Here is a 72,089-nt window from a genome sequence, read left to right on the forward strand (position 1 = left end):
TTTTCAACGATTGTCAATGGTCTCAAATCATATGGAGAGATCATTTTAAATGAAAAGCTTGTGAGGAAGTTAGTCTACTCCCTCCCAAAATCGTGGCAATCAAAGAAGACGACAATCATCAAGTCTAAGGACTTAACGTCCTTAACTCTTGAAGAGCTAATTGGATCACTCCTCACTCGTGAAATGATGCTCGAAGATGAGGTGGACCTTGACAAGATTGACGAGACACCAAAGGAGAAGGAGAAGAATAAAAATATTGGAGTTGCTCTCAAATCCACAAAAGATGAGAGTGATTCGAATAACGATGACGATGACGAGGAAATGGCATTGTTTGCCAAACGGTTCAGGAAAATAATGAGACCTTATCGAGGAAGAAAATTCAAACGAAATGAAGGCCTCAAAAATGAACCGAAAGAGAATGACCCAATCATTTGCTACGAATGCAAAAAGCCAGGGCATGTTAAATATGATTGCCCATAATTGAAGAAAAAGGGTCAATCAAAGAATAAGCACAAGGCTCATGTGGCTACATGGAGCGATGAAGAAAGTTCCGATGAAGAGGAACAAGAGCTAACTTGTGCTTGATGGCATTTGGGGAAGTTTCTAAGGTAACCTCTAACTCATCCGATTTTGATGATTTATCCTATGATGAGTTATTAGAGGAATATAATGAGTTGGCTTTGGATTATGAGAAATTATTTTTAAAATATAAAAACGATGTTTCAAATTGAAAAATGAAAAAAACTCATATCCAAAACCAACAACATCTTGAAAGTAAAATCAAAGATTTGCAAATCAAACTAGAAGAGTTTGAAAAGAAAATTTAGATTTGCAAAATTTACTTTCAAAGATCAATGATGATCATCAAAAGAAAATTGATGATCTTAAAACTTCTTTTGATAAAGTTGGAACAAAACATTTTGAAAAGTGGAAATTCAAAATCCAACTTTGTTAGAAAAAGTTTTAGAAACTACAATCATAAAGGTCCCCAAAGAACCTCTAATGGAAAAATCGTTAGAAGTATGTGGTTCCTAAAGAACTCATTACTACTAAAGATAAAAATATCCTACACAAATGGATACCTAAGGGGACTAGGATTTTGGAAACTAATGAATATGGACCCAAAAGAATTTGGGTACCAAAAATCAAAAATTAATCTATGTTTGTAGGGAAAGGAGCATTGCTACAAGGCACGGGAAACAATTCAAATTCATGGTACCTTGATAGTGGATGGTCAAGACACTGACCGGAGACAAAAGCCGGTTCATTGAGCTTAACGCCAAAAATGGAGGAGAAGTGACTTTTGGAGACAATTCAAAAGGTCACATTGAAGGTATTGGTACAATAGGTAATACCTCTTCCATACAAATTAAAAATGTTTTATATGTGAATGGATTAAAGTAATCTATTGAGTATTAGTCAATTATGCGATAAAGGATTCAATGTCTTATTTGAAATTAATGGTTGTAAAGTCATTGACATTGCATCTAATCGGATTATGCTTGTTGGTCATAGAATAGGGAACATTTACATGGTGCATTTAGATTCTTTTGATATGACTAATTTATGTCTAGTTGCTAAGGATGAACATGATAGTTGGTTATGGCATAGGAGACTAGGACATGCTAGTATGAGTGTTTTGCAATGGCTAATTCAAGGTGATTTAGTTCGAGGGTTGCCTAAGCTTAAATTTGATAATGATAAAATCTGTGATGCTTGTGCTAAAGGAAAACAAAAGTGTGTTTCTTTTAAAGCCATTAATGATGTATCAACTAGTAGAGTATTACAATTGATCCATGTAGATCTTTTTGGGCCAACTAGGACTACTAGCTTGGGTGGAAAACAATATGCATTTGTCTTGGTAGATGACTATTCTAGATATACTTGGGTTCTATTTTTAAGTACTAAAGATGAAGCATTAGAACAGTTCATCACATTTTCAAAAATAATCCAAAATGAAAAGGGTTACTCTATAACTAGTGTTAGGAGTGATCATGGCATTGAATTTGAAAATCTTGGATTTATTGAATTTTGTAATTCTAATGGTATTAGTCATAATTTTTCAGCACCTAGAACCCCTCAACAAAATGGAGTTGTTGAGAGGAAAAATCAAACTTTAGAAGAAATGGCTAGAACCATGCTTTGTGAAAATAATTTGCCAAAATATTTTTGGGTGGAAGCCACAAATACTGCTTGTTATGTTGTTAATCGAGTAATGATTAGGCAATTTTAAAGAAAACTCCATATGAAATTTTCAAAAATAAAAAGCCGAACATTAGCTATTTTCATCCTTTTGGATGTAAATGTTTTGTTTTAAACAACGGTAAAGAAAACCTTGGCAAATTTGATGCTAAAAGTGATGAAGGAATTTTTCTGGGTTACTCCTTAAATTCTAAAGCTTATCGAGTATTTAATAAAAGAACTTTAGTTGTAGAAGAGTCTATACATGTTGTTTTAGATGATAATCCCCTTCCAAGGAAGGATTCTTGTGTGAATGATGATGTAGGTGTTATAAATACAAATGATGTTAGACATGAAGTTGGAGAACCATCATCAAATGAAGAAATGAAGAATGAGGAAACTCATGATCCTCTTGAGAATCCAACCATTGAAGAAAGAGAAGTATCTTATCCAAGAGAGTACAACTATGTCAAGGGTGGTGAGATTATAGGTGATCCATCCAAAGGGGTAACAACTCGATCTTCTCTTAGAAATATTTGTAATTATATTGCATTTATTTCATGCATAGAGCCTAAGAATATTAAAGAAGCATTAAATGATAAACATTGGATTATGGCTATGCAAGAAGAGTTAAATCAATTTGAGAGAAGTAAAGTATGGACATTAGTTGAAAGGCCTAGTAATAAATCTATTGTAGGTACTAGATGGGTATTTAGGAATAAGCTTGATGAGAGTGGTAATATAGTGAGAAACAAGGCTAGACTTGTTGCTCAAGGGTATACTCAAGAAGAGGGCATAGACTATGATGAAACATACGCTCCCGTAGATAGGATTGAAGCAATTAGAATGTTATTAGCATTTGTTTGTTTTCATGAATTTAAATTATATCAAATGGATGTTAAAAGTGCATTTTTAAATGGTTTTATAAAAGAAGAAGTGTTTGTGGAACAACCTCCAGGTTTTGAAGGTTCAAAATTTCCAGATCATGTTCTTAAATTGACAAAAGCTCTTTATGGTTTAAAACAAGCTCCTAGAGCTTGGTATGAAAGATTGTCAAATTTTTTAATTAAAAAAGGTTTTTCAAAAGGAAAGGTTGACACTACATTATTTTTAAAGCATAAAGGTAAAGATTTATTAGTAGTTCAAATTTATGTTGATGATATAATATTTGGTTCTACTAATGATGTTCTTTGCCAAGAATTTTCTAAGCTAATGCAAAGTGAGTTTGAGATGAGCGTGATGGGGGAGCTCTCATTTTTCTTGGGACTCCAAATCAAGCAAAGAAAAGATGGCATCTTTATTAATCAAGCTAAGTACGTCAAAGATATGCTCAAGAAGTTTGGACTGGAAAATGGGAAACCTCATGACACTCCAATGAGCTCTTCTACAAAGCTTGACTTAGATGAAGGAGGTAAATGTGTAGATATTAAATTATATAGGTCAATGATTGGCTCTTTGCTTTATCTAACTGCAAGTAGACCGGACATTATGTTTAGTGTTTGCTTATGTGCTAGATTTCAATCATGTCCTAAGGAATCACATTTACTAGCTGTTAAGAGAACCTTTAGATACCTTAAGGACACTCCTAGTTTAGGACTTTGGTATCCTATAGACTCTAGTTTTAGCTTGCATGCCTTCTCTGATGCGGATTATGGAGGATGTAAATTAGATAGGAAAAGCACCTCCGGTACTTGCCAATTCCTTGGAAATATGCTGATTTCTTGGTTTTCAAAGAAACAAAATGTGTTGCATTATCTACCACTGAAGCGGAATATATTTCAGCCGGTAGTTGTTGTGCACAAGTTTTATGGATGAAACAACAACTTTTTGATTATGGAATTGAAGTAGGTACTATTCCTATCAAGTGTGACAATACTAGTGCTATTTGTCTCACTAAAAATCCCATCCAACACTCTAGAACTAAACACATTGAAATTAGACATCACTTCATTAGAGACCATGTCACTAAGGAAGATGTAGTTCTAGAATTTGTTGATACTTTGCATCAATTAATGATATTTTTACAAAACCCTTAGATAAGGAAAGGTTTTGGACACTTAGGAGAGAATTAGGCTTAACTGACCTATCTTCACTTAGTGTTTAAAATAATTCAGCACTTTTAATAAATACTGAAAAATGCTCATAATAGTAATTTTTGATTGCATTCATTGCTATTAGTTAGGGGGAGTTTATGATTCTTGATGAAAAATTAATTTTATGTTCAAATATCGATTAAAGATTAATTTAATTGTTTGAACATAATTATTTTTCCAAATATGAGTTGCCTATACCACTAGAGAAGATTAATTTAGCATTTTGTGTGCTTAAAAATCGGATTTTAGCATTTTGGTGCAGAGGGAATCGATCCCCCCTCATGAGGGAACCAATTCCCCCTTTGAAGGGGAACCGATTCCCCCCACAGGGGAATCGATACCCCCTGGGGTTCTGTTAAATCGAGCAGAACACCCAAAATCCCAAAATACTCAAACCTTCTTCCGTCGTTCTCTCTCAACTTTTCTCAAATCTCCATTTTTGCCTCAAATCAACGATATTAATCGAAATTCAAATCAAATGTCATCTTCTAAACCTGTTGGAATCATTAAAATCGTGCAAACACCATCTAAATCCCCTCAATCTTCATCTTTCAAGGTAAATTTTTCTAAACTCTCTATTTCATTGATTTTGAACATAGGATTAGTTTTAATTAGTTCTAGGTTGAAATAATGATCGGGCATTGATTGTTTAGTGATTAGAAACTAGATGTTACAACTAATTTCATCAAAAACACAAGAATTTTCCAAAAATTTTTAAATTTTCGAAATTAAAAAAAATGTTAATTTGAAAATTATTGTGTTTTGATTAAATTATGTTGTTGTTATGAAAACTATACATATATTGTTTCTCAAAACCATATTTTTCAAAAGTTTTTCAAAAACTTTGCCCATTAGAATTGATTTAGAAAACCTTGAAATATTGAGGACTCAATTGAGTTTTGGGATTAATTGAATTGCATACATTTGTTTTTAAAATTACAGGTTATCCAATCTATTCCGATTTCCTTTACCATGTCCAATCCTAAACGTGCTAGGTCTTCATCTAGTCGTCAACCAAATCCACCTCCAAATCCTCCTCATATTCCTCAAAATCCTATTCCAAATCTTGATCCTAACTTGACTATCCAAAATTCTTGTTTCAATCAACCGGGTCCTAAAGATTATCGTTATTGGTTTTACCAATATTTTGACTCGTATAAGATTAGGGAAGAACGTATCCCATCTCTTCAAGCTATGGTTGCTATTAACTTTAAATATCTCCCTATCTTGCATGAATGGAAATTTGATAAACTTTTCGAACTTGAACCCGTTGTCTATCATCAACTTGTTCGTATCTTCTATTGTAATGCCGTTTGTATCAAAAATCGTGACAAAACCAAAACCATAGGAGTACGTTCCTACCTCCTAGGTCAATATTTCCATCTTGATCTGGCTTACATAGCCAATGCCATAGGCTTGGATAATGAATGTTTATCAAATGAAAAACAAGTTTTAGGCTCACGATATAAACGAAATGATAGTGCAAGTGTTCTAGATCTTCATGAGCATTTTCTTCATCTCATGATCACTTGGTGGTTTCGACCATCCGGGGGTCGTTATTCTACACTCAGAGCTTTAGATATTTGGTGGTTGCATTGTTTTGAACACAATATAAAAATAAACCTTTCCGAGATTATCTTTGCTGAGATTGTTGAAACCGTTAACCTAGTGCCAAATAAGAAACTTTATTCTTCACTAGTTTACGGTTGTATCCATAGTAATCTCTTTTCTAAAGCCGAGCTTCGAGTTGGTCTAGATGCCTCCTTTCCTCTTAAGAAACAAATCAATCTTCTTTCTTTAACAAGAGCGGGATGGGTCAAAAATAAAGAAACCGGTGAATGGGTTCGATCTTCTGCAACTACTCCGGGAGCTAGTTCTTCACAAGCTCCACTCGAAGCTGAAGAAGATCCAAAGTTTGAACAATTAATGAGGGATATCGATGAAGCCGAAGATGAGACTGAGCAACCCGAGGAGCACGGACAACAATCGACTCAAATGCCTCCATATTTTCAATCCTTTATGGAGACATTTGATTTCCGATATGCGACCATGGATTTGCACTTTACTTCTATAGAGTCCCATTTATCCACAATGGGAGCTCAACAATTAGAGATTCTCCGAGAGATGCGAACAAACAACGCTTCAATGAATGAACGTATTGATGCACTCTCACACGAGATGGCCGCTATGCGAGCTCGTTTTCCTCCTCCCGATCCTCCTACGGATGTTTGATTCTATATTTTGCTTTGAACTCCAAACTTATTGTTTTAACATTTTGAATATTTTGGAATGTTTGAATTTGTGGATTGTGAATTTGTTTGGATTTATGGATGGTGTGAACTTATATGTTTGGTGTGATTTATTCATTATTGCATCATCATCATTATTAGCAATATGACCAATTTTTCCATATCACATTGTTTATGAATATTGATTATGGAACTAATGGCTAACGTTTCTCTTGATTGTGATCTTAGCAGCTTATGCATACATATACCTAATCAATTGGCTAAATGATTTTCACGTTTCTTTGAATCTTTTTGATTTAACAAAAAGGGGGAGAAGTGTGTGTTTTTAAAAATGATAAATGGGAGAAGTGTTAAAGTAAGAGGGAGTAATTTCAAAAACTTGATTTCAAAATCTTAAAATTATTAAAATGTTTTGTTATATCAAAAAGGGGGAGATTGTTGAAAACATTTTGATATTTCGATATAACAAATTAAGTTAAATGAATTTTAAGATTTTCCAAATGATATTCTAAGTATATTCGATATAATTATTTGAATATCAAAACATTACTCCAAATATTTCAAAAATCATTTTTAATCCTTACTTAAGTGTAAAATTAAGTTTTAATCTTAAAACAATTTCAAAATAATCTTTCAAAGTATTTCGAACCATTTCAAAGCCAAAAATTCCAGATTGCTCAGAGGAAACCGATTCCCTCCTGAATGGTTTGGCTCCGAGATTTCCAGAATGCTCGGAGGGAACCGATTCCCCCCTGATCAACGGTCGAAATATTTGAATTTTACACTTAGGGAACCGATTCCCTATGAGGGGGGAACCGATTCCCCCACGCTCCAAGCTGTTTTATTAATTCTTTTCACACTAAAACGGCTATATGATCTTCACTAATCATCCCCAACGTTCATAAGTGATTCAAGGTGTGTTTAAACAAGTTCTGAAGCCCTTGATCAACAAGAAATCATAGAGAAACAAGAGAGAAAGCATCAAACACCAAGTTTGTGCAAATCAAGCCAAAATTTCCTTTCAATATTCATTTTTCTTTCAAGAACACCATTTGTGTTCATTTGTAATTATCTTTGAGTGTTCTTTTCTTGTTCTAGAATTGTGCAAACATCTTACCTTGTGAGGTTTTCCTTGTAAGTTTGCAAATTTGTAATATTCTCTTTGGGAAAGAGTGTTCTCAAGAATTGGGGTATATTCTTGAGGGTGTTGTAAGGTTATCTCTTTGGCCTCAAAAGAAAGAACAAATTAGTGAATTTGTTAGAAAATCCTTAGTGTGGATAGCTAAGGTAGTGGACGTAGACTTTGATTGAGAAAGTCGAACCACTCTAAATCGCTGTGCAATTACTTTCAATTTTCTGCAAAAGCTTCCATCAAATTTTTAATTACCAATTCACCCCCCTCTTGGCCAAATCCGTCAATCGATTAACTCAACATGTTCTAAGTGTAAGTGAACCATGCGTCTATGTGTATATGTGAATATGTATATGTGATACAAGTTATGCGACATAAGCTACGTGATATGTGACAGTGAACTACGTGTTTATATGAATATGTGAAATGTTATAAATGATAATGCCCATGTTATGTAATATGAGAGCTAGTGGTATAGTTGGCATGTCAAGAGTCGAGGGTTTACCTATGTTCTACGGAACATATGGATAGAATTACCTATGTCTTTTGAGACATATGGACAGTATACCTATGTTTTAAGGAGCATATGGATAGTTTACCTAGGTTCTTCGGGACCTATGGACAGTTGTCGAGGTTCTTTATAACCTCTGGATAGGTCATTCGAGACAATTATACGAGTTGTGGTGACAACATAGTGCACAACCTCAATAGACTCACATATCTATAGTTCTCAAAAGTGTACATGGGCTAACAAAGTGAACAATAAATATATCTTACATGTAGAGTATATGCTTTTGTGATATGAATTGTATTATATGATATATGAGATGATGTGTATATTGCTTGATTAAATGAATCATATATGATTTAAATGAATGAATAAATGAGTATATGATTATAAGACATAAATAATAAGAATATGGATAATGGAATAAGGTTAGCGATGAAAATAGTGTGAGATATGTATATGTGTATATTGCATTATATGTAATGTTATATTGTTTTGGTTTGACATCATGAGATGATGTGCTTATGCATGTTTAAATAGTTAAAGTTATTTTATAAATTTAATGCATCACTAAGTCATAGACTTAGCGTGTGATTGTTTCACACGTAGGTTACAGAAGCGAGAAGAGAAGCTAAGAGAAGCAAGACAGGTCAACATCTCCCTTACAAAGTTTCAGATCAGAAAATAAATGAATTAAATGTATTTGATTATTTTTTAATATAGTTGGCATGTACTAATTGATTGAGTTGAATATGCTCTGATTGGTTGTAAAATAATTTGATTGTATTTATTACTGCAAAGTATTCATTTTCTCAATTGATAATTAAGTTTTTAGTGAATTTGTAAAGAATAGAGTTTTGAAAAGTCAATATAACACCTCGGACTCGGATCCGGGTTGGGGGTGTTACATTAACCATATTGACTATCTCGCTACGAATGTGGTCGTTATACAACTTTTCAATACAGTTCTTATCAATATCGCGAATATAATATGCATGATATGTGTGTGGAGGTGTTCATCGACTTCCTGATTATTCAATTATCGCCAAAAGGCTTGTTCCTCGATCGGATATCAAGGACACTTCATCTTCTCGAACAACATACTTATGTAGATTGGTCAAAAAGAAATCTCAAGCCTCTGTTGTCTCTCCTTTAACAATGGCGAATGTTATTGGAAATATATTTGTTTAACGATGTTGTGCAACTGCTATCAATAGTATATGCTTATATTGCTCGTACAACCACGTACTATCTACTTGGACCATACGCTTGTAAAATGGAAATCCTTCTATACATGGCTTGAATGCCCAAAAGAGTCTATGAAATATTCTACTCCCTTGAAGAGGTTGACCTTCTAGGTTATATGCAGGCATGGTTTGAGATTTCACTATGGTTCCTGGGATGAAACGTTTCATAGCTTGTAACAAATCCGGTAGCTCATTGTATGATGTATCCCAATCTCCATATATCAACCTCCTTGTCATCTCCTTCACATGCCAAATTGGTTTGTATTTTTCATTGTATCTGAATTAGTCTCGATAGATGCAACTAACACTGAACAAGGGATCATTGGATTTTGTTCAACCAACACCTTCACATATTGACATATTACATAAAAATCTGATAGTCGGTGGTCTTGTTCGATGGAGTTTTGTAAACATGTGTAAGGATCATTGTACCTTGTAATGACCCAAGCATCTTGCCTCGACATTTTGGACACTCTGATCAGTTACTTACACTCGGGGCCATATGTAACACACTTCGCATACAGAGTTTTCTGGTTGGACTCTGCAATATTGTAATCTACATGGCCTTTTATGCAATACTCTTTAATCTCCAATGTAGATTCATTTTTCCTCTAAATTACTTCCCAACAGATAATTCACCGGAGTTTTCGGATGATTCAGTTACGTAGCCTAAAGTCAAATATGGCATCTATAGGAATTCAAGTGCCTTCATCACATCATAATTTATCTCGTACATGTGAGGAGTAGGTTGATACGATGTCGGATATTCATCATTAACCAAATCAGCTTCGCCACCATTGAAAATAGTGTCATCGTTAACCAAATCAGGTTCCTCAGTTTCTTCATCTTCGCTAGAATCATCATGTGTTTCACCCCAATAATTTTCAGCGTCAATATCAACAGTCGATTCCGGATAATGTATGCTTCTTGCCCCCTACTCTATTGTTGTCGATGTCCCACCAACTTCATTTGTACTTTCCAACATCGCCATAAAATTGTTTATCGGCCTATATGTCGGGTCCTCAAACTCACTTTCGAAAGTCACTTGAGATGAATTTCCAACCACATTTTTTGACGACCCAGGAACATCAAATATCTTATGCACCTCAACAAATAACTCAATAACTGAAATATTTGTTGAGTCATGCACTTCAATCATGGTTCTAATATCATTATCTTCTTCAAGTTGTACTGCAACATAAGTGACTGGATTGTGACATATCATAAACCTGTACCTCAACTCATCAATTGCAGCTCATATTTTTCTTTCTATCATGTCCTTCATTTCTATAAATGTGATATCTCTTTTAAACATCATATTTATAGGTCTTTTAGACTGAAAAACAACACCAACCTCATTCTTTATAATCTATCCATCATAATGGATAATCATGAAGAATTTGTTGTTCATTTTTCTCTACATATGAAATATATATATATAGAAAAAATATTCTAACATTAATTTTTTATTATTTAAATAATAATTAAATTGTTTAATACTATTTTCAATAATTAATAAGGTAAAATGATCTAACTATTTGATAATTCGTACTTACTTGAGAATTTCTTCCCCCAACTTGATTTACAAAAAATATCTCGAAATAACTTTTTACTCACTCTTTAATCTTCAAATGAACTCAACAATATCATTTAACATAATAATACGAGATAAAATATAAAAAATTACATAAATCATTCGAATACTTACTCAAGAAAATGACCATGTAAATTTGTTAAACTTTTTCTCAAATGCTCCATCGAATGCTCGTTCTTCGAACTGCTTGTTTCCTCTTTCGTTCTTAGTATTTTTTTTCCTCAATCAAATAACACCCCAACCCATACATATATACAACAAAAAAATATTTTTTATGCAAAGCTGATATTACCCGCATAGCAGGGCATGGGAACATCCGAAGATCATTGGGAAGTGAAATTGTTAAGTCTGTAATTATTGCATGGGAACAATGTTTCACTATTCACTCATGGACATGGTTTCAAACTACGGTCCGAAAATATGATAGCGCCCGTGAAATATAGCCGTAATATCGCCGTCCGAATTACCTGCTACACTCGTAATCACGTCCAATAGTATCGCAATGCCCGTTATGGTCGTAATTGCGGTAAACACGAAAAGACCGAAAACGCGACCGTGACTGCGATTTGAAACTCTGCTCAAGAGTAGTATTTGTGCATGGAGTAGGGCAGAAATAAACTTTGAAGACCTGAGGAAATCCTGGAATCTTCACTTGAAGACGTATGGAAATCTTGGGGTCTTCAAATATTTAATATGTGTAGAAAGCATGGAGAGTTTGACTTGAAGACGTATACAAAGTTTGGAGTTTTTTCCAAGTTGTAGGAACACAATGCGTCTTCAATGTTTACTATAGAGTTCACCCTGTTTGGGGAAATAAACGATGGGTGGATTATTTGGGGAAAAAAATTTCAGATGGATTATAATGGCACTTTTGTCGTCCGTAGCGCAATCCTAGGTGTCTGAAAATGAGTAGTAAACATTGTGCTGCGAGGCTCTGCGGAATGTCGTAGTTGGGTTTATCTGTTCATTGCGGTGGTTAAAACGCTCCTAAACCGCTTTTCTAGGGTTCACCATCTATCAACTTTCTGGGTTTACCCTGCTTTTGTTTCTCTTCAATCCAGGTTCGTTCTTTCCTCCTCTCTTCTAATCCATAATTTCTTTTTTTATGTTTAGGCTTTTGATGGCAGTTTGAATATTGAAACTTCGACTTCTTTATTGGGTTGGTTTTGCCTTTTGATTTACTTTCTTACTGTTAAGATCTGTTCCCGTTTGTTTCGATGGTGGATCTTCTTTGTTTAAGCTGAGATATATCCTTGTTTTTCAATTACAACTTCGATGAATAATCCAAGTAACTTGAATCTCCTTAACTCTTTGGGCTGAAATTCGTGGAATCTTATTGTTAGAATGGATGTTTTTTCTCTCTCTTCTTTTTGCTTGTATTAAGTTATGTGCTGTCGATTGAATTGTTTCCATTGGTGAGACGATTTGAATGATGATTGTTATGTGACATCTGCAACTGCAACAATTTCTTTGCTTGATTTTTAACTGATCAATTGTAATAGGTAGAATGCAACGAGCACTTCAAGCTTTTACGGCTTGTAGAAATACTGTGAAAAATGCGGTCTTGCATCGCATTCGGGTTGCCAATCCAGTTATGCGACCCGTTACGGTTTCCAGATTATTTTCATCTGCTACTATGGAAGAACATGGCTTCGAGAGCACGACTATTTCTGACGTTTTGAAAGCCAAAGGTAAAGGTGCAGATGGCTCCTGGCTTTGGTGCACTACAGATGACACTGGGTACGATGCTGTGAAGTCGGTATGTGTCTTTAAGATTTTCGTAGATTGTCAGCTTTTTTCATAGAATACTTGATTTGCATGCTGATTGAGCTCAATCTTTCTCAGATGACCCAACACAATGTCGGTGCCTTGGTGGTTGTAAAACCTGGAGAGCAGAAATCAATTGCGGGTATCATCACAGAGAGGTAGTTAACATGGACACCCTGATAAAATCAATTTGGCACCAAGATCTTAAATTTTGGATGAATGATGGATTTAGTATTTTTCGTGATCTACAGACATTCGCAAGTTTCTGAATCTACTTGTTTATATTGTGCTGATGCCGACTTAATACTTTTTTGAAATACTTGTGTCTAGCAGGCATGTTCAACAGATTTTTAAATCTGGGTATGGGGTTATGATCCTTAATGGATCCTCCAAATCATGATCAAAACTTCTGAAAAGTGGAATGTATGCCTGTGCTTGACACATACTTGTATCTGACACTGACATATGAGCTTGAGTAACATAACTACCTATGCTAGGAGTTTTGTGTTATTTGTTGTGTATTAGATGGTCTGAACCGACGAGCTAATCTTGTTGATAGTTGGCTTGTCCTATCCCAATGTTACCCTTCAGGCTTCACCTTTGCCATTGAACGCATTTATTACCTTTATTTAGGTGTGGATTTTTCCTTCAGCTTTTTCATGTCAAACAATCACATGCTGCCCTTTTCTTGAGCATAACTGATGAAAGAACAAGCTCATCACGGTCACACCTGAGACCAAAGTTCTGCAAGCAATGCAACTGATGACAGGTAAAATGATCTGCGACCATCTACTATATCTGTTCTTGGTGTTCATTGGGATGTTCCTTGTCGAGCTACTACTAACCCTGGGTATTTTGGCAGATAACCGTTTTAGACACAATTCGGTGACCAATGAGAAGGAAATGATCGGCATGGTTTCCATCGGAGATGTTGTTCGTGCTGTGCTGAGTGAGCATCGTGCAGAGCTGGACCGCTTGAACGCTTTCATGTAGGGAGGATATTAGATGATGATGATGATAAAATATTGTATGTTTAACCCGTTGGACTTAAGCAAGCAAGCGGAGAGTTTGCAAATGTGCTGTGTTTTTTAGATTCTTCTCAAGTTCTTCTGTGAATGTGCAAGTGATGTTGGAATAATTCCCGTGTGGACCAAGTGTTCAATAGTAAACATTCTCATGTTGCTTCTTCCTATTTTTCTAGGCAAATGGAAAATGGAAAAGGCAAAATAAATTAAATTATCCCCTTTTATAATAAAATCGTGAAGAATAATTAATTAATTTTACAGAATCCTTTTCTCCTCCCCCAGCATGTTACCGAAAAAAAAAAGAGAATACCAACGAAAGCGTCGTGCACAACTTTCTTCTTCCCTTAACAGATGCTACCATTTTTGTCAAAGTTTGGCAAGGATTTTGAATTTAAGTAATGACTAATTACATTTTAGTCATTGTACTTTAGGGTATTTTCAAAGATTAGTCCCTAAGTTTTAACTATAAATACCCTAGTTCATTTAGCTTCAAAATCATCCCAAAAATCATTTCTTTCTCCCAATACTAGAGAGCTTTCTTGTGAGTAGTGAGTGTTTTGTAAACACCTGTAAAATTTCTCTCTTAGTAAAAGATCTGCAGTAGTCCGGAGACGTAAGCAAAATTGGCTGAACTCCGTTATCAATTTCGGGTATTATTTTTCCTCTTTTATTTCGCATTCTCACTAATCTGGTTATAGGAAAATTACTTCTACTCGGTTTATTTCCTAACAACTGGTAATCAGAGCTTTTGGTTGTGAATTTTGTCAATTTTTTCTGCGAGGTTAATATTCATTACTATTTACGTGAATAGTGAATTTCGTGAATAGTGAAATTTCGGTCAGCGATACGAGTTTGTCGACAGTGGTGTTCTAATACACGGTGGTTCGCAAGAATTGTCAGAAACGATCCAAAAGAAGCCAGATTCGAGTGGAAGCGATGGCTGCAGATGAAGGGAAGGTGAAAATTGAAAAGTTCGATGGTGCGGACTTTGGCTTTTGGAAGATGCAGATTGAAGATTTTCTGTACCAGAAAAATCTTTATCAACCTCTCTCAGGAAAGCAACCAGAGGGCATGAAGAATGAAGACTGGGCTCTTCTCGACCGACAAGCCCTCGGAGTCATCCGACTGACGTTGTCCCGAAATGTTGCTTTCAACATAGCAAAGGAAAAGACCACGGCGGGTCTTATGGCGGCTCTCTCCAGTATGTATGAGAAGCCATCGGCCTCAAACAAAGTTCATTTGATGAGGCGATTATTCAATTTACGGATGACGGAAGGGGCATCGGTGGCACAACACCTAAATGAACTCAACACAATCACAACCCATTTGAGTTCAGTGGAAATTGAGTTCGATGATGAAGTTCGAGCTTTAATTCTCTTATCATCTCTACCAGACAGTTGGAATGCTAATGTTACAGCAGTCAGCAGTTCGTCGGGAAACAGCAAATTAAAATTCGAGGATGTTCGGGATCTGGTATTGAGTGAAGAAATTCGACGGAGAGAATCGGGTGAAGCATCAACCTCCTCAGCCTTGCACACGAAGTCTATAGGAAGAACTTCAGAAAGATATTCAAATTGTGGTAGATCAAAATCCAGACGGAAAAAATCCAGAACGGGAAAGAAAGATTTTACCTGTTATAATTGTGGCAAGAAAGGTCACTTTAAAAGAGATTGTCGAGCACTGAAGAAAGATACAGGTGCACAGGAATCTGCCAACGTGACAGAGGAGACAGGTGATGCCATGATTCTAAGCGTCAACAGTCTGATTGAATCATGGATCTTGGATTCAGGGGCATCTTTCCACTCCACCCCATGCCAAGAAATCATGGAGAACTATGTCAGTGGTGATTTTGGGAAGGTTCATCTTGCTGATAATGAAACCTTAAAGATCGTCGGAAAAGGAGACATCCGACTAAAGTTGCCAAACCAGACCACCTGGAAGCTGACAGGAGTGAGACATATTCCTGGCCTCAAAAGAAATCTGATTTCTGTTGGACAGCTTGATCGAGAAGAATATAGCACAACCTTTTCAGGCTGTGAATGGAAGATTACCAAAGGAGCACTCGTCATTGCTCGTGGTAAGAAGACTGGTACTCTCTATGTAACCTCAAATTTAGAGAATATCATTGCAGTAGCAGATGCTGATGGAAAATCAAACCTATGGCACCAAAGGCTTGGCCATATGAGCGAGAAAGGGATGAAGACACTTTTGTCAAAAGGGAAGCTGTCGGATCTAAAGAATGTAGATGTCGGACTATGCGAGGATTGCATCTTTGGCAAACAAAAGAAAGTCAGTTTTGCAAAGATTGGCAAGACACCCAAGGCAGAAAGGTTAGAATTGATTCATACTGATGTATGGGGACCATCCCCAGTTCCTTCTCTTGCAGGCTCACTATATTATGTCACATTCATCGATGATTCAACAAGGAAGGTGTGGGTTTATTTTCTGAAGAAGAAATCAGAAGTCTTTGATACCTTCAGAAAATGGAAGGCCATGGTGGAAAATGAGACTGGTTTGAAAGTCAAGAGGTTGAGGTCTGACAATGGAGGAGAGTACAGAGACAGTAGATTCAGAGATTTCTGCGCAAATAATGGGATCAAGATGGAGACAACAATTCCCAAGACACCGCAACATAATGGTGTAGCAGAGCGCATGAACAGAACTCTGAATGAACGTGCCAGAAGTATGAGGATACATGCCGGTTTGCCCTAATTTCTATGGGCTGAAGCAATTAACACTGCAGCTTACTTGATCAACCGTGGGCCCTCAGTTCCTTTGGATGGCAGAATACCAGAGGAAGTTTGGAGCAAGAAAGAAATAAACCTTTCACACTTAAGAGTGTTTGGTTGTATTTCTTATGTACACATAGACTCTGCTGAAAGAAGTAAACTTGATGCTAAGTCCAACAAATGTGCCTTTGTTGGTTATGGCGGTGATGAGTTCGGTTACTGGTTTTGGGACTATGAAAATCAGAAGATCATCAGAAGCAGAGATGTCATTTTCAATGAAAATGTGATGTACAAAGACAGGTCAACCGTAGAATCAAGTAATACCAAAGCTGAAACAAAGGAATTTGCTGAGTTCGATGAGATTTCTGGAAATGATGTTCAGATCAGTCCAGAAGCAGTTCAAGAAGAACCAGGCACACCAGAACTGAGACGCTCCTCCAGAATTCCTAAACCAACCCAACGGTATTCGCCTTCTTTGCACTACTTGTTGCTGACTGACAATGGTGAACCAGAGTGCTATGATGAAGCAATGCAAGTTGAGGATTTAGTCAAGTGGGAGTCTTCCATGAAAGATGAGATGGACTCGTTTATGTCAAATCAGACGTGGGAATTAGCTGAATTACCACCAGGCAAGAGAGCGCTCCATAACAAGTGGATTTACAGGATCAAAGAAGAGCACGATGGGAGCAAACGCTACAAAGCAAGATTGGTTGTCAAAGGCTTTCAGCAAAAAGAAGGTATTGACTACAATGAAATTTTCTCTCCAGTCGTGAAGTTGTCTACAATCAGACTGGTATTGAAAATTGTAGCTGCAGAGAATTTACATCTTGAGCAGTTAGATGTAAAGACAGCTTTCCTTCATGGTGATTTGGAGGAAGAAATCTATATGAGGCAGCCAAAAGGCTTCATAGAGGCAGGCAAGAAAAACCTAGTATGCAGGTTGAAGAAGAGCTTGTATGGTTTAAAATAAACTCCTAGACAGTGGTACAAGAAGTTCGATAACTTCATGGGTAGCAGTGGTTTTACCAGATGCCAAGCAGATCATTGTTGCTACATCAAGAGGTTCGACAACAACTTCATTATTTTATTATTGTACGTTGATGACATGCTCGTTGCAGGCTCAGATATGCAAGAGATTATCAACTTGAAGAAAAAATTGTCGAAGCAGTTTGCTATGAAGGATCTGGGCGCTGCAAAGCATATTCTTGGGATGAAGATCAAGAGGGACACAAAGTTGGGGACTTTGATGTTATCACAGGCTGAGTACATCAACAAAGTACTCTCCAGGTTCAACATGCAAGATGCTAAACCAGTAAGTATACCTTTAGGTGTTCATTTCAGACTCTCTAAAGAACAGTCACCAAAGACGGAGGAAGAATGTGCACACATGATGAAGGTGTCGTATGCCTCAGCAATTGGAAGTCTGATGTATGCCATGGTTTGTACCAGACCAGATATTGCTCATGCAGTGGGAGCTGTTAGCAGGTACATGAATAATCCGGGCAAGATACACTGGGAAGCAGTCAAATGGATCCTCATATATCTGCGGGGTACCACAAACAAAGCACTTTGTTTCAAAGGTGGAGATACGATATTGACAGGCTATGTAGATGCTGACTTAGCTGGAAATGTCAACATCAGAAAAAGCACTACAGGGTATGTCTATACTCTAGGAGGAACCGCAATGAGTTGGGTTTCTCAACTACAGAAGATAGTTGCTCTCTCCACAACTGAAGCAGAATATGTCGCTGTTACGGAAGCCAGCAAGGAGATGGTTTGGCTCCAAAGTTTCTTGGAAGAGTTAGGCAAGAAACAAGAAAACAATGACTTGTATTGCGACAGTCAAAGTGCTATCCATCTAGCGAAGAATCCTTCTTTTCATTCCAGGACGAAGCACATACAATTGCGATATCATTTTATCCGGTCTCTTCTGGAAGATGGGATTTTGAAACTTGAAAAGATTAGTGGAGCTCAAAATCCGGCAGACATGTTGACAAAGATGGTGACCACAGACAAACTGAAGTTGTGTTCAACTTCAGTTGGCATGCTAGAGTAACAAGACTAGAAAAGCTGTTGCATTGATCGAGGTGTGAAGACAGATTAAAATCAGTCTTCAAGTGGGAGATTTTTGAAAACTGAGTCAAGAAACGTGGTAGCAGTCGGCTGCTACCATTTTTGTCAAAGTTTGGCAAGGATTTTGAATTTAAGTAATGACTAATTACATTTTAGTCATTGCACTTTAGGGTATTTTCAATGATTAGTCCCTAAGTTTTAACTATAAATACCCTAGTTCATTTAGCTTCAAAATCATCCCAAAAATCATTTCTTTCTCCCAATACTAGAGAGCTTTCTTGTGAGTAGTGAGTGTTTTGTAAACACCTGTAAAATTTCTCTCTTAGTAAAAGATTTGCAGTAGTCCGGAGACGTAAGCAAAATTGGCTGAACTCCGTTATCAATTTCGGGTATTATTTTTCCGCTTTTATTTCGCATTCTCACTAATCTGGTTATAGGGAAATTACTTCTACTCGGTTTATTTCCTAACATGGTTTCCATCGGAGATGTTGTTCGTGTTGTGCTGAGTGAGCATCGTGCAGAGCTGGACCGCTTGAACGCTTTCATGTAGGGAGGATATTAGATGATGATGATGATAAAATATTGTATGTTTAACCCATTGGACTTAAGCAAGCAAGCGGAGAGTTTGCAAATGTGCTGTGTTTTTTTAGATTCTTCTCAAGTTCTTCTGTGAATGTGCAAGTGATGTTGGAATAATTCCCGTGTGGACCAAGTGTTCAATAGTAAACATTCTCATGTTGCTTCTTCCTATTTTTCTAGGCAAATGGCAAGGGCAAAATAAATTAAATTATCCCCTTTTATAATAAATCGTGAAGAATAATTAATTAATTTTACAGAATCCTTTTCTCCGCCCCCAGCATGTTACCGAAAAAAAAAGAGCATACCAACGAAAGCGTCGTGCACAGCTTTCTTCTTCCCTTAACAGATGCTACCATTTTTGTCAAAGTTTGGCAAGGATTTTGAATTTAAGTAATGACTAATTACATTTTAGTCATTGCACTTTAGGGTATTTTCAAAGATTAGTCCCTAAGTTTTAACTATAAATACCCTAGTTCATTTAGCTTCAAAATCATCCCAAAAATCATTTTTTTCTCCCAATACTAGAGAGCTTTCTTGTGAGTAGTGAGTGTTTTGTAAACACCTGTAAAATTTCTCTCTTAGTAAAAGATCTGCAGTAGTCCGGAGACGTAAGCAAAATTGGCTGAACTCCGTTATCAATTTCGGGTATTATTTTTCCTCTTTTATTTCGCATTCTCACTAATCTGGTTATAGGAAAATTACTTCTACTCGGTTTATTTCCTAGCATGGTTTCCATCGGAGATGTTGTTCGTGCTGTGCTGAGTGAGCATCATGCAGAGCTGGACCGCTTGAACGCTTTCATGTAGGGAGGATATTAGATGATGATGATGATAAAATATTGTATGTTTAACCCGTTGGACTTAAGCAAGCAAGCGGAGAGTTTGCAAATGTGCTGTGTTTTTTAGATTCTTCTCAAGTTCTTCTGTGAATGTGCAAGTGATGTTGGAATAATTCCCGTGTGGACCAAGTGTTCAATAGTAAACATTCTCATGTTGCTTCTTCCTATTTTTCTAGGCAAATGGCAAAGGCAAAATAAATTAAATTATCCCCTTTTATAATAAATCGTGAAGAATAATTAATTAATTTTACAGAATCCTTTTCTCCGCCCCCAGCATGTTATCGAAAAAAAAGAGCATACCAACGAAAGCGTCGTGCACAGCTTTCTTCTTCCCTTAACAGATGCACAATGTTGAAGGCGTAGGTTATCCGTTCATTTCGTTGTCTTATATTTGTATTGGATCCAATTTGAACAAGCATTCTTCTTTTTAACTGGTTTTCTGATTTGTTGTTTATTAATTAAAACTAATTTATATTTTATTATAAATTATGTAGTATAAATTTACATTGATGTTTTAAAAGTCTGGGATAATTTTATGACTGAGAAATTGTTTACTTTATTTTAATTATAAAATATGTAAATATTTATTTACATTGATGTAAATATTAGTTTATATATATTTATATTTAATTATAAAACAAATAGTTTTTTTTAAAACTAATTTTAAAACATATAAATAGTAGTAATATAAAACTATTGTTTGTATTTTATTTTTAATTTTTCAAAAAATAATTTGGATGGGTTGAGAAACGGTCCAAACTTAGAATTTATTTAGAATCAGGCTTGAGACGGGTCTATCCCGGCCCATAACATCTCTAGAATGAAATAAAGGAAAGGCTTAATATCAAAATAAGTGACTAATTATACTTAAATTCTCGAATAGGTGTCTAAACCTTTTTGACTCATCTAGGTGACTAACGTTACAAACGTTGCTCATTTAGGTGCTCAAACTGTCAACGACGTTAATTTCTCCGTTAAGTGACACATGTCACAATATGGTGATTTTAAAATTTTTATTTAAAATTAAAAAATAAAATTATATATATTTTTAAAGAAAAATATTTTGAAATAACCTAAAAACTTTGAAAACCTCCATTTCAAACCCTAAACCTACATCGACCATCACCCTTTGTAACAACCCGATTTTCAAAATAATATTTAATTGAAATTAGAGGGTTTAATTGTGAAAATTTGGCGAAAATTGGGACTGAATTGAAAGATTTTAAAACTTGGAGCTTGTTTTAAAGTTAAAGAAAATTCAGGGACCAAGCCCTGAATTTAACCTTGGAGTGTCGGCATGCAATTGTTATATGCGTGATTTCTGTTTTGAAAAACATAAATCAATTTCACAAATCCTTCCTCACGCACACAACTTCCAAACTCGATTCCGACGCCGTCCAAATTCCGATCGTTGTTTTGAAACCACCGTTGTGTTCATCATCGAGCGAGGAACAAACCCTTCAAATTAATTGAAGCGAAACGCGGCCAAACGTCGGGAATTTCCAGTCAAAGTAGCGACGGTTTTGTTAGCTCAATCGGCGAGGAAATCTTAAATTCACCGCTGATCGTTGCTCCGTTTACGACACCTCCCGCACCATCGTGTTCCTTGTGCCGTTCCGAGTTCACCGGTGACAACCTTGTCCGCCGTAGACGGCGGCGCGTGAGGAGGTGGTGCAGTCAAAGATTCGGCCGATTTGAAATCGAGCTCTCCGCCGTTCAAAAATTTGAACCGATCGTTGTAAGTATCTTGAAATCGCTCAAAATAATTTTTAGAAATTTTTCTGGGATTTTTAGGGCCCCGGAGGACGCCTCACGCGCCACACGCACCGCCGCAGGGCGAGTGGCTGCTGGAAACCGGTTTAACCTGTTTTCAACCGGTTCTGACCGGTTTACCGGTTTCAACCGGTTCGAACCGGTTTTGACCGGTCTGAACCGGTTTGACCGGTCTGACCCGACCCGACCGTTAACCTGACCCGACCCGACCGTTGACCCGACCCGACCGTTGACCGTTGACCGCTTATCGTTGACCCGTTGACCGTTGACTTACTTTGACCAAAACTTTAAATGGCTTTGACCGACCCTTAAACGACCGTAAATATTTTCCGAGTATACCTATCCTGATAGTTTTCGACGTGCCAAATCCATTTCCGTAGTCCGTTTCGCCAAATTCAAACCCGAAGGTCTCCAAATCGACGGTCAAAGTGGTTGACTTTGACTTTGACCAAGAATCTGAATTTCCGAAAAGTCATACTTTATATTTTTCGACGTCCTGATTCCGTTTCCGCAATCCGTTTGGCCAAATTCAGACTTGAAATACCCCAAATTGATAGTCAAACTCGAAAAATGCTTATATACTTAAGAAGACTAGCTTTGAACAATTAAATAGGATTTGGGACTGATAGATTATTATTGTTTGAAGGTACAAGAGACTCTCCGGATCGTTCGACAGCTCGACCCAGCTCTTCTAGATCAGTTAAACCACGTGTGCCAGTATTCACCCGTTCGAAAATTGTAGCAGAGCGTGGTGAAACCAGCAATCAGTAAATTTGCTATTTGAACCTATTGTCGAGGTGTGTTCCCTACTTATTATTGAACTGTTTTATTGGTTTTAATATGTGGTACACCGAATTCATTGGCTATTGTTTTATGGATGCACCAATTTAATGTGACAATTTATGGAATATGGTTGCTATCTAATTTTTGTTTTGAAATGGTATATGATTACCATGTTTTTGGATTTATGGAATTTATGTCATGGTGCAATTGAATTTTGGAATTGAAATACGATGGAATAGCTCTGATCAAGCTAACTGGGCCTAATGTGACTCTTGAGGGCCCCAAGATGTTTCATTAGGTCGGTTTTCCTTTGCTGTGTGCTTAGGGTAAGCTATATGGACTTATTGACTTGGGCTTAAGGATACAAGCTTCAGAGCCTATCCTTAAGTCGGCTTTCTTTTTGCTATGTGCATAAAGTAAGCTATATGGAAAATAATTTTGGGAACTACTGATGGTGTACCAGAAAAGGGTTTAAACTATGATTTTCAAAAAGTTAAACTCTTTTACGAATTTGTGAGATTACTGGACTATGATTTGTACCTATTGTGATTTTATGGAAATGTTGGGACACACTGAGCCTAGCTCACCTTTTGAAAATGTTTTCCCCTTTCAGATACTGTTGGTTAGATACCATGGTTCGAGCACTTAGAGGATCAACATATCTCTTGAAGTAAATCAGATTGTAATGTTTTTATCTGGCAAGTTGACTTTATTTTGGTGACATGGACCTTATTTTAAAATATCAGATTTTATAATGATAACTCTTTTGCTAATACTGCTCGGTTTATTGTGATTTGAATTTGAAGACATGTTTTAAATTAAATTATTATTTATTTGTACTATATTTACGAGTTGGATTTTGATAGTATAATTTGTTTATAATTTCATGTTATTTATAATGTGATTTTATATTGATGGAATAACGGCTGCGAAAAATGTCTTTAATAATCATAATGTGATCCACTAGACTTAGTCGAAACGCATAGGCCGAGTCTAGGGGGTTACATTTATTGGTATCAGAGCTTTTGGTTTTTAACCCTTGGACTGTGTATGAGTCCACATTAAAAATACGGTTTTGAAATATTTTACAAAACAGGTTACTAAGGCCATGTCACAAAATTATTAAGAATTTTAACTGTGTTTGAGACTCCAAGTGCTTATCTAACCCTAAGTTTCATCTTCTAGAGTAAACTTGAGATCCATCAAAATTAGTGCTAGACGTGGTCGTCAAACTAGCCGTGGACGAGGTCGAGTGGCTAGATTTACAGACCCGATCGATGGGATACTAATAGATCCCCCACCTTCGTTAGGTGATCATGCTCCTACGACCCCAACGAATATGCCTTCTGCCGCAGGTATCGACATGACTACATCGATCATAGGAGCGACTAATATTGAGTCATCAGCACAGTCCGGGAAGAGGACTCATATTTTGGCCCCTCAGAGAAGCAATACACGTTTTAAGCCTGCAGCATCCTCACCGTTAGTTGGCAGTCGAGACGGTTCCTCGTCGTATTATCATGGACTCCTTTGTGAGTATTGTGGTAAACAACACACATGAGAGTGTCGTAAGAAGATGAGTCTTTGCTATCAGTGTGGATCTAGTGGTCATTATCAGAGGGATTGTCCTCAGCTAGCTTCGTTTGAGTAGACCGCTACTCACACTCCTGTGCGTTCTCAGATTACAGTACATACCACAATTAGAGATCGTAGTCAAGGAAAGACTCAAGGATCAGCGTCCAGGACAGACAGTAGAGCCCGACCTCAGCAAAATTGAGGGCCAACAGCTTCTGAGGCTAGACAGTCAGCTTTGGTTTATGCCACTAGACGTCGGGATGACAGAGATGAACCTGAGGTTATTGAATGTACATTTACTATTTATTATATCTCATACTTTGCATTACTGGACAATGGCTCAACTCACTCCTATGTATCGAGCTCGGTATCTCGAAACCTTTAGATTTCGATTGAGAACACTGAAAATATTGTTACAGTTACAAGTCCAGTAGGACAAGCGGTATTAGTGAATAAAGTATTCCGGTGTTGTCCTCTCGAGGTTCAGGGGGAAATTTTTCTCGCTGATCTTATGGAGCTTCCTTTAGAGGAGTTTGATCTAATTCTTGGAATAGATTGGTTGAATAAACACAAGGTAAAGCTGGATTGCGAATACAAGCGGGCTACTCTGAAGACTTCGGATGGTCGGACTGTTGTGTTAATTGGTGAACGGCGTGGTTATCTCTCCAATATAGTTTCAACGATGGAAATTGATCATATGATCCGGAAGGGATATGAGACCTTCATTGCTTGTATTTTAAACACCAAAGGTGCATTGTCTACGATCGAGGAGATTCGTACAGTTAGCGAGTTTCCTGATGTTTTTCCGGAGGAGTTGCCTGGGTTACCTCCTGATAGAGAGGTAGAGTTCGAGATTGAGACTTATCCGGGATCTTCACCTATTTCTATGGCACCTTATCGTATGGCTCCAAAGGAACTTAAGGAGTTGAAAGTCCAATTGCAAGAATTATTCGATCGAGGATTTATCTGACATAGTACTTTACCATGGGGAGCTCCAGTTCTGTTCGTGAAAAAGAAGGATAGGTCGCTAAGATTATGTATTGACTATCGGAAATTGAACAAGATGACGATCAAGAATAAATACCCACTACCCATGATTGATGACTTATTTGATCAATTGCGAGGAGCTACTGTATTCTCTAAGATTGATCTTCGTTCGGGGTATTATCAATTGAAAGTTGAAGGATCTGATGTTGCAAAAACGGCCATTCGCACTAGATATGGTCATTATGAATTTTTAGTAATGCCTTTTGGTTTGACGAACGCTCCTGCAGCTTTCATGGATTTGATGAATCGGGTGTTCCGACCATATTTGGATCAATTTGTGGTGGTCTTCATTGACAATATTCTGATCTATTCTCGTACTGAGGCAGAGCATGCCGAGCATTTGAAGATCATTCTGCGGACTTTGAGAGAGCATCGTCTATATGCCAAACTAAGCAAGTGTGAGTTTTGGCTTCAAGAAGTGTCGTTTCTGGGGCATATTATTATGCGCGAGATGTTCAGGTCGATCCCAGCAAGATAGAGGCTATTATGAATTGGAAATGATCTAAGAACGTATCTAAGATCCGTAGTTTCTTGGGCTTGGCTAGTTATTATCGACGTTTTGTTGAGGGCTTCTCGATCATTGCTTCTCCTTTGACAAAGTTGTTAAGGAAGAATGTACCGTTTGACTGGGGCGAGGCATAACAGGAGAGCTTTGAGAAATTAAAGACGGTTTTGACTCAAGCACTGGTGTTGATTCAACCAGAGTCCGGGAAGGATTTTACAGTGTATAGTGATGCTTCACATTCAGGACTTGGTTGTTTTAATGCAGGAAAGTAAGGTGGTGGCTTATGCATCCCGTCAGCGGCCGCATGAGAGTAACTATCCTACTCACGATTTAGAGTTGGCAGCAGTAATTTTTGCCTTGAAGATTTGGAGACACTATCTTTATGGAGAGAAGTGTTACATTTTCACGGATCATAAGAGCTTAAAGTATCTTCTGACCCAGAAGGAACTTAATTTGAGACAGCGTCGCTGGTTAGAGCTTCTAAAGGATTATGATTGTGTGATTGATTACCACCCTGGTAAAGCTAACATTGTAGCAGATGCTTTGAGTCGAAAGACGGTATCGGAGTTGAGGTCTTTAATGGCCAAGATGAATTTATATGACGATGGCACTTTGTTAGCAGAATTGCAAGTTAAGCCGACCTTGGTTGATGAGATCAAGGCTAAGCAGCCCTTTGATAGCTCCTTGCTTCCCATCTTTGAGCAAGTAGAGCAGGGGACAAGGTCAGATTACGCCCTTGACCGGGATGAAGTTCTATGCTTCAAAGGTCGGTATTGTGTGCCTAATGATGCTGAGTTGAGACAGACTATCCTTACTGAGGCTCATAGTAGTCCATATGCTATGCACCCCGGTGGAGATAAGATGTATCGGAATTTGAGAGAGAGGTATCATTGGATCGGCATGAAGAAGGACATCTCAAATTTTGTAGCGAGGTGTTTGACTTGTCAACAAGTTAAGGCAGAACATCAACATCCATCAGATTTGTTACAGCCTATTAAGATGCCTGAATGGAAATGGGAGCGTATTACTATGGATTTTGTTACTAGCTTGCCTATGACTACTTCGAAAAAAGATTCAGTTTGGGTGATTGTTGACAGACTTACAAAGTCAGCTCACTTCATTCTTGTGTGAGTAAATTATACTTTGGACAAGCTGGCAAGATTGTATATTTCAGAGATTGTCAGATTGCATGGTGTTCCATTGTCTATTATTTCTGATCGAGATCCGAGATTTACTTCGAGATTTTGGAAGGCGCTACATACGGCTTTGGGAACAAGATTGGATTATAGCACATCCTTTCACCCACAACTGATGGTCAATCTGAGAGAGTGATTCAGATACTTGAGGATATGTTGCGGGGTTGCGTAATCGATTTTCATGGTAGCTGGGAGAAATTTTTGCCTTTGGCTGAATTTGCTTACAATAACAGTTATCAGACCAGCATTCGTATGGCACCCTATAAAGCACTCTATAGGCGTAAATGTCGCACTCCGATCTGTTGGACTGATTTGCGTGATAGAAAAATGTTGGGACCTGAGTTAGTGCGTGAGACGGAGGACACAGTCAGATTAATCCGTGACCATCTGAAAGAGGCATTTGATAGGCAGAAATCTTATGCAGATCAAAGGAGGAAGGATATACAGTTTGAGGTTGGAGATCAGGTCTTTTTAAAAGTTTCACCCTGGAAGAAAGTATTGAGATTCGGGCGTAAGGGTAAATTGAGTCCAAGATTTATTGGATCATTTCGTATCTTGAAAAGGGTAGGACCTGTTGCATATCAGCTTGAGTTGCCTTTTGAGCTCAGTCGTATTCATGATGTCTTTCATGTATCAATGTTGAGGCGATATCATCCAGATCCAGATCACATCATTCAGGTTGAGGATGTAGACCTGAGACCTGATTTGTCATATGAGGAAGAGCCCATTCAGATCTTAGAGAGAGATGAACGAGTTCTTCGGAATAGGCGTATTCCAATGGTCAAGGTTCAGTGGAGTAATCGAGGTCCCTCAGAAGCTACTTGGGAGACATTGGAGTCAATGGAGGCTCAATTTCCTCATCTATTTTCATAAGGTAAATTTCGAGGACGAAATTTCTTGTAGAGGGGGAGAATTGTAACAACCCGATTTTCAAAATAATATTTAATTGAAATTAGAGGGTTTAATTGTGAAAATTTGGCGAAAATTGGGACTGAATTGAAAGATTTTAAAACTTGGAGCTTGTTTTAAAGTTAAAGAAAATTCAGGGACCAAGCCCTGAATTTAACCTTCCTCACGCACACAACTTCCAAACTCGATTCCGACGCCGTCCGAATTCCGATCGTTGTTTTGAAACCACCGTTGTGTTCATCATCGAGCGAGGAACAAACCCTTCAAATTAATTGAAGCGAAACGCGGCCAAACGTCGGGAATTTCCAGTCAAAGTAGCGACGGTTTTGTTAGCTCAATCGCCGAGGAAATCTTAAATTCACCGCTGATCGTTGCTCCCGTTTACGACACCTCCCGCACCATCGTGTTCCTTGTGCCGTTCCGAGTTCACCGGTGACAACCTTGTCCGCCGTAGATGGCGGCGCGTGAGGAGGTGGTGCAGTCAAAGATTCGGCCGATTTGAAATCGAGCTCTCCGCCGTTCAAAAAATTTGAACCGATCGTTGTAAGTATCTTGAAACCGCTCAAAATAATTTTTAGAAATTTTTCCGGGATTTTTAGGGCCCCGGAGGACGCCTCACGCGCCACACGCGCCGCCGCAGGGCGAGTGGCTGCTGGAAACCGGTTTAACCGGTTTTCAACCGGTTCTGACCGGTTTGACCGGTTTCAATCGGTTCGAACCGGTTTTGACCGGTCTGAACCGGTTTGACCGGTCTGACCCTACCCGACCGTTGACCCGACCCGACCCGACGGTTGACCCGACCGTTGACCGTTGACCGTTGATCGTTGACCGTTGACCGTTGACCGTTGACTTTCTTTGACCAAAACTTTAAATGGCTTTGACCGACCCTTAAACGACCGTAAATATTTTCCGAGTATACTTATCCTGATAGTTTTCGACGTGCCAAATCCATTTCCGCAGTCCGTTTTGCCAAATTCAAACCCGAAGGTCTCCAAATCGACGGTCAAAGTGGTTGACTTTGACTTTGACCAAGAATCTGAATTTCCGAAAAGTCATACTTTATATTTTTCGACGTCCTGATTCCGTTTCCGTAATTTGTTTGGCCAAATTCAGACTCGAAATACCCCAAATTGATAGTCAAACTCGAAAAATGCTTATATACTTAAGAAGACTAGCTTTGAACAATTAAATAGGATTTGGGACTGATAGATTATTATTGTTTGAAGGTACAAGAGACTCTCCGAATCGTTCGACAGCTCGACCCAGCTCTTCTAGATCAGTTAAACCACGTGTGCCAGTATTCACCCGTTCGAAAATTGTAGCAGAGCGTGGTGAAACCAGCAATCAGTAAATTTGCTATTTGAACCTATTGTCGAGGTGTGTTCCCTACTTATTATTGAACTGTTTTATTGGTTTTAATATGTGGTACACCGAATTCATTGGCTATTGTTTTATGGATGCACCAATTTAATGTGACAATTTATGGAATATGGCTGCTATCTAATTTTTGTTTTGAAATGGTATATGATTACCATGTTTTTGGATTTATGGAATTTATGTCACGGTGCAATTGAATTTTGGAATTGAAATACGATGGAATAGCTCTGATCAAGCTAACTGGGCCTAATGTGACTCTTGAGGGCCCCAAGATGTTTCATTAGGTCGGATTTCCTTTGCTGTGTGCTTAGGGTAAGCTATATGGACTTATTGACTTGGGCTTAAGGATACAAGCTTCAGAGCCTATCCTTAAGTCGGCTTTCTTTTTGCTATGTGCATAAAGTAAGCTATATGGAAAATAATTTTGGGAACTACTGATGGTGTACCAGAAAAGGGTTTAAACTATGATTTTCAAAAAGTTAAACTCTTTTACGAATTTGTGAGATTACTGGACTATGATTTGTACCTATTGTGATTTTATGGAAATGTTGGGACACACTGAGCCTAGCTCACCTTTTGAAAATGTTTTCCCCTTTCAGATACTGTTGGTTAGATACCTTGGTTCGAGCACTTGGAGGATCAACATATCTCTTGAAGTAAATCAGATTGTAATGTTTTTATCTGGCAAGTTGACTTTATTTTGGTGACATGGACCTTATTTTAAAATATCAGATTTTATAATGATAACTCTTTTGCTAATACTGCTCGGTTTATTGTGATTTTGAATTTGAAGACATGTTTTAAATTAAATTATTATTTATTTGTACTATATTTACGAGTTGGATTTTGATAGTATAATTTGTTTATAATTTCATGTTATTTATAATGTGATTTTATATTGATGGAATAACGACTGCGAAAAATGTCTTTAATAATCATAATGTGATCCACTAGACTTAGTCGAAACGCATAGGCCGGGTCTAGGGGGTTACACCCTTTACCATCGACGAAGCTCAACCCAACCTCATCTCCCCTGACAACCAAAACCCCATAAAATCATGATCGATCGATAGTTGATTAATGTTTTATATCCTACCCTAGGATGAAAATCGCGATCCCACGTGATTTTGATGACCAATTAACGGTAACTACGACGATGTATGCTAGGAGTATAGCAAAGACTATGTCGGTGGAGGTGGTCGTGGTTAAAAAGAGGGTTGCGACAGTTAATGATAGGATTTAGGTAGGTATTTTGGATTTTTTTATAATTTAAGAGAAATTAGAATTTTTTTATAAATATAATAATATTTAAAAAAATAAATTTCAAAATCATTAGATTATGACACGTTTCACTTGATAGAAAAATTAATAACATTGACGGCTCAAACACTTAAATAGATAACATTTATAACATTAAGCAACTGGATGAATCAAAAAATAATTTAAATACCTTGAGCGTTTATTTTAGTGAAAATAGGATTTAGTAGGGAAGGTTATATAGGTAATTTAGTGAACAGAGGCGGAAGTGGAACATCAAACCCTAATTCGTTCATATATATATAATGTGTGTGTTTTCGTCCTACTGGTTTGCTGGAAACACGTAAAGGAAGCTGCAAAAGGAGTAGATATCATAAATAGAGTGAAAATGGAGGCTGCCAGAACTGTTAAGGACGTTTCCCCTCACGAATTTGTTAAGGCTTACGCCGCCCATCTCAAGCGCTCCGGCAAGGTACTTTTTTTTCCAGCAAATCCGTTCATTTTTTTTTTTTGATTCGTTAGAGATGGAAATTAGGGCATTTCCTTAATTTCACAACTTATGTTAAAATCTTTATGTTTAACACTGTCTACAAATATACATTAAATTAAGTGTTTTTGAACGTGGTTCGTTTTCTCTCCAGATTGAACTTCCTCCATGGATGATATTGTGAAGACTGGTAAACTGAAGGAGCTTCCTCCCTATGACCCTGATTGGTACTATGTCAGAGCTGGTATGTGCATTGCTTTTTCTATCAGTTAAGACTAATTAATGGTTGTATACTTTCTTATTAGCGATATGTTTGTGTTGTTTTGTAGCTTCTATGGCTAGGAAAATATACTTGAGGGGAGGTCTTGGAGTTGGTGCCTTTAGAAGGATTTATGGAGGGGCTAAGAGAAATGGAAGTCGTCCACGCCATTTCTGCAAGAGCAGTGGTTCTGTTGCTCGTCACATTCTCCAGCAATTGGAGAATGTCAACATCATTGGCATTGATCCTAAAGGGTGAGTTTTCGGTTCTATTAGTTTGTTTTAAATTTGTAACTCCTGTGTGTAATCTCAATGGTTAAGATAGTTGTTTCCACTAAGTGAAAGAACTTATTGCTAGTAATGATATTTATTTGCAAAGTAGCAATTCTTCAATTAAATTACTATCTTTATAAAGCAAGATGTTAGAATATGATTTGAATGTTAGATTTCAGGTATCATATGCCATGTGCTAGAAAATTAGATAACAAAACCAAAAGGAAATAATGTTAAGAAGACTTTGAGACTTGCGTAACCTTCCATTAAGGTTTTAATATGCCTGCAAGATGCAGTTGAGCTGACAGCATTTAAGTAGAACCAGTTATTATATATAGATAATGAACTGGCATATTTTTTTAGTAAGATGCTGTTGCAAGAGTTGTGTTGTTTTATGTGCATTGTAAGCTTGATTTTCTAGACAATGCTAGGCAGATAGTTTTTCAACTCTATAAAACTATAGACATTGTTACACATGATTTTCGTTTTCTTTAAGATACTTGTGTCCAACATATATTTAGACATGAGTGCAAGGGTATTTGGTACCTTGGAGTTTGAGCAATGGATTAAATAAGTAGGCTTAGGAGTAGAATTGCAATTACTAACATTTGTCATTGTTAATATCAACTAAATTTTATCCTCCATGTATCAGTGGTAGGAGAATCACATCAAATGGCCAGCGGGATCTGGACCAAGTGGCTGGAAGAATTGCAGTTGCCATCTGAGAAAATCTGATCAACGTTTTTCATGTTGCTGAAATGTAGTTGTTTGAAAAGAGTGCTTTCCTAGGAGACTTGTCTTAATTATTTTTCCTTTTGGTATATTGAGATTTGAATTTTTATTTTATAAATTTAAAGAACAATATGTTGGCAATGACCATTAGTTTTTAATTAAATTGAGAACTGCCAACTTTAATTTCCCACCTGCTTGATGTTTGGCCTTCATTCTCACCTCGTTGCCCCAACACCTTTTTTCTTTCCTTTTGGATATGTTTCATTATCCCAACCAACTTAGGTTTGGGTAGCTATTTTTCTAATTCTTCTAATGCATTTTTGCTATAGAAAAATCGGATACTTTTTTTGTACTCTTCGCAATAGGCTTTAGGGTTACTGATTTCTTGTGTGTTGGATCTCAATTGTTTGGCCTTTTATTTGTCAGGTTTAAGCCTATGTTCTTATGCAAGTCTTTATCCATTTATGTAAGCCTTTTAGATGGTTCCTTATGGGAGAAATGAAATCAACATCAATTACAATCAAACTGGACCGTTATCATTTAAAAAAATAATAAAACCAAGGCCATATCGACAACTAGTATCTTATACTTGCACAAATCTTAGTAATACACCTGGATAGTACCTGCAGGTGTGTAAAAGAAATCATTTTCCAAAACTAGGATTCTTTTCATATTGATACCTAGACCAGTGACGGATTTAGAAAATAAAAAATGGGGTCTAAACTTTTGTTGCTCTATTCTAAAATTTTTGGGTATGCAAGTTTGCTTATATTTTCTATTTTTCATAAACAAATTAAATTAAATTAAACATTTTTTTCCAAATAATGGGTGTGCACTGACTCCCCTAAGGTCCCACATACATCCGCCCCTGCTGGCGACGTCGTCAACTTCATACACAATTTAATATCATTAAAGGAAAAATAAATAAGAACATGACTAAGCAATGTGTTAGAAAAAGGATCAAAACAACATTCTTCATGCTCTCCTCGATTGATTTATATATTAAGCCCTTGTGCTTTTCGGTAAGTGGAGCAGTTGAATTTGCAATTAGCTTTGATATCCCTACAACCGCATGAAAATTTTGTCCTTATAAGACTGATACTTGTTCCTTCCCTTCCAAGAAATCAGTTGTTGGAGTAAAAATGGCAAACGGAGTAAAATTCGCAAACAACCTTCGAACAGATTCATCGGACTACCGAGCAGAGCTTCTGTCTCCGACTCCGGTTGGGGAGAATAATGTAACAATGTCGAGCGAACAATCATGGAGACTCAACATGGATAAGTTCAATCTTCCGGAGAGACGTATGGAGTCTTCGTGTTTTAGCCTTGGATACTATATGAAGTCCTTCAGTAAGCAAATCCGGTCTCGTCTATTCCAGATTCCCAGACTGCATTTTCCATGCTTTAGCTTAGTACTCGATATTTTGCAATAAACTTACTTTTTTTTTCAGGGAGACAAAGGAGACTTTCAAAGTATTACAAGAGACAGGAATTGCTTCTCAAAGGGTTCAATGAAATCGACACATTTAATGAATTGGGCATCTTGCCGGGGAGTTTGTCTGAGGTTTTTTTTTTTTTTTTTTTGAAGTTTGATTATGGTGTTCTCAAATGCATATGCTTATAGATGTGTTTGTTCCTGTAGGAGGAAGCGAAGCAGCTGGCAAGGAACGAGAGAGTGGCGATATATGCATCGAATGTGGCGAATTTGGTGCTTTTCCTGGCAAAAGGTTATGCATCTGTTATGAGTAGATCATTGGCAGTGATAGCATCCACCTTGGACTCTTTACTGGATCTCTTATCAGGCTTTATTTTGTGGTTTACTGCTTATGCTATGAGAAAACCCAACCATTATCGCTATCCTATTGGCAAAAACAGGATGCAACCAGTTGTAAGTCTTTGTTTTCCTCTAAAAAACAAAAAATATTTATGAAATTTATAGTTATGTCATATTATTTTCCAGATTGACACTTTTTTTTATCAAGACAAAATCATATTACGTGAAATTGAAAGTGTGTCATCGCCTTTTGCCTACATAACGACAATTTGGTCTAACAAAATATACACACACGATGCATGCCAAAGACATGTAATTGTATGAGCACAGGCATGAGCATAAGTACAAGTAAATTGAAAATAAATATGTTAATTTTATCTTCAATCACTCAATAAATATTTTTAAACACTTTAAAAATTTTATATCTAAACAATGTGAGATTTGCTTTGGCCATGAGCTTCTCAAATATGAGATTTTTGTAGTGTTTAAATTTTAAACATAAATTTATTGTGTGATTGAAAATAAGGTTGATATATGTGCATTATCATTGTTTGGTGTGTGTGCACGTATTTGTTTCTTGGGAAAAAAATCATATATATTTTTTTTTATATTTTTTGTCCCTCTGTTTTCTTGATCTTTTATTTTAATAAACATTTAAAGTTTTGACGACTCATACTGATGTGGTAGAAGACGTTTCCTATAAATTGTTTTTCACGAAATACGTTTTTTCTTATGTGATAAAAAAGAGTATTAATCCGAAAAATAATATGAAACTAATGTTATTTTCATTATTAGTTTTAGCTTTGGTGATATTATAGTAAAAATGTCTAAATTTAGAATATACTTAATTAAATATTGACATGGTCCAAGTAGATACAAATATATACACATATAGGTTCCTGGTCCAATACGCGCGCATGCGCGGGCATATATATATATATAATTGCAGTAAACTTCATGAACCATGCCTTCTGAGACTTCAAAGTTAGGTGACAGCCTGACAAGAGCATGATGTATTTGCCTCTGGGATTATATATATATATTAACTTTATTTCTATGAGGTGTGCAGGGAATTATTGTTTTTGCATCTGTAATGGCGACGCTTGGATTGCAAATACTGTTTGAATCAGGTCGAGAACTGATTATCAAGGTTTGTTAAAGCATTTGAAATTTAATTTCACAAAGAAGGTGGTTTGGACTAAAAAAATGTATAAACCCTCAACTTTTGTGGCTTCCGATGGCAGGCACAACCTGATCGGGACCCCGTGAAAGAAAAATGGATGATCGGGATTATGGTATCGGTGACGGTAGTAAAACTGGTGCTCGTGATATATTGTCGGAGGTTCGATAACGAAATCGTCAAGGCGTACGCTCAGGATCATTTCTTCGACGTCATCACTAACTCGATCGGTCTAGGCACGGCCGTTTTAGCCATCAAATTCTACTGGTGGATTGATCCCCTTGGGGCAATTCTTGTAAGTTCATGTTACATATACCTACACCTTCAAGTTGTTCATTGTAAATGCTGACTCTTCGCTTCAATGACGTTTATCTGCACTTTGTAGATAGCGTTGTACACGATGGGGAATTGGGCGAACACTGTGATCGACAACGTATGGGGCCTGATCGGTACAACAGCACCGCCGGAGTATTTAGCGAAGCTGACATACTTGATTTGGAACCACCATGAAGAGATTAGAAAAATCGAGACGGTTAGAGCCTACACCTTTGGTTCTCATTACTTCGTGGAGGTTCACATAGTTTTGGCTGAGGACATGTCCCTTTCACAATCTCATAATATCGGGCAGTCTCTTAAAGACAAGCTCGAAAAACTACCCGAAGTCGAAAGAGCTTTCGTTCACATTGATCTAGATAACGACATTAGTTCACCGGAGCACAAACCGAAAAGGTCACCGTCATCACCATAAAACTCGATGTTTCCATTCTAGGAAACGAGCCTATCGTTTTCGCTATGATTTTCTCACGTATTTGACGGGCTTGGTTTGTTTGTTATTATTCTGATCCTAGGCCTGTTACAGATGAAATGAAAAATGGTCCATTTTGATAAGGCTAGGTTTGTAGTTTCATCTACTCATAAAGGGCAGCTATGTAATTCGATCTAGCTCAAGTGAATTAGGGTTTATCCCACCCCTCCCATTTCTATTTATACATAGCACCCCTCTCCTCTGAATTCTCGAGGCAGTCCGATGGGTTATATTTAAAGCTTGTATCATTCTGTCGTTCTTTCGATTTATCTTATTTTAATGTTTTATTCTATATTTGCGAGCTTATATTATCAAATCTTCTGCCTATGATGTTCGTAAATTTGTCCGTACCATCTGAGATTAATTTCTCTGATGTATTCATTCAATTTCTGTTTTCTGAGGCATCTTTTTCTGGGATTTGTATGTCCGTTTTGAATGACTTTGGATTATTAGGAAAGACAATAAATTAGAGTCACTGTTGCGCTTAGATTAAAATAGCGACTTCAGCGCTGATCGTTGCCGATACAGATTTGGGGCTGAGAATCTGGCATTTTGCTCCTCTCTTTCCTTGAGTTTTATGCATTCAGATGCCCCTATATTTTTCCCCCGGTTTACTTTTACTTTTAAAAAGTATCAAAGGCGAAGATGGAAGTGATGATTATTTCCCCAGATGATCGAAGCTGAACAAACTGTGCGATTTACGTTTTTTCTCTAATTAGTTGGAGATTCCAAGCCAGAGCTCTGATCCATCTTCATTTTGCCTCCTATCTTATTTTAGAGTTTTCATTATTTGTTTTCATTGTTTTTTTAATCAAATTTATTATTTTTTAGGGAAACCATGATTTGCTAAGTTGTTGAATTTCTAATCTGTTTTTACTAAACATTGCTAGGAGAATTGAAGAATCTCTCTCTTTTCGGTTCTTTTAGGTTCTTTTCAACACTATAAATGGAAGAATGTTGCAGAACTCATGAGTCTTCTTCTCTGGCATAAAAACTTAAGATTTTAACATCCTCAAGCTATTTTCGTAATCAATAAATGCAAAGATACCATTTTTAAATACTAGGAAAATAGAAAAATCCAGCTACTCACTTCCTCCTCCAATTTCTAAGACTTTTTTACTAGAGTAAAACAAACCGAGTTCTTTGATCCAATATAGTTCACTAAGGAAACAATTTTTTTTATTTGCTTGCTTGAAAACAGGGCAAAATGAGATAAACAAGAAGATAGAGTAGTCTTGATTCCGGAACTGTCTAGTGCTATAATGTATATTAAAGCAGTGGAAGAAGCCAAAAAACCTTGAGAGTATTAAGGTCCAAGTACTATAATAAAAGAGAATTTTAATGCGTGGAATTGAGATGAGCAGAAGTGATATTCTTGAATAAGAGTGATGCAGACATGAACAAACAACAATTGACTGTGGAGGGGGCTTCCTCAACAAGAAAAATTGAATAAGCTCTCCAGTCGCTTCGACTCCCTCTTTCGCCAACGAATGAGGATATTCATCATTATAATTCTTCAATCTTTGCAGTTGCAGGAAGGGTGGTGGGGTTTAGCTTCCTTAACTGTAGGAGTAAGAATTACTTTTATCATGGCATCTGAATCTCCTCGTCATTCTTTGCAATGATGTTATCGTGTAATTCAACTTCAACTTGTTCGGCAATGGGGTGAAATTATCATGTTGTGTCTCCCAACCTTAACTTCTTGGTTAATTTTCGTTCCACTCCTAAGAATCAACATTTTACAATGCTCTTTTCCATGTGTTTTATGACTTGTTGGGGGTGGAATATGTTGTTTGATATCTTCAGTTGGCATGTTCTCAAACTGTCCTATAGAATTCAACATATTAAATATGACTGATTTAAGTTCAAAATGTGCGGCATAAATTTTGGGTACCATAATTCCAGGATTCAGATCATCCAGCAATGGAATTAAATGATCACAAATAACACGGGCCTATCAGCAGGTCCAACATTTTGTAATGCCTTGGCATTCTGATTTTTACCATTTTGACCATTTGATATTTATTTTCTCGAGCACGTATTGGTTCCAATGACTCGTCAGAATATCTTCTAGGCATACACCAAATAAGCCTAAAAATATAAAGTAAATTATACAATAATAAAGAAGCAAAAATAAAATGCTATGTCAAAACTAATTAATTTCTCGTTCCCGATAAGGGCGCCAAAAACTTGTTCACGTTTTGTGAGTATTGAATATGAATGTGAAATATGTGTAGAGGTGGGTATACGGGCTACCGCCCGTTTAGCCCGTGGGTTTTAACGGTACGGGCTTAAATGGAGCGGGTTAAAAAGCCCGCATTCATAAACGATTTTGAATTTTAAGGCCCGTGGCCCGTCCATTTAACCCGCGGGCTAAACGGGCTTACTCGCGGCCCGTTAAATAAAAATAATTTTAAATGTTTTAAATGCAATAAAAAACAATGTTTTAACTTTACTACACCTTTAAAAATGATCGAACAACTTGAAAAGGAAGGTAGCACCGTTAAAATAATAAATAATATTTAAATTTTATTTTAAATAGACGAAAATGATTATAAAATAATATTTTTTTAATTTTTTAATCATTAATATATATATATAATGATATAATTACTTAAACTCAAATTAAAAAAACAATATTCGCTTATATCACCAAATTGAAAAACAAATAAGACAATAACCACATTATACTTTTATAAAACACGATTATTCAAGGCTATAATATGAAGACACAGAAGTGTCTGAAAGCATAAATTCAAACATAAAAATTCAACAAAGTTAAATATTATACTAATCTAACAAGAAAGTTGTCAAGTAGTCCTAATAATTGTATTTTATAGATACTTTAGAGAAAGACTAAAACATAATATGAAAATATAAAATAAAATACTTACAGTATAAGAGTAAATTTGAAAGATACAATTATACTAAAATTGATAAAATATAAGTCATTAATTTGTTAAAATATATTTATTTTGTAAAAGTCTTTAAAAGTTGAAAAATATGTTTTCAATTTTTTCTTTTACTTTTCTTTCTTATTTTTAATCCAAATATTACGTGTCATGTGATATATTATTAGAATATCAAGTGATTTTTTATAATTAAAGAACAAAGTGGGTAACATACTTCATGAAAAAAATAAAGATCAAAATTAAATAAAAAATCTTTAAATATCAAAATGATAATGATGTATATTTAAATGAAAAAAATATTAAGCAGCGGTAAAATTATGACAAACGCCCTAATAAATTTAAGAACTACAATAGTTATAAGTAACATCATATTTATAGGTAATTTATTTTCTTTTTCTATAAAATTCTTTAAGTTTATTTTCTCTAAAATTTTATGAATTTTAAATTAAGCGGGCTTTAGCGGGTTTCGTGGGTAGCCCACGGTTATACCCATTAAACCCGCGGGTTTAACGGTCCGGGCTAAAAAGCCCGTAATTTAAACGGTCTTCAATTTTTGAGGACTGAAGCCCGCACGAATCGCGGGTTAAACGGGTAGCCCGCGGGCCTTAGCCCATATACCCAGCTCTAAATATGTGCAAGTATACACAATCAAACAAGAAATGAAGTGATGAGTGAGTATCATCTCCACATGGATTGGTTGAAATTACAAAGTTTAACGAAAGAAAAGCACTACTCTACTCAAGTATAGTTAGTAATGGTATGCACTAATGATGGATGTCAAGCCAATAGATATTGGTGGGGATGAAATTATGGTATGATGTGATAGCAAATAGTAATGTTGAGGCAAAATGGATGTAAATGTAGTGATAAGAGAGCAAATTATAAAGTAAAAAATAATAATAGTACCAAAGCAACACAAAATGGGAAAAACAGCAAATAAATGAAATGACTTTACAATCCTCACATGAAACTACTTTGGGAATGAGTGATAGGGAATGATTTAAGGATGCTAAAAATTATCTGTCTATCATATTTAATCTATCTAAGCTTCACTTGATCGACGAAGTTTACTGAAAATGCTCCCGCTATCTCTAGTCAAAGGAACCTAATAGAATAGAATGCCTCGTCATCTCCTCTCAATCTCAACTATGGAAACCTACTCTATTGATAAAAACTACCCCTCTTAGTCGTTGAAATCCTATCTTAGCCTCTCTCAAGCATTAAGTGATTGAGATATAGTACTACTATGTCGGGTTTAAGCTTAAGTAAACTACTACACCCCATTGCTTATGTGGATCTTACTTGTGTTTCTCATGAATACTCCAAGCATTAATGATTGAGTTCCTCTCGAACACCTAGCCTTCATCTAAGTAATGGACACTCTCATGCCTCATACAAACTTAGAATATGAATCCTTCATATGCAAAACAAGTAAATGCAAAAGATAAACTTCAATATACCATTAAAACAAAATCAAACATCCATAAAATCAACCCCAACAAATAAGGTTTATTCATGATGGGGTTCGAATCATCCATGAAAAGATTCATAAAAATCATTCGTTCCAACAACCCAAATCAAATGATAAATAAAAGAAAAGGGGAAGTAGGAAAAAGCCTTCGACGCGCGTTGCCGAAGCTCCCCTCAGCCACCACGAACCGCCTTAGCTCACTAGCTCCTCTTGGACGCCTAACTCACCACTTCCTCGAGCTTCACCAATGGAGGAACATCACCAAGAAGATGGAGAGAAGAAAATGGTGGAGAAGATGAAGAAAATCAAGTTACCGAATGTGAGTGTGTAACCTCTTTTCCTCTCTCATGTTAGGTGTATTAAATAATAAAAATATCTAAGGGTATTCATGGGATTTAGCACTCCAAAATACCCATCATACCCCTAGAGTCACTCATAGGCGTGATGTATATCCTCACAGGTGGAAGTGGTCCCCAGCAAGCGGTTATAACCATCAAACACTGCCTAGCCAGTTGTCAATTTATAACAATATCTTTTTGTCCTTTTATGTGCTAGAAATGCTAAGGGATTTCTATCTACTTCAGCAACGTATGATGCCACAACTTTCCTTCCTAGCTCGCCCCCTTTTCTTACTGTTTTCCTAGACATCACTAAAACAACACCTTCCTCCTCATACTGTGCCTTAACAACATAAAATAACACAACCACCACAAATACAATAATATGCATCTACATGCGTCTAAAATGACCTAAATGAGCCCTTAAACAAATAATAACTTAAGTGAAAAAGGCCTTGAAAGTAGCCTTTTTAGGGAATTATCAACAATTAATAGGAAATTAATCGAATGTGTGAATAAATAACCGGAGTGAAAAGATAGTAACTTTAAGGATTAAACAGTAAAACCAACAAAGATCATGGCCATAAACAAAATATCACACAAACTAGGCAATGGAATCGTAATAAAATCATCATCAACATTCATGACTAAAATGGAAATCATTAAAATTTAAGGATTGAATCAAACATTTACCCAAAACATGTATAAATGTGTGGATTGTGACTAAAATAGAAACGGAGTGAAACTTGAGATACAAACTAAAACAAGTAAAAATTCATGGCAGTAACCAAATTATAATATTACAAGATATGAGGGTTGTGGAAATAATTCTCCCATGCACCCAAAACGCACAACCCTCTTCCCCAAAACAAAGTCGTTTAGGATCAAGTATTGAAGAGCCCAAAGCTAAAAATCAAGGCATATTAAGTGAGCTAGAAGGGGAAAAGCGAATAATCGAATTAACTTGTTAAATATATTTTATTATTAACTTAATTTAAAAATATTTTTATTTTTATCTTCATTTAAAAAAATATATTTTTATATTGAAATTTATTTAAAAATATGACTAAATTGAGAGAATATGTAAATAGCAAGAATCAAATGTGTGATCATACCAACTATCATGCCACATATTATGTTAATAGTTAACAACAGTTAATTCATGATGACCACATCTTAATTAAATAAAAAATGAAAGTGACCAAATCTTAAGTGACTATATCTTATGTTTTATGAAGTCAGTAGTAAAAAATGGACAAAACACAAATATAAGTGATCATCTGTTTAATTAACCCTATAAATAAATATAATATGATATTATATAAAATATTTCTTATATTAGCCAAAGAAGCCCATACTACTAGAGTTTAACGAAGAGGACCCCATTGGGAAGTGAGATGGGGTTGGGCTGTAGTGAACTTAAGATCTATGAAGTATGACCCTACCGGAGTGGCCATTCATCCATTTCCCCCTCTTTGTTGCTGCAACTCCTTGTTTATTTTGACAGCTTTGAAATCTAGAATATTTATGTTATATTAGTTATCAATATTTTTAGATTTTCTATTTTGAAGATTTTTTAAAAATAATTTCATTAATATATATATATATTGTATAACTACTGGTATCCAATCTATTGATCGATTAATGTAAAATCGGGTACTAGTAAAGGCAAGAGCGACCCTCCCAACCAAATTTATTTCATTCATAATCGTTAAAATTCTAACAATTGACCTTACTTAAAGGTTCTAATGTCTTATCTCTCTAGACCAAATAATTGTTGATTTTAATATGTATTATTTTTCATACGACCTATTCATAAAATGCTACATGAACTTTTTTTTAATAAAGAATGTTATGGTAACATACATTACGGTTGAAAATTTTATAAGACAAACCAAATAAAAGAATTTACATATACCATATTGATAATAAGATACAATTTCAGAGCATTTAACTCTTATTTTCATTCTTTCAAAAAAAACTCTTATTATCATAATTATCGTTTTTAATTTTTAGTTAAATATTTTTTAATAATCTAAGATAATTATAAGTGGTACTATTTGTTCTAAATACTCTTAATCATTTAATAATGAATACTCAAACCCTATAATTATTGAAACTCCAACAACTTTTAGTTAAATATATAATATTTTATATTAAAGAGACTCACACTAAATTTACCTAAAAAAAGTTCATATTGAGTTTATTTTCTTGTTTGAGTTTTAAGTTAGATTTGAACTTGATCAAGTAACATGATTAGATTTGGGTTTAAATATATATATATATATATATAATAGTAGATGAAAGTTGATTTCAATTTATTATTTTAAAAGAAACAAGGGTATGAGTAAGCACATTTGGTCGATTAACTAATTAAGGTGTTCGTCTTTCTTTCCTCATATTTTTTTATGTCATGGATTCTAGATCCGCTATTACTCTCCTTTTTTCTGTCTTGATAGAATTAGGATTAAATTTAGAATTTGTATAAAAAATCAAATGACATTGAACAAATGAAAAGAGTAGCAAACTCAATTAGCTGAGAGAGTGGGGTAGGGAGTGAGACAGAAGAAGCTTCAGGACTGAGTAATTTACTTTTCACGGACAAAATATCTGAATTGTACAATTAAGTAAAAGCACTCATACGACTAAACAAATAGAATCCAGAGTGCTTTATACAGACGGATGCAATGCAATACAACCGATATAACAATTGCTTTAGCTATCTCCATCTTTTAATTATATAGTTTGATGATAATAATAATGCATTCATTCCTTTATGAGAGGGCTAATAGATGCATAAGTTTTTTAACTTTAGTTTATGCATGTTATGAAAAGATAGAAGCTTCCTCGATATGTGAACTCGTGGGAATGAGTTGTATTCTTTCCCCTTCCCCTGTAGGCTTTATTACCTTTTCTTTCCTTTTACAATCTCTCTCTCTCTCTTAGTTTGTGCCTTAGTTACATAGGCATGAATTGAAGACAATGAGCTTTTCTGTGACAACTTGCAGTCCCCAAAATTTTCTCTGCAACCAATAAAGGTATCTGTGCAGTGGCACCACCATCTTTTAATGGACAAAGGAAAGGTGTAACACCTTCGACCCGAACAGTAAAACAACGGCATCTTAACATGTAGTTTTACTGTTCGGATTGAAAGGGTTACATAAGGAATTGCAAAAAACTCTACAACTTATCGACTAAACTAGCCAAGATACATGCGTATCCCAAATAGTTCTACATACATACATGCATGTTTGCATATATTGAACGTAAAAGTAGGGTTAATCCGCACATGATGATTGGAACTTGAGAGTAGTCATTGGTGTCCACTTCGAGAATTGAGACCCGAGGAATAAGGAGTGGTGAAAGAGGTTAAAAGGTTGATACTCTATGTCGGTTTCCATCATTGGCAATTAATATTGCTTTAAACAAGTTGTGCATAGTTCCCAATGAATATATTATACGTATGTATGCTTTTGAAGAGGCATGTGCTCCCAATCCTCTGATCTTTTGCTTTAATGGGATCATGTTTTCTTTAAGTTAGTGTAGCTTCTTTCTTCCCGACGATGTCTGCAATGATGGCAAGTAACTAACTTTAAATGTGACAGTTTTAAAAAGTTCACTTCATTCTACAAAGAGTAACCTGGAGATGATGAGAAGACAGCAGCTAAACATTGACCAATTATGACAGAGATAAAAGTAAGATCTAACCCTTAAAAATTTTAAATTTTAGTATAATTTAATTTTTTTTATATTTTTTTTAATAATCGACTTTTATCCTCATGAAGTTTATAATACCTTAAAATTTATACTTATCTAAATATTGACCATCTTAGTAATTTTATGAATAGTAATGTTCTCATTCTCTTTATCTGTATCGGGCTGATCTGAGATAATCTTCAAGGAAGGTGGCAGATTTACTCGCAATTGAATCAAAAGGTCAAGTAAAAGATTTCAAAACATTTTAAGAACGAAGGAGATGCTATCAGACCATTTTATCATCGGCAACTGCATGTCTCTTTGCGTTTTGGTGGTATGTCAAAAAAGAGCATTCTAAGATGGTCATAATTGGTCATAAACCTGGAGATGATGAGAAGACAGCAGCTAAACATTGATACGTATAAAAGGGTAAATATATATTTTGGTACTTAACTTTTAGGGTTTAATTTGGTGTTTAAAAATTCGTTTTTGTCTAATCAAGTCTTTAGCTTGATCTCAATGTTCAATTTAGTGCCTAACTGGTTTTCGTCCAATTAGACACATGAACTTGATTTCATGATCCAAATTGATTGAAATAAATCATTTACTATATAAGTACAAGATTAGGGGGGAAATCAAATTCGAATACAAATTTCAACCAAAAAGCTGATTTTATGTATCTAATTGGATAAAAAAAAACCTATTGTATTGAATTGATCCTTAAAATCAAATTCAAATACCTAATTAAATAAAATAAACTTGAATACTAAACTAAATATCAAAATCAAAGTTTAGAAATCAAAATGCACAGTTAAATAACATTGTAATGAATAACCAAAGATGATAGATTAAAAAAAATCAAAATATATAAAATTACAAATATCATAAAATTCGAAGGATGGGGAAATACAAATTGATGTACTAAACTCATAATAATTAGTTTCAGTAACAAATTAAGATTGGCATGCATGGCACATGCATTATCATATACCTCAGGCAAAAACCTATTGTAATTATAATAATTATTTACTAAAACCCTAATCGAATATCAGACTCAGAGGGAGCATAATTAATTAACCTTCAAGTCTAATAATAAGTCATATATATATATATATATATATGTGTGTGTGTGTGTGTGTGTTACCAATTGATCATCCAAATGGTGAATGTCTCCCCTGTGCAACACTACTACTTTTTATCATAGGGTTCATCCTTTCTGCCTGAAGAGGTGGCCTCCTCGGCGACGTCCTTTCCAGTTTAGGCGATGCTTCGAACTTCTTTTCACCTATGCCATCTCCAGAAAGCACCGGCTTCGCGTCGTAAATCTCCGATATACTGTCTAGCTCGGTATTCGGGGGTGCGAGTTGAATCTGGTCGGTTTTAAAAGGATCATCTTGAGGTCCGAGACACGACGAAGCCGTTCCCAAATCTTGTAGTCGGAGCTCATCGGACCATATCAATGGGCTCTTCCCGCTGCCACTATAAGGGCTCGGCCTCTTCTTGCCGAGGCAAGAGTTATCGTTGATCGAAATGAAGTCGTCAAGCAACGGTCTATCCATGTTGTGATGGAGATCAAGTTGGTCGCCCCCATAAATGTTGAGGTCTTGAAAGGGTGGAAATTGAGAGGACTGAAATCCTTCATCGTTCCGATGTCGGGAACACCTGATTTCCCATTCCTTTGTAGCCACCGCCGGAGGCCAAGTTCTCGCGGCTAGTGTTTGACAAGCCTTTTCCAGTATGGACTGCATATACTTGCCTTGAGCCTCAATCCTCAATTGAAGATGTCTTTGAACCTGGCACGTATGATGAATAAGTCCATATAAAGATTTACCCACTGAAAAATATCATTAAGATTTTAATTATTATATTTTGGATATGGTGAACAATCAAGAAAAGAATATTATCCATGCATACCTCCAGTTGCTCATGAAGTCTCTCTGCACTTCCATTTGCATCCTAATCGCATCAGCCATGTATCATCATGTTAGAATTACACGTGCTTTCAACGAGAAAACTCGAAATAATTTTATTCTTAAGAGAAAAAAAAGACACAATTAAGTGATTTCATTCTCTTTTAAATCAAATTTATATTTATTTAATTCATATCTAATAGATCCTGCAAATTTAATTTCAATTTAATTGAATATCTAATATACATACATAAATATATACACAAACACAAACACACACACATATATATATATATAATATATATATGAGCCAAGCCACCCATGCAATTGACACCCTATTTTAAATGAATATTGATACCAATCTTAATAATATTGACACTCATAATTTATTCTTATTTACTTAAAAAGAATATAATCTATATTTTAATATCGTAACTTAAATTTTTAACTCAGCCTATATATGTATGTATGTATGTGTGTGTATAATTAAATCACAGCAGGTGAACAAATACATACTCGTTCATGCTACGAGCCATCATGCCAGAGGAAGATGCAGCGTTTCTTTGAAGATCTAACGCCCCCGGGAGAAAAAGGATAGAAAAAACAATTAGCTACAAACATGCATATATATATATAATAAAGAAAACCCTAGAAAGAAGAGTCCACCTCAATATCTTACCATCTTTTATAGATTGATCGTTTAATTCCTTGTGAGGTTGCTTGCCAAGTCTGAATTTCTAATCCAGCAGGAAGAATTAAAATCAGTGTAATCAAAAGAAGCAAAAAAGAAAAGAGGTAAAGAGAAATTAAACAACTCAAAAAAGAAAAGGAAAGGGAAAATTCAAGACAACCCTACATGGAGAAGCTTGTCAGTTGTCACAAAAGGTCTGGAACCCAAAAAAAAAAAAAGCTAAAGCAACATGGGATAATCGGTGTTGTATTCAAACCTGGAGATGGCTCTTGAGGTGGTAAAGTGTAAGACCCTTCACACCCATAACTCTCATGATTGTTTTCGGAGTAGCCTCTGTCAAAGTTACAGAAAAATATATTGATACACACAAGTAATCAATTCCAAGGTAAAAGAAGAAAAGGGTTAATAGATGAAATACTGTCGGGGCCTCCGAGCTGGGTAACGGCGTCGACGAAGCGTTCGTGGAGCTCGACGGTCCAACGCAGTCGAGGCTTGGGGTCAGTGGTGAGAACCAGACCAGAGTCGCCTTGAACGCACATGGGTCTATCATGGGAATTCATAGTTGAAGGCTCTTTGGTTGGAACATTCTCTCGGAGGCTGTGAGAATACCCTGAGATTCAAGAACAGATGCGATATGCAAATAGGGAGGAATAGGGTGCGTTTCGAAGAAGAGAGGGGCTTTGGCTTTGCTGGTTCAACTTACAATAAAAAAAGGAATAAACACAGGTCTCCCCTTCATATAAAAAGAAATGCAATATATACTAATACTATACTGTATACTAAAGTGCACTTGTTCTAACGTGCACCCGCTCTCCCTTTCCTTTACAATACACTATTTATACTACGCCGAACACTTTATTCACTTATAAAAATATAAATATTTTTTAAAAGACCAAAATCTAAACCATGCATATGAATGTACGTGATGAGTGGGAAAGTTTTACCATAGATGACTGTATCTTTCTACTATAATACTACCATGCGAAAGATGCACTCATCATGGCAACTCATATGTAAACATGGACATCTTTCACCCTTAATTATTCCATCAACCCCTTTAATCATTAGATGTGTGCAGATATTTGCATACATGACCCGTTTTGTTGGTTTTATAGTACAATTTTCCTTTTAGGTTATAATGAAGTTCTAAATCTTGTGGGCTATATGTGCTATGATGGCATGGAAATAAAGACAATATATATGTTTTATCCTTTATATCATTACCAAGAAAAAGTTTGTCATCATTTGTTGATAGCAAAATTTAATGATTAATTAACTGATTCTTAACCAAATTTATAAGTAACCAAGCTATAACCGAACTTATTTATAATTTGTTTTTGTCTTCTTTTTCTCTTGGCTTTTGTCTTTGCCTTTCAGTTAAATAACCGTTTACATAAATTTATTTATAGTATGATTAATTTGGATCCTAATAATATAGTATTTACCGTGGTGACGTTTTTAATCTATTTTTTAATTAATAATGTCAAAATTCGAATCTTTAATTTTACCTCATAGACTTAAAACTTTATCCTGTTAGAATGATCGATAATTAATTTTACAAATAATTGTTTTTTTTGTTAGGAGAGGAAGAAGAGGAAATGTTGTAAATAATTGTTTGATACAATATAAAATGATTTTAACTCTATAAATAAGATTAAAAAAACTTTTATTATGATAAAATAATTAATTTTGAATTTTAGAAATCTAATTTGCATTCCGTAACAATAAGATTCATGTTTGAAGTCAAGGAGTATATCACTAACATTGATATGTGATTCCCGAATGATGTATGATATTCAATTGCACTATCTCGTGACTTGTATTCTGACAATTATTTGTTTCATTACATGTTAATGTCAAGTAATTAAGGATATAAGAAAATGAAGCCAATGACTTAAGGTGTGGTGAGCAATGGTGTAATGTGAGGACTTGAACATCAATGCATAAAGAATGAAGCTTTAGACGACAGCATGGACCCCTCCCTCTTCTAAAGCTTAATTGATGGGCCTCACTCTCTCCTCTTTTGTGGAACTGAAGATTGTTCATCTCATCCATGCATTTCCAAGCCGAATAAACCAAAAATACATTGGTTATCATTGGGTCAAACCATTAAATTCGCACAATGTATGGACCTGACTCATCACGTCATCTGTGGTCCCAACCAATAATATTTGTCCATATCATTTTTTTATGGTAAATCCTCACCTCTTTCCTACACGTAAATAAGAAGTGGATAGTTATTTGAAAATTATTTTAAAATCGATGTCTCTCATCACTGAGACCATAGATGACATGGGTGAGTCGGATCCATCAATAATTCTCCTACTATTGGATAAAAAAATAGTAGTAAATCAAGATGACTAAGAACATTATTAAAAAAAAAAGGTTCTTCCCTCATGCAAAGATGTCAAAATGTGATGGGAGATGATAAAAATATAAAAGAAATATGCATGGTTAATATTTGATGTATTTACATGCGCAAACTGTATAAAACTCAAAAGTTCATCAAACCTTAAATACGAGATAAATCCTCAAAGTTGATTTTCCATGCCTTGTAGTAGTTTAATTAAAAATTCTACTTAAAGACATCAAACGTCAAAACACTTACTACTTAATAATATATATATATATATATAATGTTTACCATATCTTAGTGGGAATAAATGCTTTCTTCTATAGCAAAAAGAAAGCAATCAAATAAAGATTCTTAAGCCGAAATAAATTCTACATTTTGAATGAAGTTATACCAATCTTGTATCTTTTTTTTTGTCCAACAATAATATTATTGAAAGAAAATAAAACTTAAATTGTATGTCTCGTTAAAAACTATTATCTCATATCTATTGGATCTAGGTTTAATGTTTCACATTGATGCCTCTTCATGGTGTTTTCAACTATCAAGCACCTAAAGATCTCAATGGATTTGTATATTCACAAAGCTTTTCATATAAGTGTATTTTTGGGGGAGAAAGATGGATTCCAACCCTCTCTTTGAAGTTGAGATGGATGCTTATGCCATTAAATCAAATGTTCAAATATTAAATCCATGTGCTATTACCTTTATTAGTACTAAAATGATAAATTTTATAATGGATTGATACACACGTAGTAATATATCTACACATTTAATAATGCAATTTTTAACTTTATAAATTAATTTATATATATATAAGAAAAGAGGGATTTGAGTCAGATTGGAGGTTTTCTTTTAGACAGTAGCTGCCCCTTATAATATGATGAAGCAAAGTTAGAGTTTAACTTTTAGTTAATTAATTAATATAGTTTCAAAATCATAGAGAAAGGGGGCGCTTAGTATTAAGGCCATGTCTGCTTGAATTTCAAGCATCTTTATTGTGCTTACAGAATTTATTCTTCAAGATGAATATATTCCTTTTGCAACCCAACTTTGGGGGGCCATCTTTTATCTTTAATTTACAACCAGCAGGTCCACCCTACTTTTCTTATATTGCTTTTATTTATTTATTTAAAAAAACTTATTCTCACACTTGCCTCGTATTAATTGGATAATATTATAAACGAATGTGAGATTTTATATTTACAATATAAACTTTAAAAAATTATATTAAAAATTATATAATTTTAATATGTAAAATTAAACTATTGATAAAACTTTCTCGATCTAACCTAGATGCTGTGATTTTTCACTGTCCGTACGTTCGTCTAGGATTAGACCTTAAATCCAGTATTTTCTTACCATCATTATTTTATTTATTTTAATTCTTGTTTCTCTTGTTTCATTATTTCTTTCGCTTTGGATTCAAGTTGCATTCACAATTTTTCTCTGCTTTTGAACCATGTATAAGAATAGATGAGATGACTTATGAGTATTTTAATCAAGTAGTCATAATATATTATAAATAGGAGTATTTAAACTTAAATTTTAAAATAAATGAAGAGTGGAGATAGATTAAGCATAGTTATGAGTCAAGTTGGATCCTATCAAAATTTTATCCATTTGAATTCAATCCAAATATAATACTATTTACTCATAACTGACTAATATAAATTTCGAAAAATTTCACTTGATTCGATTTTAAGATAAAAACTCACACCCAACTCGACACAAGTATGTATGTATATATATATATATATATTAATAGGGAGGACGTAAATTTAGTTAGTGGAGGATAACTTAAAACTTATAAAATTTTAGAGGGACAAAAATAATTTTAATAGAAAATACATGCATAGTTATGAGTCAAGTTGGATCCTATCAAAATTTTTATCCATTTGAATTCATCCAATATAATACTTTTACTCATCATCTGACCTAATATAAATTTCGAAAAATTTCACTTGATTCGATTTTAAGATAAAAACTCACACCCAACTCGACACAAGTATGTATATATATATATATATATATTAATAGGGACGGACGTAATATTTTATGTTAGTGGAGGATAACTTAAACTTATAAAATTTTAGAGGGACAAAAATAAATTTTTTAATAGAAAATACATAGATAAAATTTAAAATATATGATAATTTTAAATTTTTAGGGGACAACGCGCATAGATCCATCCCTATATATATATATAAGAATTATAGTAATACCTTAATATATAAATACAATTATACTATTATTCTCATGTCATATTGGATATCTTTTGTCATAAACTCAAACTAATTTTATCCTTAAAAATCCATATTCTAACCCGTTTTTATATAAAAATTAATAATCTTATATAATTAGATAGGATTAAAATTCACCAGGTTCAGATTGATTTTAAATTTTAAAATGCAGAATCACAACTAAATTGATCTAAATTGAAAGAGATTTAAAAATTATTTAAATTTAAAATTAAATGTTCTTAAGAGATATTTAAATTAAGAAATAGAAAATTAAAAAATAATTTATTTTACCTTTAATATTAATAAAGAGAAAAATAATTAAACAAAAAATTAAAGAGACTGTGTCACTCTCAGTCTCGCTCCACTCAAACAAAACAATCAATACTAATATTAATGATTTGTATAAATCAAATAAAACTAATTATATTAAAACAAATTAAGAGAGAATAATTTGATATTTATCTATTTAAAGAAAAATAAATTATGCAATTCGGATAAGTTTTCGTGGTAGGTTGATCAGATATGGGTCGAGATGTTATTCACGACGTGGTTGGAATGATTTCTTCTTAACCTACATTGGTATCCACATAAATTGAGAATAGAATATTTTTCTTTTTCTTTTTTTCTCTATAAACATGTCATGCATTCTTTGTTTCATTACGTCTTGTTCTCTAGCGTCAGTTTCTCCCAATAGCTTTAGATAATGATTCACGTTGGATATAATCTTTCAGATCAATACACGATTTGTACTAACGATTTTCATTTAATCAGAGGAGATTTTGCTCCAAAACAAAACGTCAGGGGCTAAATGTTGAAAGTCAAAAATAAACATAGCACATGGGCACTACAGCAAAACTGTTATGTAGCGGCATTTAGAGAGTAAACGCCACAAAAGTTAAACATATAGCAACGTTTACAATCCAAACGCCACAAATTGAGACTTTAGCAGCGTTTTTCATACAAACGCTGCAATAGAGTAGAAATATAGCGGCATTTTTACCAAAAATGCCGCGTAGAGTGGTTTATAGTGGGCGTTTTCCAACAAACGCCGCAATGAAGAACACTTTTGCTTCGTTTTTAGACAAATGCCACAGAAGGGTTAATCAATAGCGGCGTTTATAGTAAAAATGCCGCAATAGAGTAGCCATTTAGCGGCGTTTTAGCCCAAACACTGTAATAGAGTGGTAATTTAGCGACGTTTATACCTAAAATGCCGTAATAGGGTGGTTTATAGTGGCGTTTTTCCAACAAATGCCACAATGAAGAATACGTTTGCGTCGTTTTAGATAAACGCCACAAAAGGGTTAATCAATAGCGGCGTTTATAGTACAAATGCCGCAATAGAGTAGACATTTAGCGGCGTTTTAGCCCAAATGCGGTAATAGAGTGGTAATTTAGCGGCGTTTATACCACAAACGCCGCAATAGAGTGGTAAATTAGCGGCATTTATACCTAAAACGCCGTAATAGGGTGGTTTATAGTGGCATTTTCTAAAAATGCCGCAATGAAGAATACTTTAGCGTCGTTTTTGACAACGCTATAATAGTATTAATCAATAGTGGCATTTTTTTATAAACGCCGTAAAAAATATGTGATATGGCGTTTTTAAAAAAACGCCGAAATTGTTAAATATATTGTCCTTTATTTTCTCCTACCCGAACCCTAAAATCATTTCAACTCTTCTTCCCTCACATATTCTTCTCTGGTACAACAACGACCCTCACACGAATCCAAGCGACGTTATCTTTTGTCTGTCCCGGTGACCAAATTGGCCCTCTCACTGACGAACTATAACACAATTGCATGGTTTGATCCTTCTTATCACAAATGATCTTTTTCGTTTTTGTTTTTGTTGGTATTTTGAAAATGGGGAAAACCCAGAAAGCTAACGTATTTGAGAAAAAAAAGAGCAGGTGTTTCCTTGAGTAAGAGAAATTATCGTCGAAATGTCTACGTGGCGTATTTGCTCTGACGATGGATCAAATTATTCGATCCGATCTCGCCGTCGAAACTCGATGATGACTCGAAAGGAACTCATATTGCTCCATACCCTTCCATGACCGATCTCCTACTTGAAGGTAATAATCTATGAATCTTTCTGCCGCTATATTTTGTTTTTGTACGCTCACTCAAATTTCATAGATCGTATGCATGTAGGATCTTTAAAGCAAATTGAGAACGATGATAAAGGAGTGAATAAATACCCGATGATTAGAACCGAATTTGGTAACTCTATGGTGTTGAAAGAATCTTCAATTTCAAAAGCAAAATCGATCCTCAATGAAGACGATGTTGCCTCTACTGTTACTCCAAGTAAACGTTTATATCATCTATTTAAATTTATTTTAATGTTTGATTCAATTCCCAAGTCACCTCCAACAAACGCATACTGTAGGTGAAGGGTCGTTATATGTTTCAAGTGAAGCACTGAAGCGCGCAAGGAGTCTTCTTGGTGAACCGGAGGTAAGGGATTTATTTGGTGAAATGGAGGAAAAGTTTTTCCATATAGAGTTTACACGAAGGAAAAACTTAACGATACATCGACAAACAATGAAAACAGCTTTCCTACGTCCTTTTCCCCACGAAGGAGCAATGAAGACTAAATTGTAGTGAATAATATGGTGAAAATTGTTTATGCATAACTTTAATGTTTCTAAATTATAATGTATTTTTTTGTTAAGTAGTTTTATGCATAACTTCTGTCTTAATTAAAATGTATGGTTGTTGCTAATTACATAAAAGTACATGGTAGTAAATTTAGTCTATGTAGAGAAGAAATGAAATATTTAAAAGTTGTTAATCTTATATAAATAAAGGTTTTTAGCGGCGTTTGAATCCAAGAACGCCGTTATATATATGACCTTTTGCGGTGTTTATATCTAAAAATGCCGCTACTAAATAGTACTTTAGCGGCGTTTTTATAAAAAAGCCGCAATAGTTATAATATATAGTGGCGTTTTTAAATGCAAACGTCGCAAAAAATTTAGACATTAGTGGTGTTTATAAAAAACGCTGTAATAGGTGTATATAGTGGCGTTTTTCACCAAACGCCGCAATATATGGATATTAGTGGCATTATTATGAAAACGCCGCGATAGAGTATAACGATAGCGGCGTTTGGATTACAAAACACCACAATTTCTATTAAAACCCCAAATTAACAAACATCCCGATCCCTAACCTAAAATTTCAGCCAGTATCTCTGCCTCACATCGTTTTCATCAAGCGATAGAGAGTACTAAATCACTTGTTGCTCGTTGATTTTCAAAGCCGTCTACACCTCCAAGGTTACACCATCAAGGTTTTTTTGCAGTGTTTCAGGGACCAGTAAAAACTAAAAAATCTCAGATCAACCGCAACCCACCTAATAAGAAGAAACGGATGAATTCCTCAGAGTTACCCAACAATTAATCGATTATGTCAAGTCTTTCCCTTTAGATACCTTCAAGAATTTCCCTATCAGCATGTAACACCTCCTTCTCTCTATCGTTTTTTGAAATTCCCAAAGAAAATTAGGTTTGATTGAAGCTTTTTTGGTGTTCAGATAATGGTTCCATTGAAACCCAAACTTCTTATAATGTCCGTATGGATCTTTCTGATTGGCAACAGCGGCATGCTGTCTTAGTACTTTCAAAAGTAAAGGTTTGTGTTTTCTTCTGTTAACCTCTTTTTTTATTAGATTCAAGCCAGTGGATTTAAATTGAGTCTGTTGTTGCATTTTTTTGCATTTATCTTATCGCGATTAGAGACAAAGTTTTAACATTTGCCTACATATTGTTTGTACTGACATTTCCTTGTGTGAAAATTACCTCTTGAAATATACCCTCAAACTCTGTTTTTGTAATACATGTTTATTGCATATTAGTATTCATGTTTTTTCTGTTCATGGAAAAACATAACCTGCTGAAAATTGAATCACAACCAAGTTAATTTTTGCGCTGCTATACGAGCAAATTTAGAGGTAATCGAAAAAAGTTAATAATAGTTATTTAGAGATTAATCACAACCATGATGTGGCCTTTGTTATGGCTTCAAGATCGCCTAAGGGGATACATGATTTTGTTTGCTAGAATTGCACCCATAAGTTGTCGTAGTTATTCTCACTTGAGTTAAATTTGAAGGAGCATTCTTGGCAAACAATTCATGCCTCTGATAAATAAGATAAAATGAGGGGAAATGTAATCGCTTGCTCTAAAGTTGCAATAGGTATTTAGTGTGCTTTTTACTTGATTAATGATTACTTTTCTATCTTTGATCTTGTTTATTATAAATAAAAGTGATAAATCATTATTATCCTCCTATTGAACAAAATGTATTCTTTGTCATATATTAGTTATCATGGTTTCCATATGAAATGGACAGTTCTGTCATATGTCATTGAGGAAAATAAATACAAAAAACAAAGTCCTTGTTCGAGTCCAACTTATTTGAAATATTTTAAAGAGAGACTGCAATTGTAAGACAATCTGTGGCGAGTTGCATTCTATATCGGTTTAAGAACTTCTTATGTCTGTACTTTGCTATGCGAATTTTTTTTTTCAAACCACATAATTTTATTTGAATGAAGAACTTCTTATACTGTTACTTGATCTTAGCCTAAATCCATAGCTCTTATTTGCTTGTTACCATAAAATCCTTGAAGTAACATTTGAGAATTTAGACTTTATTCTTTTTCTTGTTTGAATGTGTCTCCTTTTAGAACTTTGTTTTATTTTCAATTTGTTAATGTTAGTCCTGTACTGATGTTAGATAATCATTTGTGTTTGTGAATTCAGGATTTTTAAAGCTCCAAACCAGTGAATACTACATTTGTGGACCCTTTGTTTGCACTTGTCTACTATTTTTTTTCTTGAAAGGTTGATTCTCAGAGAGTTTAGTGAACATTACCAGGTTTGTTTCTTTGAACCTCGTTTCTTTGAATGGTAAAATTGTAAATTTAATTCATGATTTTATCTAAATTTTATATATACTTATCTAATTTTTAGTAGGTTGATTTTAATTGTTCGAGACGTCCAAATAATAAAAAAGACTTTTAGATGATTAGAATCGATCCTAATTAACCAACTCACCATGGCATGGATAAATGGACGTTATATCTCCATAACTTGTTGTTAGGTTATTTTTATTATTGTATTTAAATCTCTCCACAATTAAAGATAAGAATATTTTAATTATAAATATAAAGATTAGTATTTTTTTAGAGTGATTAGTTCATACAGTACAAATGATTGTATAGAGTTCTAATAAAAGCATGAAAGTCGTTCATCCTTTTCTGCTGCCAAATTTTAATTAAAATATCTATTTTAGTTCCAACACGTGTCATACATATATTTTGAATTGTAAAATATAAAATTTAATAAAGTATCAACATATAAATAATTTAGGTCACTAAAATATAAATAATTAATGCATAATTTATATAAATTTATGACTTATCACAACATAATCTACTATGGCCTTCAAATAAAAATTTACAACATAAACAAATCAAAGTTTGAGAACATATAAATCAGATAAAAACAATAATCTAAAACTCAATAAAGGACTTGAATTCTAATCAACATAACGAAAAAAAGAGTTGTTTGAATTGTGGTGCATCTGCTAATTCATATTCCTCACGAAGCAAGAGTTGGTGGTCCAGTTTTCTATCGATGGATGTACCCTATAGAGAGGTGTTATTTGAATTACACGTTTCAAATTACTACTGATTATACCTCTCAATCAAATGTATTTACGTAGTATGTTTTTTTGTGTATAGGTTCTTTGGCAAGTTGAAGTCTTATTGTCGTAATAAGCGTTACCCGGAAGGATCAATTACTGAATTGCTGAAGGGTATTTGGCAGAGGAATGTATGACATTTTGCTCTAAATATTTAGAAGATGTTGAAACAAGATGGAATAGACCAAATCGAAATAATGTGTTAAGTATTGATGACTTACCTTAACATTATTTCTTTGGAAGTTATGGTCAATCATTAGGGAAAGTTGAAATTGCACACTTAGATGACACGTCTTGGGTACAAGCACACCGATATGTTCTTTTCCATCACGATTCAATAGATCCCTTTCGCACGAAAGTATTTCGGACCCAATCCTAATGAAATCTCTTTATCTTTTATATTTATCAATTTTTAACGACATAATATTCTTTATAGTGAGTTTAAAGAAGGATTGAGATCTCGAGCACGCTCCCGAAGATTAAATCAGCGAGAGCTACACAAGTTATTCACAGAAACTTTTCATGAATGGTTAGGCCAGACGGTAAGCAACTAAATCTTACGGAACACTTATAAATTATATATGTCTTGCTTTTTATATCGACATCAATGCAAATTAATTCACCCTTCATGTGTAATAGATTTGGAGTGGGAGAGAAGTTAGTAAGAAGTTAAATGGCTTTCTCAAGGTCTGAATAGAATAGTTAAAAGATATAATGTCTTCCTCATTAATGGGTTCAGGTTCCACATGAAATATCGTGAAAGATTAAGAAGGACACAAAATTGTGGAGTCGTAGTTACTTCGTCAACTACAAGTTATGCTACTGTAAGGGACAATAATTCGCAGGAGGGAGAGGTTGATTATTATGGAAATCTTACGGACATTATTGAGTTAGATTATTATGGAAAACGAAAGGTTGTGTTGTTTCGGTGTGACTGGGTTGATGTAAACAGATGTATAAAAAGAGATAAATTCGGGTTTACAATAGTGAATTGCTCTCGATTAATTCACACGGGTCAACGTTTGATAGATGAACCATATGTATTTTCTTCTCAAGTGAAACAAGTATTTTATTGTCACGATCCAATGGATGACGGTTGGTATGTTGTGCTTCGAAATACTCTCAGAGACTTGATAGACATCAGGGATGGAAGTAGAGATGACATTGAAACAAGATCAGAAAGTTTACCTCTACTACCACAAAACTTAGATGAAACTATCAGTAATACAACACAATTTCAATGGGTTCGGGAGGACGTTGATGAAGATATTTATGACAACTGACATTATATAAGACTTTTGTACGATTTTATATCTTCATTTATTTATTTATAATGTTATAACCTTTAACATGTTGTCTTTCAATATATTCATTAATTAATTCATTTTTTTACTCATGTTTGTTTATTATAGATATCATGCCGAGGAGAAAAATAACTAATTTGTGGGTTGTTCGAGCTTCTGAAGACCATGAAGAAAGAAAAAACGAGGAATTGAATGCACCTGAGTCTTCCGAAGTTTCAGAAACTGTTGAAGAAGACGTAGAAATTCAAAGTGATCTTCGAAACATTATTTACTACTTTGTTCATTTTCAAAATTGGCATTTATTAATTTCTTATATAGTTGAAAATGATGGAATGCGCAAGACTCGAGGACATACAACTTTGAAGAAATTATACCAACTTCCTCCTGGGCATTGTGTCAAAGTTTCAAGAAACGATGACGGTCAACCTATTGGCCCAGAATCACGTCTTCTAGCAGGTTACTTAGGCATAGTTGGACGTAATGCGAATCTGTTACCGATCAATTACGAGTCATGGCACGAAATGCCTAATAGTAACAAAAATCAAGCGTTGGATTTTGTTAAGGTAATAATGTCATTATAATACATACTCTATAGAAATTCAATACTAATTTATACTTACGGTGCACACTTATTTGCTGTATAGGAGAAATTTTCTTTAGAGGCCTCTGATGATTATGTGAAGCAAACGTTAGGGAAGAGATGGAGGGATCAAAAGAGCTCCTTAAAGAAGAAATATTTCAAGAATGATCTCAGCCTTGAAGAGAAGTTGCAAACAGTCCCACCAGGAATGTTCAGGTACCAATGGGAAGATGCAGTCAGATTTTGGAGTTCACAAAAAGGACATATATGATGTATCTTTCAGAAATAATTGTAACGAATTGTAAATCATCATTAAAAGTGGTTGTTTGACATTGTAGGACCGAGAGTATGTTGGTGTTGCTCGCAGGCAATAACAAAAGTTTACGCACACGGTTGGATCGAAGAGTTTTGCTTGTATAGCTCATGAGGAGGTATTATAGATTATTGAAATAGTTTTTTGTATTCCATGTACATACTAACTCATAGTAATTATATTATGGTACATTGTAGGAAAATACATCCGGTTCTAAAGTTGGTCGAATCCAACTCTTCGACATGATACATACGAAGAAGGATGGCACTCCTATGACTGCTGACGCTGCAGAAATTATGGTACGTTTTTTTGGGTAGATGTTTTAAATTTACTTGACTTTATTTATATTTGTACCATGACATTTTTTATTTTAATTAATTATTCACTTTATTAGGAAAAATTGAGGGAGAAAAAGGCGGAGTATCATGTTACTGCTTCGAGTCAAGGTATTGTTAATGATGATGACATTGAAAACCAAACTATTAATGACGTTTTGGGTCCTGAAAAATATGGTTGGGTGCGCTTTCAATGATCATTTGTTACTCCCACCAAATATTTTGGGACCAATTCATCACAGTACATGTCATCACAATCTCAATCTTCCCACCAAGAAGTTAGTCGTTTAAAAGAAAAGTTGGATGAGATGGATCAACAAATGGCTAACTTGAAAGCGGAAAATGAAGCAAGGGAAGCAGAGAGAGCAACAGTAGAAGCAGCTAGAGCAGCAGCGGAAGCAGAGAAAGAAGCAACGGCAGCACAGAGAGAAGCAGCATATCAGCAGAGATGTGAAGAATTTGAAAAACGACTCAATGATATGATGCTGATAATTCAGAAAACGCAACCTCAGAATCCACCATCGTAGTCTCATTTATGTTATGAGAATTCTACTGAACCTTATTTAACTGAACTTATATTACATTAATGAAAACTTTTATTTAATATATTGGATTTGATGTTGTTTGTTATGGATATAGAGTTTTATATTATTGTTGTTTTGTTTGTTGGATAATGGAACATGTTGAAAAAATAGTTTTGGGGTAATCAAGCATAATTTTTAGAATTGTTAAATTCTGTGTTATTTAGCGGCATTTGTAACAAAAAACGTCGTAATATACCATACATTTAGCGGCGTTTTTATCCTAGAAACGCCGCTATATACAGACCTTTAACGGCATTTTTAGCAAAAACACCGCAAAACATCAACACCTACTGCAGTGTTTGTGAGAAAAATGCCGCAAAATATCAACACCTACTGCGGAGTTTTAGAGAAAAACGTCGCTAAACATCATAACCTATTGCGACGTTTGTCTGAAAAACACCGCTAAATATCAACACCTATTGCGGTGTTTTTCTGAAAAACGCCGCGAACTTTAGCGGCGCTATTTTCAATGGCATTTTTCGCGGCGTTTGTCTTAACGCCACATGTGTTTTTAGCGGCGCTTATAAACGCCGCTAAAGTTAAAAAAAATGCCTAAAAAAGCCTGTTTTGCTGTAGTGGGAGCGACTGATGGCTGATTTTAGGTGGCTATTTTTGGTCCAAAATGGCTGCAAATTGTTGAATTTTAGTAAAGGTAAATTACCCAATTTAGTCATTGTACTTTAGGGTATTTACAAATTAGTATTTAAGCTTCAACTATAAATACCCTAGCTCATTTAACTTCAAAACCATCCCAAATCATTCTAGCTTTCTCTCAATACTAGAGAATTTAGAGAGTTTATTGAGAGTTGTTTCTCATTTTTATCAAGAGAGAATTATCATTGTTTTCTCCTTGGTAGATCGAGAGAAGTTATAATTCCTATTTTCTCATAGTGAAATTCTTCTACCGTTGCCCGTGGTTTTTACCCTATATTATTTAGGGGTTTCCACGTAAATTTTGTGTCTATTTTATTTTCATTTTTATTTTCTCAAATTATCAGTTGCGATTTTGCTATATCCGATAGCCGTCTTCCGAAACAATTGATATCAGAGCCAGATTTGAGTGTGTAATATCTGCTTATTGTCTTTGTGATTGCCACCAAAAGGTGAATCCTTCAACATAAGAAAGTAAGAAGGTATTACACATTCTTTGAAGGTTCCAGAGAACTATTCACGATTGTGAAATAGTTGAAGTTATCTGTAATAGAAGCTATGGCAACGAAATTTGATATTGAAAAATTCAAAGGGAGAAATTTCTCATTGTGGAAATTGAAGATGAATGCTATCATGAGGAAAGACGGTTGTCTAGCAGCTATCAGTGAAAGGCCGGTATATTTCACAGATGACAACAAATGGATCAAAATGGATGGGAATGCTATGGTAAACTTTCATCTAGCATTAGCAGATGAAGTATTGTCATGCATCGAGGAGAAGAAAATAACTAATGAGATATGAGATCATCTCACCAAACTGTACGAGGCCACCTCGTTGCACAATAAAATTTTCCTTAAAAGAAAATTGTACACTCTCCGGATGCCAGAATCTACTTCAGTGACGGAGCACTTAAGTACACTGAACACTTTAGTTTCTCAGCTTACATCCTTAAGCTGTAAAATAGGAGAATAAGAACGTGTTGAACTTCTACTTCAAAGTCTACCGGATTCGTATGATCAACTCATCATCAACTTGACAAACAGTAATGCCACCAGTCTAGTCTTTGATGACGTTGCAGCTGCTATTCTACAAGAAGAAAATCGGCGTAAGAACAAGGAAGGCAGACAAGTAAATCTACAACAAGCAGAAGCGTTGACAACGATGACAATGATGAGAGAGAGATCAACAGAACGTGGCCAAAGCAGCAATCACAAACATGGTAGATCGAAGTTGAGGAGCAAGAAGATTTTAAAGTGTTATAACTGTGGAAAGAATGGTCACTTGAAGAAAGATTGTTGGAGTCTAAATAAAAACTCCAATCCACAAGGCAATACTGCAAATACTTCAGATGATGGAGATATTCTATGTTGGGAAGCGTAAACCACCATGGAAGGTAGAAAGAGATATGCAAATATATGGCTCATTGATTCGGGAGCAACATATCATATGACCTCAAGAAGAGAATGATTTCATCATTATGAACCTGTCTCAGGAGGATCTGTGTATAATTGCAATGATCGTGCCTTAGATATCATTGGCGTGGGAACCATCAAATTGAAGATGTATGATGGAAAAATTAAAGTTGTTCGAGATGTGCGACACGTGAAAGGCCTGAAGAAAAATTTATTATCTTACGGATTGTTGGATAATAATGCAAGCAAGATTGAAACACAGAAAGGAATCATGAAGGTGTTCCGTGGAGCACTTGTGGTGATGAAAGGAGAAAAGATAGCAACAAACTTGTACATGCTGAAGAGAGAGACTTTGTTAGAAGCAGAAGCCTCTGTTGCCTCATGTAGTTCAGATTCTACAATGCTATGGCATCGAAAACTTGGACACATGTTAGAACAAGGAATGAAAGTCCTTGTGGAGCAAACGTTACTTCAAGGCTTAACAAATGTATCACTTACTTTGTGTGAGCATTGCATAACAAGTAAGCAACACCGATTGAAATTCAATACTTCAAATTCTAGAGGTAAAAGTGTTCTAGAATTGGTTCATTCTGACGTATGGCAAGCACCAGTTACATCCCTAGGTGGAGTAAAATACTTTGTCTCATTTATTGATGACTACTCCAGGAGATGTTGGGTGTACCCTATTAAGAAGAAGTCAGATCTGTTTTCAACTTTCAAAAACTTCAAGGCGCGGGTGGAACTTGATTCTGGAAATAATACCAAGTGCTTCAGAATAGATAATGGAGGAGAATACACAAGCGAAGAATTTGATGAATTTTGCAGGAAAGAATGCATCAAAAGACAGTTCACAGTGGTGAACTCTCCTCAACAAAATGGAGTGTCAGAACGGATGAACAAAACCTTGTTAGAAAGAATAAGAGCAATGTTGAGGGATGCAGGCCTAGAAAAATCATTTTGGGCAGAAGCAGTCAATACCACATGTTATTTGGTGAATCGAGCTCCATCAAATGCAATAGAGCTGAAGACACCAATGGAGATGTGGATTGGTAAACCATCTGATTATTCAAACCTCCGTGCATTTGAAAGTATTGTGTACGTGATGTACAACTCCCAATAAATTTCAAAGTTGGATCCAAAATCCAGGAAATGCAAATTCTTGGGATATGTTAATGGAGTAAAGGGGTATCGAATGTGGGATCCCACTGCCCGCAAGGTGATCATCAGCAGGGATGTTATCTTTGTAGAAGATAATCTACAAAGAAAAGAAGACGATGATAGTGCTGAAAAGTCAGAGACTACACAGATATATGTGAAAAATGAGTTTGAACAAGGAGATTCTTCTGAAGCAGAACCAGCACACGATGAACAAGAACCAGAGAGTTCTGAAGCTCAAATAACTCGTCAATCAGATCGTGTGAGAAGACGTCCCAATTGTCACTCAAATTATGTTATAGAAGGAAATATAACATACTATTTTTTAACAGAGGACGATGAGCCATCAATATTCCATGAGGTAAGAAACAGCTCAGATGCTTCACTGTGGATGATGGCAATGCAAGAAGAAATTGAAGCCCTTCATAAAAATAATACATAGGATCTTGTGCTACTACCACAAGGAAGAAAGCCAATTGGTAACAAATGGGTCTTCAAAATCAAGCGAAATGGTGACGATCAAGTGGAGAGGTATCGTGCAAGACTGGTGGTCAAAGGATATGCTCAAAAAGAAGGTATTGATTTCAATGAAATCTTTTCTCCTGTGGTTCGACTAACAACAGTTCGAGTAGTCTTGGCAATGTGTGCTACATTGAACTTACATCTAGAGCAGCTAGATGTTAAAACAGCTTTTCTTTATGGAAATCTTGAAGAAGAGATTTATATGCTACAGCCTGAAGGTTTTGAAGAATACGAAAAGAAGAGCTTGGTTTGCAGGTTGAATAAATCTCTGTACGGTCTAAAGCAGGCGCCGAGGTGTTGGTATAAGAGATTTGATTCCTTCATTATGTGCATTGGATACAACAGACTTGATGCTGACCCTTGTGTTTATTTCAAGTGGTCTGGTGATAACGATTTTGTTATATTTCTGTTGTATGTGGATGACATGTTGGTTACAGGACCCAACAAATATCATATTAAAGAATTGAAGGCACAACTGGCTTGAGAATTTGAAATGAAGGACTTGGGATCATAAAACAAGATTCTAGGGATGCAAATTCACCGAGACAGAAGTAATAGGAAGATTTGGCTTTCACAAAAGAATTACTTGAATAATATCTTGTCACGATTCAGCATGCAAGATTATAAGCCAATTTCTACCCCCTTTCTATTAACTTAAAATTATCCTCCAGTATGAATCCTACCAGTGAAGAAGAGAGGATGAAGATGTCTCGAGTATCGTATGCATCTTTCGTGGGAAGTTTAATGTTCGCTATGATATGCACAAGACCAGACATTGCACAAGCAGTGGGAGTGGTTAGTCGGTACATGGTGGATCCAGGAAAAGAGCATTGGAATACAGTAAAGAGGATCCTGAGATACATCAAACAACAACAACAACAAAACCCAATTCTCATATCCTTAGATACATCAAAGGGACCTCAAATGTTGCATTAATTACGAATGATCAAACTTACTTATCAATGGGTATGTAGATTCTGACTATGCAGAAGATTTGTATAAAAGCAAATCTACTACATGATATTTGTTCAAAGTTGCTGGTGGAGCTGTAAGATGGGTTTCAAAATTGTAGTCAGTTGTGGCTACATCCACAACAGAAGCAGAATATGTAGCAGCTACACAAGCCAGAAAAGAAGCAATTTGGTTGAAGATGCTATTGGAGGAGCTTGGGCACAATTAAGAGTATGTCTCTCTGTTTTGTGATAGTCAAAGCGCCTTGCATCTAGCAAGGAATCTAGCATTTCATTCAATGGCAAAGCACATACGAGTTCAGTACAATTTCATTAGTGAAAAGGTGGAAGAAGGGACGGTAGATATGTAGAATATCCATTCCAAAGACAACATAGCAGATTTCATGATGAAAGCGATCAATGCTGATAAATTTACTTGGTGTTGATCCTCTTGTGGTCTGTCAAAGACATAAGCAACATGAAGGTACAAGGTAGAAAGAATGGTGTGAAGATATGATTGTTCCAATCAAATCTTCAAGTAGGAGATTGTTGAAAGTAAAAAATAAACATAGCACATGGGGCGGATGATGGCTGATTTTGGGCGGCTATTTTTGGTCCAAAATGGGTGCAAATTGTTGAATTTTGGTAAAGGTAAATTACCCAATTTAGTCATTATACTTTAGGGTATTTACAAATTAGTCCTTAAGTTTCAACTATAAATACCCTATCTCATTTAGCTTCAAAATCATCCCAAATCATTCTAGCTTTCTCCCTATACTAGAAAATTTAGAGAGTTTCTTGAGAGTTGTTTTCTCCTTTTTATCAAGAGAGAATTATCATTGTTTTCTCCTTGATAGATCGAGAGAAGTTATAATTCCTATTTTCTCATAGTGAAATTCTTCTACAGTTGCCCGTGATTTTTACCCTATATTATTTAGGGGTTTTCCATTTAAATTTTGTGTCTCTTTTATTTTTATTTTCTCAAATTATCAGTTGCGATTTTGTTATATCCGATAGCCGTCTTCCGCAACACTAAAATGTTATAAAAAAAATAATAGGACGAAGTGACCCTTTGCGCAAACATAAGAGCTAATTTTGTTATTGTGTATTTTTTAAGCAAGCTAAAGTTTATGTGATGGTGTTTTTTGTAACTTTAAAATTTAAAAGAGTATATTATTAGAGTAAAATAAATTTGGTTCAATTAAAATTTTTTATTTTGTTGAAAAGTTGGCTCAATTAGAATTATTGTCAATATATTATACATAAAAGACGTAAAATTGAACATATTTAAATGTTTAATATGCTGTGATTTATGAGTAGAGTAGGAATAATATAAATGACAAAATTAGTTTTTACTTAAATAGTTAAAAGACTAATGTAGGAAACTTGTAAATCATAGAAAAAGCTTTATAAATATTTTTGAAAAATTAATTGTATATGATTCTACTAAATATAAATCCTATAAGATAAGGCCAACATGGAGATGATGCACACATACAACAAATTCTGCTTACTCCACCGATGAAATCCTCGACCAATGCAACCATTTTCCCGGATAAAAATCCCTGCTTAGCGGTTGATATATGGGTATTAGGAAGACTGGGCAATGAGAATCCAATTGAAAACATAGCCCAAATCCATGATCAAGGCAACCCCTGGTCCATAATTAGCCCAGATCTAAATCTAAGAATGTTCATAATTCGGTTAAAATCAAATTATCTTATTGAATCAAAATCCGGTCAATTAATTTTGAGTTCGTTCAATTAACGATTAATATTTTTTTAGATTTCGGTTATCGGTTAATTCAGTTAATCGAATTAATCAAAATTATTAAATATTTAATATTATATATATATATATATATATATATATATATATATATATATATATATATATATATATATATTATTTAGCTTTAGGCATGTTAAATTTTGATTTTAACCTAATTAATAGAATGGATTAACTGAATAAATTGAAAATATATAATATATATTATTTATAAATTTCGGTTAATTCTGTTAACCGACCTATTAACCGAACTTAGTTCGATTAAATTCTTTTTAAAAATTTTGATTCGATCAACAATTAAAACATCCGGATAATAAATTTTGAGAAATTTGGTTGAGTGGGTTAACCAAATCAATCGACTGGACACCCCTACCTGCTGAAGATTTTGCCCAAATTTGGAATTTTTTATGGGAGGGAGAGATCAACCCCAGTAGAATGCACTTGGAATTTTGGATATTGGCCCCCTTATGCCCGTTCGAGAGGGGAAATCTCCCTTTTATCCTTCATATCTTTTATTTGTTTTTTTTACTATGTCTATACAAATATATTTTTATAATATATAATCATTTATTATCTAAAATTAACATTCGTTTATTATTAAATGTAATAAAATTTCAATAATTCTTTTTTATTTGTTTTTCTTATTATGCATAGTTATATTATATATATATATATACATGTATTTTCAAAATTATAATTTTCAAGAATAATAACCAGAAAAATATACGACTATATTCCACGAAAGCCTGAGAATCTTTACCATAAATGACTTACCCTCCAAACGAGTAGCCACCCAGTCTAGCTCTCCATCCGGCCAGCACAACTCTCCTACTCAATCCACACAGTTGCAATACATCTCTCTAAATGCTCCCAGTAAATAAACATTCGAAGAAACAGTGATTCATGCTTTCAGTTGCAATGCTACACAGAGCACAACGATCATCAACTGATAACCCCATGCGAATCGAACTATCCTTAGTGGGAATTTTACTCAGAATAACCATCCATGCAATTATAGGATGTTTTGGGATGTGAAGAGGGAAGCAGACAACCCGATGCCAAAAAACCTTTGGATGTTTAGGCTTCACCTCTTACCAAATCAGTCGAGCCTTTACTCCAACAAGATTACTGATGCAGGGGGATCCGAGACAGATGATGCTGAGCTGTCAGATTGCACGTTGATGGCGCTGAGATACCATGAGTTGGCAGATCAGCGCAAAGGCGGGAATTGGTCGTGACATGTTCCTCATTGGGGTCGTTTTGAGTATGTTTCAGTCTTTTGGCCATAACTTTGGCTACAGGTGTCAGAATCGCGCATAAGACCCCAATCCGGAAAGCTCTTTTCGACGCGCACGCTCTCCACATGAGCTATGCTCCATGTGGCCTTTTTTTCAACCTCAAATTCTGCCGTTTTCCCCTCCGAATCATTAGATTTAGTTATTTTTTACTATTTATGGTAATATTTCGATTGTTAATTAGGAAGTCAATTTAAATCCGATTTAGGCCGGATTTTTGGGAGATTGCTTATTTTATTTCGAATTTCAATTTAGAGTGATTTTCGGGATTTTGCTATTTTTGGCAAAATTTGAATAAAGACGATTTTTTTGCTATAACAGTCCGGCTTGTGGACTGCTTTTGGATAGTTTTGATTTTATAATATTTTATTAAACCCTAGAGACTTTTTCTCTGGTTTTTGGGCGAATTTTCTCTTGTGAATCGTCTGTCGGAGCTAGCCTACAGGATAATCACTATTCTGTCTGGCGTCAATTACCCACCGCACCAAAAAGAGGAAGAGCCTCTCTCCTAAGGCTTTGCAGCTTCTTAAAACACCAACTGACATTAAGCATTAGGCTTCCCGTTAGCCTTGTTCTTTCCTTTTAGGGGCACATTACGATTCTTAGTTGACGTAAGCTCTAATGCATCATTCATTTTATTCTTTTGGGTTCTATGCCAATGCTTTAGTTTGTTTTTTTAGATGAAACTGTAGAAAGTGGGATTTATGAGGGTATTCATAAGCTTGTTTGGGGGGTTTATCCTTTCTTTTTTAGATTTTATTTTCTTTTGGGATTCTTTTCCTAAAGAAAGATTGATGATTGAGGTTAAAAATAATTCACCTAAATATAATTTTATGAACTTATACCAATGATCCAGGAAGAATAGTTGAAAGATGAAGAGTCAACTAGAAACGAAGAATTTGAAGCATTAATTGATTTCTCAAAAGAAACAAAACGATTTACCCACTTCCATTTCAAAATTTGACCCAACAACAACATGAAAGAAAAAGAAATTAAATGGTAAAAAGGGAAACCAAGAATATATTATAAATAACCTTATCATCTTGTGCCTCGCAAAACAATCTTCTATTCTCGATAGGGATGGCAGTATTACCCGATGGGAAAACCCGAAATTTGGTCAAGTTCGAGTCGGGTTGGGTATCGAGAATTTTTATTGGGGATTTTTTCGGGTCGGGCTCGGGTTCGGGGCAAGGTATTCCCGACCTGCCCCGATTATATATATATATAATATTTTATATTTTTATATTAATTATATATATATAATATTTTATATATTTTATATTAATTATATATAAAATATTTTTGGGTTCGGGTTTGGGTATAATATTTTGGGTCGGGTTCGGGGACGGGGCAAAAAAATCCCCGACGGGGCGCCCCGATAAAAACCCGCCGGAGATCGGGTCGGGGTCGGGGATTCATTTCAAGTTCGGGGACGGGACGAGCAAAACCCGCCCCGAACCCGATCCATTGCCATTCCTAATTCTCGATCATTTGCCCTAGCACAACCTTTTACATTTTGTGTTATAAAGAAAAAAAGAATTATGGTATTCCAAAATAAGTTAAAAAAAAAAGAGAAATAAGTATATTGATATTGTTAAAAGTGATGGTTTTTTCTTCGTGTGTTTTCAATCATGCATGGAATTGTCCTAAGAGGCAAACAATGAGAAAATTTCTTCCAATGACCCGTTCAAGTAGTCCTTGTGCTTGTCATACATCATGTACTCATCGATTATCTCGGCCTTCGTCTCCGATATAATATTTATTTGTGGAAAATCTTCTAGCTCCAATGGTGGATATGGAACATGGTAATGAAGATTTGTGTAACTTGGAACCTGCATTTCCTTCATATATTAAAACAAACACAAATAAATCAGGTGAGATTAACTAGGAACAAGTGAAAGAGGTAAAGAAAGTAAATGTTTTGAGTATTTTTATGAAGTGAAAAAAGTTTGAAAGGTCCCAAAGTTGGGGTGTTGATAAGGTTAAAAAGAAAGTTGTTTTTGAATTGAAAAAGAATTGTGCAAATCCTGACTAAGAGAAAGATGTTTAAATCAGTCAAAAGAAATTATGGAAGATGGTGAAGGAAGCCATGGAAATGAGAATTTGATAGAGCTTTAGGAAAAGAGAGTGAAGAGTTTCATTTTGGTCCCAACTTTTTGTTTAGTTTAAGATGGAAAAGCCAACTCAAAGTGGGTGTTTGGTGGGCCAATTTTCCAACCCACATTTGATCAGCTGATTGTACTTTCAAGTGTTGGGATGGGGATGATTTTGAAGCCTTTGGTGATAAAAGCAGGGCAACAAAGCAGAATATTGCTGTAAAAATAAAAAAAACAGTGTTGGCAAAGTAGATAATCATGTCTTCAACATAGAAAGATGTCTAAAGGATATTTATTATTATTATTATTATTATTATTATCATCATCATTAAGAGTCATGGTATGGACCATTATAAAATCTCCCTAGGCCTGCACTTTGCACATCATACACAGTACACAGATGATGTTTCTAATCCAGTTTTCTTTTCTTTTAATCAAAATAATCATAATACACGTATTCTTATTATTTTCATGTCATATTGTACCTGAATTATGTCGGAGGAGAAATCGGGGTCGAGAGAACTCAAATCGGTTGAACTATTGGCTTCGTTTGAGGTGAATGGAGGAGCTTGATATTCATCAGCCATGCTTGTTTCATTGGGAGTTCCTTGAGTGACATCCGAAGAAGAAGTATTGAAGTTCTCATCTTCAACATCAACTTCAACCTCTCCCCCTTTTGAAATTTCATCACCAAATGACTGATCGTTCTCAACAACTACTTTTTCTTCTTTTGTTTTAGGAATTTGTATGTCCTTCTTGAAGACACGACATAAAGAGTACGAGTCCTGGTGAATTTGCAAGATTAAATATTAATATCAATTCCTTTGTATTTTTTGTTCTTCGGGTATTTAGAAAATTAAAGGGTGAAATGCAAAGTGTTTAAAAGAATATTAGAAAGAGAAAAAAAGGAAAAGGAATAGATTAAAAGAAAGGAAGATCACCAGCTATACACCTATTAAAGCATGGAAGGATTGAAACCAAAGAGTCTTTCACAAAATCATTTTTTGATACTTATGCTCCACTTTTTATAACTATTCACCATACATACATCATTTAGATGAGATTATAGTGGATGTTTGATGTTTAAATCTTTTATACATCATTTATAACTTTTTATATTATTTTCTGGGATTATTTTACAAGTTTGTTTAGTTAGTGTTTGCTAACAAAATCTATAGGAAATCCATAATAATTTAGCATAAAAGGAAATCATACATCAAATTATTGTTTTCTATAAACCCTAGTTATCTTTGGAATAACATAACTGACAGTTTCAGAAGTTTAGATCTAGTTTTATGACCAATGAACTAAAAACCCTAATGAACAATACCCATACTATAATATATATAAATAATCACACGAGAAGATATACAAGTATCGAATATATATGGAATATGGATTGCAAGATTTAGATAGAAGGATGCTGGAGTTAGCTGGGTACCTTTAAACTGGAAGGAGCAGTGGAAGAAGCGGAGTGGAGTAGGCGATATTCATGCATGACCCAATTAGTTCTGATGCCGTGGGGAGCCCTACCTCTGTAATAAACCAAAGTCTTCTTCATACCAACCACCGGTGCCACCCTCTTCTGCGACCACGACATCTGCACCGCCCTATCCTTCCCCGTCGCTTTCCAGTAACCGCCGCGCGTTGCCCTGTTTGTTCTCGACCCGTTCGGGTATTTCCTGTCCCTTGGGCTGTAGAAGTACCACTCCATGTCTTTGGTCGGCAAAAACGACTTATCTGTTTGTTTAAATTTCACCATCAAAACCATTATACATATAGTCATTAATGAATGATTAATATATATATATATACGATTATAAGTG

General features: G+C 35.2%; 2 protein-coding genes, 1 long non-coding RNA gene, 2 other non-coding genes and 3 pseudogenes across 5 annotated transcripts; 6 read left to right on the forward strand and 2 right to left on the reverse strand.

The window, feature by feature from the left end:
* Positions 1-12,506: 12,506 nt before the first annotated feature.
* On the forward strand, positions 12,507-12,957 carry LOC120164469 (CBS domain-containing protein CBSX3, mitochondrial-like). The gene is made up of 2 exons (XM_039174181.1): positions 12,507-12,763; positions 12,850-12,957. Exons 1-2 carry the CDS (start codon positions 12,512-12,514, stop codon positions 12,931-12,933), a joined length of 336 nt encoding a protein of 111 aa, XP_039030112.1. The 5' UTR covers positions 12,507-12,511; the 3' UTR covers positions 12,934-12,957.
* A 454-nt stretch (positions 12,958-13,411) lies between these two features.
* On the forward strand, positions 13,412-13,965 carry LOC120164470. The gene is made up of 2 exons (XR_005519738.1): positions 13,412-13,540; positions 13,634-13,965. It is a non-coding gene; the product is annotated as an uncharacterized LOC120164470 (long non-coding RNA).
* A 16,792-nt stretch (positions 13,966-30,757) lies between these two features.
* On the forward strand, positions 30,758-32,408 carry LOC120164465 (annotated as a pseudogene).
* Positions 32,409-33,250: 842 nt separating this feature from the next.
* On the forward strand, positions 33,251-35,889 carry LOC120164593 (metal tolerance protein 9-like). The gene is made up of 6 exons (XM_039174287.1): positions 33,251-33,537; positions 33,639-33,751; positions 33,830-34,075; positions 35,031-35,111; positions 35,206-35,436; positions 35,527-35,889. The coding sequence occupies exons 1-6, from the start codon at positions 33,330-33,332 to the stop codon at positions 35,887-35,889; spliced, it is 1,242 nt and encodes a 413-aa protein (XP_039030218.1). The 5' UTR covers positions 33,251-33,329.
* Positions 35,890-36,267: 378 nt separating this feature from the next.
* LOC120164663 lies at positions 36,268-36,351 on the forward strand. The gene has a single exon (XR_005519756.1). It is a non-coding gene; the product is annotated as a small nucleolar RNA snoR117 (small nucleolar RNA).
* A 240-nt stretch (positions 36,352-36,591) lies between these two features.
* LOC120164662 lies at positions 36,592-36,696 on the forward strand. Its single transcript, XR_005519755.1, has one exon. It is a non-coding gene; the product is annotated as a small nucleolar RNA Z103 (small nucleolar RNA).
* An 8,515-nt stretch (positions 36,697-45,211) lies between these two features.
* Positions 45,212-47,759, reverse strand: LOC120164478 (annotated as a pseudogene).
* Positions 47,760-69,792: 22,033 nt separating this feature from the next.
* Positions 69,793-72,089, reverse strand: part of LOC120164594 — a 2,461-nt pseudogene continuing 164 nt past the window's right edge.

The sequence above is a fragment of the Hibiscus syriacus genome, unplaced genomic scaffold, assembly GCF_006381635.1.
Source record: "Hibiscus syriacus cultivar Baekdansim isolate YM2019G1 unplaced genomic scaffold, ASM638163v2 tig00111540_pilon, whole genome shotgun sequence".
Classification (NCBI taxonomy): Eukaryota; Viridiplantae; Streptophyta; class Magnoliopsida; order Malvales; family Malvaceae; genus Hibiscus; species Hibiscus syriacus.

Bases quoted from the DNA above. Each gene is read 5' to 3' on its own strand.
- LOC120164469 (XM_039174181.1), top strand. From the start codon at position 12,512: ATGCAACGAGCACTTCAAGCTTTTACGGCTTGTAGAAATACTGTGAAA. The intron at 12,764-12,849 runs GTATGTGTCTTT...AATCTTTCTCAG, and splicing joins GGTACGATGCTGTGAAGTCG to ATGACCCAACACAATGTCGG.
- LOC120164593 (XM_039174287.1), top strand. From the start codon at position 33,330: ATGGCAAACGGAGTAAAATTCGCAAACAACCTTCGAACAGATTCATCG. The intron at 33,538-33,638 runs GTAAGCAAATCC...TTTTTTTTTCAG, and splicing joins ATACTATATGAAGTCCTTCA to GGAGACAAAGGAGACTTTCA. The intron at 34,076-35,030 runs GTAAGTCTTTGT...TGAGGTGTGCAG, and splicing joins AAAACAGGATGCAACCAGTT to GGAATTATTGTTTTTGCATC.